Below are 72,089 nucleotides of genomic sequence, written 5' to 3'. Positions count from 1 at the left end.
TAGTCTAGTCTATAGTCTAGTCTATAGTCTAGTCTATAGTCTAGTCTATAGTCTAGTCTATAGTCTAGTCTATAGTCTAGTCTATAGTCTAGTCTATAGTCTAGTCTATAGTCTAGTCTATAGTCTAGTCTATAGTCTAGTCTATAGTCTAGTCTATAGTCTAGTCTATAGTCTAGTCTATAGGCTAGTCTATAGTCTAGTCTATAGTCTAGTCTATAGTCTAGTCTATAGTCTAGTCTATAGTCTAGTCTATAGTCTAGTCTATAGTCTAGTCTATAGTCTAGTCTATAGTTTAGTCTATAGTCTAGTCTATAGCCTAGTCTATGGTCCAGTCTATAGTCTAGTCTATAGTCTAGTCTATAGTCTAGTCTATAGTCTAGTCTATAGTCTAGTCTATAGTCTAGTCTATAGTCTAGTCTATAGTCTAGTCTATAGTCTAGTCTATAGTCTAGTCTATAGTCTAGTCTATAGTCTAGTCTATAGTCTAGTCTATAGTCTAGTCTATAGTCTAGTCTATAGTCTAGTCTATAGTCTAGTCTATAGTCTAGTCTATAGTCTAGTCTATAGTCTAGTCTATAGTCTAGTCTATAGTCTAGTCTATAGTCTAGTCTATAGTCTAGTCTATAGTCTAGTCTATAGTCTAGTCAATAGTCTAGTCTATAGTCTAGTCTATGGTCGAGTCTATAGTCTAGTCTATAGTCTAGTCTATAGTCTAGTCTATAGTCTAGTCTATAGTCTAGTCTAGTCTAGTCTAGTCTATAGTCTAGTCTAGTCTAGTCTATAGTCTAGTCTATAGTCTAGTCTATAGTCTAGTCTATAGTTTAGTCTATACTCTAGTCTATAGTCTAGTCTATAGTCAGGTCTGTAGTCTAGTATATAGTCTAGTCTACAGTCAAGTCTTTAGTCTAGTTTATAGTTTAGTCTATAGTCTAGTGTATAGTCTAGTGTATAGTGTAGTCTATAGTCTAGTCTAGTCTATAGTCTAGTCTGCAGTCTACTCGATAGTCTAATCCTTAGTTTAGTCTATATTATATAATCTAGTATAGTCTAGTCTGTCCTGTCTATAGTGTAGTCTATAGTCTTGTCTATAATCTAATCTACCGTCTAGTCAGTAGTCTAGTCAAGAGCAGAACAAGAAGTGAACTAGAACTGAACTAGAACTGAACTAGAACTGAACTAGAACTGAACTAGAACTGAACTTGAACTGAACTAGAACTAGAACTGAACTAGAACTGAACTAGAACTGAACTAGAACTGAACTAGAACTGAACTAGAACTGAACTAGAACTGAACTAGAACTGAACTAGAACTGAACTAGAACTGAACTAGAACTGAACTAGAACTGAACTAGAACTGAACTAGATCTGAACTAGAACTGAACTAGAACTGAACTAGAACTGAACTAGAACTGAACTAGAACTGAACTAGAACTGAACTAGAACTGAACTAGAACTGAACTGAATTGAAACTGAGTCTATAGCCTGAACTATATCTGAACTATGCTCGTCTATAATTTTAATATTTTCCTGATGTCAATTATCCATTCCTGGCAACAAGTGCAACTTATAAGTAAAAACATAAGTAAATAGTTTTTGTTGTTTTTATAAAAAAATTTTGTTTTTTTTTCCAATTTAAAAAAAATTTCGTTTGTTTGTTTTCAATTTTAAAAAGTTTTTGTTTTTGCATTGATATTGACTTTTATGTTGGTATTTATGTATTTCTTCATTTCTTCTTGGTCAGACCATTGTTATTGGTTAAGTGTTATCATTGGCGCTACATTGTCGCCGTTTTTGATTCTACTCACACTGTTTGCCTACAGTGGGCTTAAGAATTTTGTTTATAACAGGTAGTACCAGTCGGAAAGAAAAGGGATTTTATATAAAGCAGTGGTCAGAACACTAGGAATGAAAATTTGACTATTTACAAATAATCGGAACTATAGGAGCAACTACAAGAGGTGTTCATTCAACCCTATCAATGTTGAGACATACATACATTCATATTCAATATCATCAATAGGATCTAGTACTCGTAACTATTTAGTAGTGATGTGACTAGAATGGACAACTTAGATCCTACTTACATATTTTTTACAATTAACTTTAAAACTTATGTTTGACTTAATAGCAATTATTCTGTCCCTGTTATGGGTTGCACTTTGCGTACTTTCGAATGCGTGTCAGTTTGTGCGTTTTTGACTTAAATTGATAGATAACGCGTGGAATGCGCGCTCTATGTGCGCCTTTAGTAACCAGAAATGTGTGAACACAATGTACGTTGGTTGTTTAAACAGTTAGTGTGTGGTGTCTTTAATACGTGATTTAGTACGGTGGCGATTAGTGTGATAAATAAAGGGTGTTTAAGAAAAAGGTGTTAACGAAGATATAATTCAAAACAAATAAAATTTGGGTGGTAGATGACCGAGACGACCAATGTACGTATGTCTGTTCATATGAATGTATGTTAAGGAAAATCTATCACCCTATAGTTTTAATCGTTCACTGATCCTGTGAACGATTTCCCGCCAATCAACATCAATGTTTTCCCGAATATGGTAGAAATTAACACATATTTTTGGAAAATCTTGTTTAAAGAAAAAATTAGCAAAGCTACATAAGTAAATAAATCTACAACTAAATTGGTCAAACAAATCCATGCAACTCAGTTGGAAATAAAACTTTTAATTGTGGGCTTGTTTATTGTGGTTGTTGCTTTTGGCTACTTAATAAATACTTAGTAGGTACTAGTAGATTATTTAAATTCGTGGAAATAATTAATTGACATGATAAAAATGCATGAGAAAAGAGAATAGAATTAAGTGACTAATCGTCATTAAATTATTAAGCCGGTAATTAGGGAGTGCTATTTGGCAGACATTCGAAAGATAAATAAATCTTTAATTTAAATGAAAACTGGAGATTCACAAGTGAAGGAAAACTCATAATTTCCGGATGAAAAACACAAGAGAAAAACACAACACAAGAGATAACTAGAACAGAACAGGAACAGAACTAGAACAGAACTAGAATAGAACAGAACTTGAACAGAACTAGAACAGAACTAGAACTAGAACAGAACTAGAACAGAACTAGAACAGAACTAGAACAGAACTAGAACAGAACTAGAACAGAACTAGAACAGAACTAGAACAGAACTAAAACAGAACTAGAACAGAACTAAAACAGAACTAGAACAGAACTAGAACAGAACTAGAACAGAACTAGAACAGAACTAGAACAGAACTAGAATAGAACTAGAACAGAACTAGAACAGAACTAGAACAGAACTAGAACGGAACTAGAACAGAACTAGAACAGAACTAGAACAGAACTAGAACAGAACTAGAACAGAACTAGAACAGAACTAGAACAGAACTAGAACAGAACTAGAACAGAACTAGAACAGAACTAGAACAGAACTAGAACAGAACTAGAACAGAACTAGAACAGAACTAGAACAGAACTAGAACAGAACTAGAACAGAACTAGAACTAGAACAGAACTAGAACAGAACTAGAACAGAACTAGAACAGAACTAGAACAGAACTAGAACAGAACCAGAACTAGAACAGAACTAGAACAGAACTAGAACAGAACTAGAACTGAACTAGAACAGAACTAGAACTGAACTAGAATAGAACTAGAACAGAACTAGAACAGAACTAGAACAGAACCAAAACAGAACTACAACAGAACTAGAACGGAGCTAGAACAGAACTTAACTAGAACTGAACTAGAACTGAACTAGAACTGAACTAGAACAGAACTAGAACAGAACTAGAACAGAACTAGAACAGAACTAGAACTGAACTAGAACAGAACTAGAACAGAACTAGAACAGAACTAGAACAGAACTAGAACAGAACTAGAACAGAGCTAGAACAGAACTAGAACAGAACTAGAACAGAACTAGAACAGAACTAGAACAGAACTAGAACTGAACTAAAACTGAACTAGAACAGAACTAGAACTGAACTAGAATAGAACTAGAACAGAACTAGAACAGAACCAGAACAGAACTAGAACAGAACTAAAACAGAACTAGAACAGAACTAGAACAGAACTAGAACAGAACTAGAACAGAACTAGAACAGAACTAGAACAGAACTAGAACAGAACTAGAACAGAACTAGAACAGAACTAGAACAGAACTAGAACAGAACTAGAACAGAACTAGAACAGAACTAGAACAAACCTAGAACAGAACAGAACTAGAACAGAACTAGAACAGATCTAGAACAGATCTAGAACAGAGCTAGAATAGAACAGAACTAGAACAGAACTAGAACAGAACTAGAAAAGAACTAGAACAGAACTAGAACAGAACTAGAACAGAACTAGAATAGAACTAGAACAGAACTAGAACTGAACTAGAACTGAACTAGAACTGAACTAGAACTGAACTAGAACTGAACTAGAACTGAACTAGAACTGAACTAGAACTGAACTAGAACTGAACTAGAACTGAACTAGAACTGAACTAGAACTGAACTAGAACTGAACTAGAACTGAACTAGAACTGAACTAGAACTGAACTAGAACTGAACTAGAACTGAACTAGAACTGAACTAGAACTGAACTAGAACTGAACTAGAACTGAACTAGAACAGAACTAGAACAGAACTAGAACAGAACTAGAACAGAACTAGAACAGAACTAGAACAGAACTAGAACAGAACTAGAACAGAACTACAACAGAACTAGAACAGAACTAGAACATTACTAGAACTGAACTAGAACTAGAACTGAACTAGAACAGAACTAGAACTGAACTAGAACTGAACTAGAACTGAACTAGAACTGAACTAGAACTGAACTAGAACTGAACTAGAACTGAATAAGAGATAGTTGTCAGCTTCCCTTCTATTTAAAAACTTTAATATAAATTTTTTTCTTGGAAATCCTTAAGTAAATGTCCTTCCTTTAACCATGCTAATTTAGTTGGAATTAAACAGTTTACTGTGAGTTATTATTTACAACTTATAGACTACATAGTTCTTTTTAACTTGTTAATTTATTCCTTCAACATAGTCTCTGCATTAAATCACAACTTCTGTCTTTAACTGCACTGTTCGGTTACAAGATTTACAAGATCTGTTTAGACTAAGACAAGGTTTTTTTTGCCACCTCCATTAATTTATGTTAAAGACATCATTACAAACACGAAAAATTACATAAAACTTGATGCCACATCAGCAGACAAAATATTTTTATTGTATGACGGACTGACTGACTGTCTCTGCTAGTACAACTGAATGTGTCTGTCTTATTGCAAGTTTTATTTGTCTGTGATCTCGTCTAAAATAGTAAAAAAAATATAATACATCAAAAATATTAGGCAACGTGCAACTGCATAAATTATTATTTTTCCTACCAGCACAAAGACGTTGAGAAAAACTTGCACAGCCAAATCTGAAATCTAGCCATAGATGTGGACAACAAACTGCATTAACAACTGATTCACACCTTAGATAGCGGCAATAATGTTTAAATATTTAACATTGCTTAAGACATTCAAAAAGTCTCTTGACTTCTTGGCCCAAATATCGGTGCAACAAAAGCCCTTGAACACATATGAATATCTGGGAGTGGTTTGACATATTGTTGGATTATTTTGTATGTACTTGCCACACAGATTTCCCTTCCATTTCATAATGGCATTAGTTAAGCTGTAAAACCAATTAATTTCCTTTTGTGGCAAATGATTTAAATGCACTTTTTTAAATACGTTTTACTTAAGTCTCAAAGCTCTCAATCTCTACTTAAAAAATCATTTTGAAAACTTAATCTATTAAATTGCTTTTTTAAAACTGCGCCGAAACAAAACAATGACAAAGTGTTTTATTGTCTGTTTCATAGTATTGTTTTCATTTCGATATTTTGTGCAAATCGTACACTATTTTAGCAAAAAAATCAACTGATTAAAATCAAAACAACGTAGGAATTGTTTAAATAAAGTATTGTAACTGTCGCTTGACTACTGCAATGCGATCGCGCTTAAAGTAGCTTGCAATGTGTCAACTGGAATAACAAACGTGCCACATAGCGTTTTTTTACTTTGACAAAAGAAATACTACAAGTATGTATGTCGTTGTAACTGGGTGGAAAAACTTGAAGCCACATTAACAAAGAAAACATGTCATAGACATGCAATCAGTTTTGTTTTGTTTGTTTTTCAATTATTCACACCTCCTTACAATGATTTCGATTTGCCAAAGACAAATTTAATTTGAAAGATAATCGTCTGAAAAGTAACACTCCACAAATAGAAGAATAGAGTTTGGGGGAAACACGCCATTAAAATGGAAGCTGTGGTCACTCGTATAAAAGTTGAGAATCGTAATTATAGTTTTTACTTAAAGATCCCCAAGGAGTTGTGTGATGGTTTTTGAAAAGCCGCCAAATATTTTTTCCTAATGTTTCCAATTAGGGCGACTCAGTGATGTCACTAGTCGTTAAGAAGTTTTAGAACTGAACTAGAACTGAACTAGAACTGAACTAGAACTGAACTAGAACTGAACTAGAACTGAACTAGAACTGAACTAGAACTGAACTAGAACTGAACTAGAAACGAACTAGAACTGAACTAGAACCGAACTGAACTACTAGAACTGAACTAGAACTGAACTACTGATACTGAACTGAACTAGAACTGAACTAGAACTGAACTAGAACTGAACTAGAACTGAACTAGAACTGAACTAGAACTGAACTAGAACTGAACTAGAACTGAACTAGAACTGAGACTAGAACTGAACTAGAACTGAACTAGAACTGAACTAGATTGAACCTAGAACTGAACTAGAACTGACTAGAATGAACTAGAACTGACTAGAACTGAACTAGAACTGCAACTAGAACTGAACTAGAACTGAACTAGAACTTAACTAGAACTGAACTTAGAACTGAACTAGAACTGAACTAGAACTGAACTAGAACTGAACTAGAACTGACTAAACTAACTAGAACAAACTGAACTAGAACTGAACTAGAACTGAACTGAGACTAGAACTGAACTAGAACTGACTAGAACTGAACTAGAACTGAACTAGAACTGAACTAGAACTGAACTAGAACTGAACTAGAACTGAACTAGAACTGAACTAGAACGGAACTAGAACAGAACTAGAACCGAGACTAGAACTGAACTAGAACTTAACTAGAACTGAACTAGAACTGAACTAGAACTGAACTAGAACTGAACTAGTACTCTCTGCACTAGAACTGCACTAGAACTGCACTAGAACTGAACTAGAACTGAACTGGAATGAACTAGAGCTGAACTAGAATTGAACTAGAATTGAACTAGAACTGAACTAGAATTGAACTAGAATTGAACTAGAACTGAACTAGAACTGAACTAGCACTGAACTAGAACTGAACTAGAACTGAACTAGAACTGAACTAGAACTGAACTAGAACTGAACTAGAACTGAACTAGCACTGGACTAGAACTGAACTAGAACTGAACTAGAACTGAACTAGAACTGAACTAGAACTGAACTAGAACTGAACTAGAACTGAACTAGAACTGAACTAGAACTGAACTAGAACTGAACTAGAACTGAACTAGAACTGAACTAGAACTGAACTAGAACTGAACTAGAACTGAACTAGAACTGAACTAGAACTGAACTAGAACTGAACTAGAACTGAACTAGAACTGAACTAGAACTGAGCTAGAACGGAACTAGAACTGCACTAGAACTGCACTAGAACTGAACTAGAACTGAACTAGAACTGAACTAGAACTGAACTGGAATGAACTAGAACTGAACTAGAATTGAACTAGAATTGAACTAGAATTGAACTAGAACTGAACTAGAATTGAACTAGAATTGAACTAGAATTGAACTAGAACTGAACTAGCACTGAACTAGAACTGAACTAGAACTGAACTAGAACAGAACTAGAACTGAACTAGAACTGAACTAGAACTGAAGTAGAACTGCACTAGAACTGCACTAGAACTGAACTAGAAACTGAACTAGAACTGAACTGGAATGAACTAGAACTGAACTAGAATTGAACTAGAACTGAACTAGAACTGAACTAGAACTGAACTAGCACTGGACTAGAACTGAACTAGAACTGAACTAGAACTGAACTAGAACTGAACTAGAACTGAACTAGAACTGAACTAGAACTGAACTAGAACTGAACTAGAACTGAACTAGAACTGAACTAGAACTGAACTAGAACTGAACTAGAACTGAACTAGAAACTGAACTAGAACTGAACTAGAACTGAACTAGAACTGAACTAGAACTGAACTAGAACTGAACTAGAACTGAACTAGAACTGAACTAGAACTGAACTAGAACTGAACTAGAACTGACTAGAACTGAACTAGAACTGAACTAGAACTGAACTAGAACTGAACTAGAACTGAATTAGAACTGAACTAGAACTGAACTAGAACTGAACTAGAAATGAACTAGAACTGAACTAGAACTGAACTAGAACTGAACTAGAACTGAACTAGAACTAAACTAGAACTGAACTAGAACTGAACTAGAACTGAACTAGAACTGAACTAGAACTGAACTAGAACTGAACTAGAACTGAACTAGAACTGAAAATCGCCCTGCAAACACCCACTTTACCACACTAACAACCGTTTGATTAATTCATCCACCCACTGTTCCAGCAGCTTCAAAATAAAACACAAAAATCTTAAAACATAATTATAAAACAGCAGCGACTCTTACGATTTTATTTGTATACGTTTCTTGTCTTAATTACTTATAAGGCTTCTGGTTTTCTATAAACAAAAAAAATAAGTAAAAACAACAAAAAAAAAAAACTAGCAAATAAAATCCACTAAAAATAGTCTTAAAAACCTCCTCTCAACTTATCGTTATTGAAATTGAGAACAAATTGGAAATGATATATTAGTATTTATAACGAACAAAAAAGTCAAAACAAAAAAATATCAATTATCAAAGAAAATGTTTTTATTAGATGCTCTGAATTATGATTGCGAATAGGAATATCATTAAACGAAACCACAAAACAAAAACTAAAACCAAATAATTTAAACACATGGAAAAATATTGAAATATTTAGCCATAATAAAACAAAAGAACGCAATTAAATGATAATCGTCAAAGTTTACTAACCGATAATTTGAACACAACAATTTAATGAGTATGGACTTAATGGCGACTATTAATTATTTGAGTTTTTTTATATTATTTTGCAAAAATTACCAGCAATTTTTTTTGATTTTATAAGAATGGACACTAAATTCTAGGCGTTTTTCGCGCAAATAAATTTAATAATTTTTAATACTATAATTTGTTTTGGGTCAAATCGTTACTTGTTTTTGTGAGGTATCCTACACTTTGGCTGTGGTGATTTGGGTTTTCAAAGGGGTTTGGTATCACAACTTTTGTTGAAACTTTAATTGGAATTTTAGGCTCAGGAATAAGCCTATAGTCCCCCAAATTTAGAATATAAGTTATTCAGAATATATGGGTTTGTTGTCCATAGACCAAACAGTCTCTCTAGAACAGAACTAGAACAAAACTAGAACAGAACTAGAACAGAACTGGAACAGAACTAGAGCAGAACTAGAACAGAACTAGAACAGAACTAGAGCAGAACTAGAACAGAACTAGAACAGAACTAGAACAGAACTAGAACAGAACTAGAACAGAACTAGAACAGAACTAGAACAGAACTACAACAGAACTAGAACAAAACTAGAACAGAACTAGAACAGAACTAGAACAGAAACTAGAACAGAACTAGAACAGAACTAGAACGAACTAGAACCGAACTAGAACAGAACTAGAACAGAACTAGAACAGAACTAGAACAGAACTAGAACAGAACTAGAACAGAACTAGAACAAACTAGAACAGAGCTAGAACAGAAACTAGAACAGAACTAGAACAGAACTAGAACAGAACTAGAACAGAATAGAACAGAACTAGAACCAGAACTAGAACAGAACTAGAAACAGAACTAGAACAGAACTAGAACAGAACTAGAACAAAACTAGAACAGAACTAGAACTGAACTAGAACAGAACTAGAACAGAACTAGAACAGAACTAGAACAGAACTAGAACAGAACTAGAACAGAACTAGAACAGAACTAGAACAGAACTAGATCAGAACTAGAACAGAACTAGAACAGAACTAGAACAGAACTATATCAGAACTAGACAGAACTAGAACAGAACTAGAACAGAACTAGAACAGAACTAGAACAGAACTAGAACAACTAGATCAGAACTAGAACAGAACTAGAACAGAACTAGAACAGAACTAGAACAGAACTAGATCAGAACTAGAACAGAACTAGAACAGAACTAGAACAGAACTAGAACAGAACTAGAACAGAACTAGAACAGAATAGACAGAACTAGAACAGAACTAGAACAGAACTAGAACAGAACTAGAACAGAACTAGACTGAAGTAGAACAGAACTAGAACAGAACTAGAACAGAACTAGAACAGAACTAGAACAGAACTAGAACAGAACTAGAACAGAACTAGAACAGAACTAGAACAGAACTAGAACAGAACTAGATCAGAACTAGAACAGAACTAGAACAGAACTAGAACAGAACTAGAACAGAACTAGAACAGAACTAGAACAGAACTAGAACAGAACTAGAACAGAACTAGAACAGAACTAGAACAGAACTAGAACAGAACTAGAACAGAACTAGAACAGAACTAGAACAGAACTAGAACAGAACTAGAACAGAACTAGAACAGAACTAGAACAGAACTAGAACAGAACTAGAACAGAACTAGAACAGAACTAGAACAGAACTAGAACAGAACTAGAACAGAACTAGAACGAACTAGAACAGAACTAGAACAGAACTAGAACAGAACTAGAACAGAACTAGAACAGAACTAGAACAGAACTAGAACAGAACTAGAACAGAACTAGAACAGAACTAGAACAGAACTAGAACAGAACTAGAACAGAACTAGAACAGAACTAGAACAGAACTAGAACAGAACTAGAACAGAACTAGAACAGAACTAGAACAGAACTAGAACAGAACTAGAACAGAACTAGAACAGAACTAGAACAGAATTAGAACAGAACTAGAACAGAACTAGAACAGAACTAGATCTGAAGTAGAACAGAACTAGAACAGAACAGAACTAGAACTAGAACTGTCGATAGTTTCCTATTCTACCACTTCCCCCTCTAAATATATACCATGTTCTAAGTTCTTTAATTATTTATTATTACAAAACATTTTTGTATACTTTTCATATTTTGAAAAAAATCTCTCATTCTTTGCAATTCATTTAACTCTAGGGAGTTCCACTTGCAAACAATGTTTAATAACAAATATTTTTTTAATGATAATTATTAATTTGACGAAAAAAAAATTTACCACCAAAAAAAAAAAAGAACGTTATTTTTTTAGATAATTGTTCATGTTGACTGTTGTTATTGCAGAAAAGAATTTCGCAGTGGGTCGGTCGGTTCTCCAAGTCAAATATTTAGATATGAATATGAGTACTATAATTTTAATATATGTTTGTATACAGATAGTGTCTGCGTGTGCATGTGTTTTTTAAACAAAAATCGCAATTTCAATTTATTTGTTTTTTTTCGTTTTCTAAGTATTTGAATTTAAAATATTTTTATGTTTTATTGATAACTGTCAGTGTTACGAGACATATAAAGTGGATAGTTACCGATCGTAAGTACTTGTCATACAAATTATTAAATATTTTGCGTGATAAGCTGGCGCTGTTGTATACAATGACAAGATTTAATTGAGGTACTGATGTTGACAATATTTCAGTTATTGGTGGGTTTTGTATGCGTGTGTAAATTGGAGTAGAGGATTGCCAGGGGAAGTAATAGTTTTGATTGCAGGAACCGGCTAGTTTATGAAGAGAATCTGAGAATATAATACCTCAGCAAGTGTCAGGAACTGAAACCTATAAGGTCCGATCTGATTCATCCCATTGATATAGATTCGCTTTCCGGATAAATTAAACTTCTTAACCAGTGCTTGACTTGTTTAATTATACATTATTCTTTTCTAAGTAGTAATCCCCCTCATTATTTAAATTCCCCCTAACTTGACAACCCTATTCCGCATTAGCGCTCTTTAAGAAGCTTACACTACTACTGCCAACAACGATCGTAGTAAAAAAACGACAAACGACCAATAATTGTGTTAAAAGCTTACAACTACAAGTAAAACAGGTGCCAATAAAAGGTGTGTACAAATTATTTAACAACAAATATTTTTATTAAGAAATTAAGCAAATTAATAAACAAAGAATTTTAAATATTTGCAACAAAGATAAGATTAAAAGTGAAATACAACATTAAAAGGGAAATCTGTAATTACTACAAACAATAAATAAATAAATAATAACTAAAAACAAAGAAAATTCCCCTCTTTTTTTGCGCTATATAAATATTACAAACAATTATGAAATTCATAATTTCGATTGAAATGTAAGACCCCCCCTCTAAACACCTCCTCTATCACAGGCCAATAAAAACAAACACCTCTTTAAACAGGTGTCGTTTGCTGTAGTAGTAGCCCCATGCTTTATGTAGCATTTTCATTTATCACATAAAATAATTTTAATTATAACTTTCAAAACAAAATTGCCACATATGGCAAGAAAAAAATTGGACAGAAATCTGTTCCGCTTTTTAAAAAATTTTATTGAGGTAAATTAAAAAAGCAGTAAAAAAATCGCCAAAAACAACGGCGCGAATAAGTATGAAAAGAAAAACTGCATAATAATTTACTCTTACTTTAAATGAACAGCAAAGTTAAGTGATTTAAACCTTAAATGGAAAGAGGGGTCTTCTTTGGTACCGTTTGGCTCTGGACTATAGTATCTATAGTCCCCGGACTATAGTATCTATAGTCCCTGGACTATAGAATCTCTAGTCCCTTGACTATAGTATATATAGTCCCCGAACTATAGTATCTATAGTCTCAGGACTATAGTCCCTGGCTTATAGTGTCAATAGTCCCTGGACTATAGTATCTATAGTCCCAGGACTATAGTATCTATAGTCCCTGGACTATAGTATCTATAGTCCCTGGACTACAGTATCTATGGTTCCCGGACTACAGTATCTATAGTCCTATAAAGTCCATTAACAACGATCTGATTCATATCATTAATTCTTCCATTGATATAGATTTCTTATAGAGTCTATAGTATCTTACTACAGTCTAGTATATAGTCTAGTCTATGGGCTAGTCTATAGTCTAGTGTATAGTCTAGTCTATAGTCTAGTCTAGTCTAGCTAGTCTAGTCTAGTTAGTCTAGTCTAGTCTAGCTTAGTCTAGTCTATAGTCTAGTCTATAGTCTAGTCGATAGTCTAGTCTATAGTCTAGTCTATAGTCTAGTCTATTGTCTAGTCTATAGTCTAGTCTATAGTCTAGTCTATAGTCTAGTCTAGTCTTAGTCTAGTCTATAGTCTAGCCTATAGTCTAGTCATAGTCTAGTCTATAGTCTAGTTATGTCTAGTCTATAGTCTAGTCTATAGTCTAGTCTATAGTCTAGTCTATAGTAGTCTATAGTCAGTCTATAGTCGTTTATAGTCTAGTTATAGTCTAGTCTATAGTCTAGTCTATAGTCTAGTCTATGTCTAGTCTATTAGTCTAGTCTATAGTCTAGTCTATAGTCTAGTCTATAGTCTAGTCTATAGTCTAGTCTATAGTCTAGTCTATAGTCTAGTCTATAGCTGTCTAGTTCTATAGTCTAGTCTATAGTCTAATCTGTAGTCTAGTCTATAGTCTAGTCTATAGTCTAGTCTATAGTCTAGTCTATAGTCTAGTCTATAGTCTAGTCTATAGTCTAGTCTATAGTCTAGTCTATAGTCTAGTCTATAGTCTAGTCTATAGTCTAGTCTATAGTCTAGTCTATAGTCTAGTCTATAGTCTTGTCTATAGTCTAGTCTGTAGTCTAGTCTATAGTCTAGTCTATAGTCTAGTTTATAGTCTAGTCTATAGTCTAGTCTATAGTCTAGTTTATAGTCTAGTCTATAGTCTAGTCTATAGTCTAGTCTATAGTCTAGTCTATAGTCTAGTCTATAGTCTAGTCTATAGTCTAGTCTATAGTCTAGTCTATAGTCTAGTCTATAGTCTAGTCTATAGTCTAGTCTAAAACCTAGTCTATAGTCTAGTCTAAAACCTAGTCATAGTCTAGTTTATATCTAGTCTATAATGTAGTCGATTGTCTAGTCTATAGTCTATATCCCAGTCTATAGTCTAGTCTATAGTCTAGTCTATAGTCTAGTCTATAGTCTAGTCTATAGTCTAGTCTATAGTCTAGTCTATAGTCTAGTCTATAGTCTAGTCTATAGTCTAGTCTATAGTCTAGTCTATAGTCTAGTCTATAGTCTAGTCTATAGTCTAGTCTATAGTCAAGTCTATAGTCTAGTCTATAGTCAAGTCTATAGTCTAGTCTATAGTCTAGTCTATAGTCAAGTCTATAGTCTAGTCTATAGTCTAGTCTATAGTCTAGTCTATAGTCTAGTCTATAGTCTAGTCTATAGTCTAGTCTATAGTCTAGTCTATAGTCTAGTCTATAGTCTAGTCTATAGTCTAGTCTATAGTCTAGTCTATAGTCTAGTCTATAGTCTAGTCTATAGTCTAGTCTATAGTCTAGTCTATAGTCTAGTCTATAGTCTAGTCTATAGTCTAGTCTATAGTCTAGTCTATAGTCTAGTCTATAGTCTAGTCTATAGTCTAGTCTATAGTCTAGTCTATAGTATAGTCTATAGTCTAGTCTATAGTCTAGTCTATATTCTAGTCTATAGTCTAGTCTATAGTCCAGTCTATAGTCCAGTCTATAGTCTAGTCTATAGTCTAGTCTATAGTCTAGTCTATAGTCCAGTCTATAGTCCAGTCTATAGTCTAGTCTATAGTCTAGTCTATAGTCTAGTCTATAGTCTAGTCTATAGTCTAGTCTATAGTCTAGTCTATAGTCTAGTCTATAGTCTAGTCTATAGTCTAGTCTATAGTCTAGTCTATAGTCTAGTCTATAGTCTAGTCTATAGTGTAGTCTATAGTCTAGTCTATAGTCTAGTCTATAGTCTAGTCTATAGTCTAGTCTATAGTCTAGTCTATTGTCTAGTCTATAGTCTAGTCTATGATCTAATCTATAGTCTAGTCTATGATCTAATCTATAGTCTAGTCTATAGTCCAGTCTTTTGTCTAGTCTATGGTCTAGTCTATAGTCTAGTCTATAGTCTAGTAGTCTAGTCTATAGTCTAGTCTATAGTCTAGTCTATAGTCTAGTCTATAGTCTAGTCTATAGTCTAGTCTATAGTCTAGTCTATAGTCTAGTCTATAGTCTAGTCTATAGTCTAGTCTATAGTCTAGTCTATATATAGTCTAGTCTATAGTCTAGTCTATATTCTAGTCTATAGTCTAGTCTATAGTCTAGTCTATAGTCTAGTCTATAGTGTAGTCTATAGTCTAGTCTATAGTCTAGTCTATAGTCTAGTCTATAGTCTAGTCTATAGTCTAGCCTATAGTCTAGTCGATAGTCTAGTCTATAGTGTAGTCTATAGCCTAGTCTATAGCCTAGTCTATAGTCTAGTCTATAGTCTAGTCTATAGTCTAGTCTATAGTCTAGTCTATAGTCTAGTCTATAGTCTAGTCTATAGTCTAGTCTAATCTATAGTCTAGTCTATAGTCTAGTCTATAGTCTAGTCTATAGTCTAGTCTATAGTCTAGTCTATAGTCTGTCTAATCTATAGTCTAGTCTATAGTCTAGTCTATAGTCTAGTCTATAGTCTAGTCTAATCTATAGTCTAGTCTATAGTCTAGTCTAATCTATAGTCTAGTCTATAGTCTAGTCTAATCTATAGTCTAGTCTATAGTCTAGTCTATAGTCTAGTCTATAGTCTAGTCTATAGTCTAGTCTATAGTCTAGTCTATAGTCTAGTCTATAGTCTAGTCTATAGTCTAGTCTATAGTCTAGTCTATAGTCTAGTCTATAGTCTAGTCTATAGTCTAGTCTATAGTCTAGTCTATAGTCTAGTCTATAGTCTAGTCTATAGTCTAGTCTATAGTCTAGTCTATAGTCTAGTCTATAGTCTAGTCTATAGTCTAGTCTATAGTCTAGTCTATAGTCTAGTCTATAGTCTAGTCTATAGTCTAGTCTATAGTCTAGTCTATAGTCTAGTCTATAGTCTAGTCTATAGCCTAGTCTATAGTCTAGTCTATAGTCTAGTCTATAGTCTAGTCTATGGTTCTAGTTCTATAGTCTAGTCTATAGTCTAGTCTCTAGTCTAGTCTATAGTCATAGTCTATAGTCTGTCTATAGTCTGTCTTCTTAGTCTAGTCTTATAGTTAGTCTAGAGTTAGTCTATAGTCTAGTCTAAGTCTAGTCTATAGTCTAGTCTATAGTATAGTCTATAGTCTAGTCCTAGTAGTCTAGTCTATAGTATAGTCTATAGACTAGACTATAGTCTAGTCTATAGTCTAGCTATAGTCTAGTCTATAGTCTCGTCTTAGTCTAGTTATAGGTTTAGTTCTATAGTCTAGTCTATAGTATATGCTACAGTCTAGTAAATTGTCTATTCTATAATAACAAATGGATGCTAACAAAGACCGCAACAATATCCCTTTTGGGTTAATTTACAAAACCCCACTTAAAAATCCAATAGCAAAACCAATACCAATACAAACTTCATAATATCTACACTGCATTGAAGCATTAAAACACTTATAGACTATTTTACGAGTATCTGTATGGAGTAAATTAATAAACATCAGATACTATGAATAAAATCAAACGAACTAAAACTAAATAAAATCAAAAGCGCAACTTAAACCGGTAGACATGCAACATGTTGAAGAGTAAAGCTTCACTGAATTCGTGAGTGCCACAAGGTACTTGAAAACTGTAAGTATATGTTGGCACCAACAGGTAACCCTAAATATTATGCAAATACAACAAACCACCACACACATGCATAATGTTAAGGAATAATATTGTGTAAACATGAATATCAAACGATCAGACAAGGCAACAAACAACATTATAACTCATATGTACGTATTTAAAGATCAACGAAATGATCAACATAAGAACAAGAGAAAAAATATATATAATTTATGGAACATTTAAGTGGCGGTAGTAGTTAGTCGACGATGGCGGAGTCTAGAAGATTGGTTTGGTTTAGTTTTTAGCTGTAAGCTGGTTGCATGTTTGGTTATAGTAAAAGTGTTAGTCGTCTTGCTTTTAACTGACTCATTTTGTTCTCATGAATTTTAAAAGCTTTTTTTCCCTCAATTTTGATTAAAAACTAAAATAAAAAGCTGCTGAGTCACTTGTTAAAAAATATCTTTATATTGAAAAATCTATTGAAATTTTATATTTACCACTCTTAATGATTGGTATGTGTGACGAATTTTGGTATTTTTGCTGCTTGCTGTGTAGTGTAGCTTGAAGGGGGAAATTTGTACGTATTTTAGCGCTTCTTTTTTAAAGGGAAAGTATTTTTTATAATTTTTATTATTAGAAGGTTTTGTTGATTTTTAATAATATGCAAATATGTTAAGAAGCTGTTTACAGTTTTCGTTTTTATTAAATGATGATTTTATTCAAAATAGAAATTCTTTGTATAATTTTTTGAAACGAGTTTAGTTTTGTTAATAAACTTACCTAAAGTTTTGAATATTTAGTAAAAAATTTAATTAAACATACCTGAAAGAAAAGAAGAAAATATAAAATTTTATTAGTACAGTTTTAGGCAAATGAAGATATGAATTATAAGGAATTCGGATACAATATGTAGTTTAGAAGCCATAGTGATCATAGTTATACTCTTATTAGTCCTAAGTCTATAATATGTTTAGTCCAGAGACTATAATTCCCGTATTCCAGAGACTTTAGTTTTGGACTATAGAGGCTGCAGAACTATACAGACTACAGCCTCTGAACTATAGAGACTATTGTCTATGGACCATTAAGGCTATAATCTCAGGAATACAGAAACTATTTTCTCTGGACTATTGAGTTTTTAGACTATAGGAACTATAATATCTTAATTCTATAGACTATAGTCTTTGGACACTATAGATTATGGAGACTATAGCCTATGGACTAAAGACTCTGGACTATAGAGACTATATTCTCTGAACTATAGAGACTACAGTATCTGAACTATAAAGACTATAGTCCCTAGACTATATAGTACAGACTACAGCCTCTCTACAGTCTCTGAACTTTAGAGACTATAGTCTATAGACCATTAAGGCTATAATCTCAGGACTATAGAAACTATTTTCTCTGGACTATAGAGTTTTTCGACTATAGAAACTATAATATCTAAATTCTATGGCCTATAGTCTTTGGACTCTATAGATTATGGAGACTATAGATACTATAGTCTATGGACTATAGACTCTGGACTATAGAGACTAAAGTCTCTGGACTATAAAGACTATAGTCTCTGAACTATAGAGATTACAATCTCTGTACTATATAGACTATAGTCCCTGGACTATAGATACTATATTTTTTGGACTATATTAACTATAGTCTCTGGACTATAGAGACTATAGTCTCTGAACTATAGAGACTATAGTCCCTGGACTATAGAGGCTACAATATCTGTACTATAGAGATTAAACAATAAATACTAAAGTCTCTTCATTAAAGAGGCAATATAGTAGTATGTGGACTATAGAGACTATAGTATAGTTTCTGGAATATAGAGACTATACTATAGTCTATCGACTATAGACACTACCATCTCTGTATTATAGAGACTAAACAATAGATATTAAAGTCTCTGGATTAAAGAGACTATAGTCTCTGGACTATAGTATCTAGACTTTAGAGACTATAGTATCAGGACTATTTAGACTGTGGGGACTATAGTTTCTGGACTATAGAAACTTTAGTCTCTGACCTATGAAAAGGATTATATAGACTGTAGTATACGGATTATACTTTAGTCTTTGAACTATTGTGTTAATATTCCCTGGACTATAGATTCTGAAGTCCCTGTATAGTTTCTAAGCTAAAGAGACTATAATTTCTAGACTATATTAAATTCCCTGTCTCAGTGAGTCTATGACATTGTACTACTTGCCATAAACACATTTTATTATGTATCATTTCACCTAATTACCTTCCCACAACTTCCAGAATCTTCCAACTTCATTAAGATTCTTAGTAAAACGCTTCTTTCATTACGTTAAAAAAATAAAAATTTCACACAATTTTCTATAATTTTCCTTCATTGTCTGGTCTACAACGCAAGAAAAAGAACATCTAATTCCCACGTTTTCTTTAGCATTTCGCATCTATTGTATTCTTTACAATACTCTTCAGATCTCTTCAACCTTGACCGAATTCATTATTTTAAAATGATCCAATGCAAACACCTTTTAAATCACCACCACGTAAAGCTAAAATAAACAATGCACCTTCTTAAACTAACATTTTTCCTTAGGGGTCTTATAAACAATCTCTCCCAAATAAATGCTCTTGAAGTAGTCACATACACATAAGAATGATAGTTCCACATGATGAATTCATAATATAATGCAGTATGCAAACAGGTACTTTTACGAAAAATAAAACCGGTTACTTGTTTAATGAGAGAATTTAAGAACCCAGAGAAAAGAAAACACAACAAACGATAAGTGATGCTTAAAGTAATAACAAATCATTTAAGATTTCTCAAGTCATGCAACACGAAAAAAATGCAAATGTTCGAAAGGTGAAGATGAAACGAAATGCACAAAACAAATGTAGAAAAAACAAAACAAAAAGACGTTTAAAAGAGGTAATAAACACGTAGTTTGAGGTGCAAGTTGAGAACACAAGTAACTGTGAAGAAAACAGCTGATGAGAAATATAATAAACAAGAGCTTAAAAGTAACAACAACAACAGCAACTACATTATAACAGCAACAATAACAACGTTATTAGTGTGATATATACAAGCGGGTAACTGTTAGTAACAACGGGGTAACCAAAGTAACTGATGGTGAGTAACGTTGTTGCATTGAGCGAACGATTGAACAGAAAATGTAAATAAATAAACAACTGAATAAAAGTGGGTTTTTTGTTTAACATTTATGGTTATTGGAATGATCGAAATATAAAGGAATGAAATCATTGAATACTATAGAGACTAAAGCCTCTTGAATACAAAGACTGTAGTCTCTGGAACACAGAGACTATAGTCTCTGGACTATAGAGACTGTAGTCGCTGGACTATAGTCTCTTGACTATAGAGTCTGTAGTCTTTGGACTATAGAGACAATAGTTTCGAGATTATGGGCTATGGACTACAGTCTCTATAGTCTTAGGACTATAGAGACTATAGACTTTAGATTACAGAAATTATAGTCTTTGAACTATAGTCTCTAGACTCTAGAATACAGAAACTATAGTCTCTGGATTATAAAGACTATAGTCTCTGAACTATATATAATATAGATTCTGGACTATAGAGTCTGTTGTCTTTGGACTATAGAGTGTATAGTCTCAAGATGGAAACTATAGTCTTTGGACTATAGATACTACAGAGTCTTTATTATAGAGTCTTTGGACTATAGTTTCTACACTGTTGAGACTGTAGTCTCTGGGTTATATAACCTATAGTCTCAGGACTATATAAACTATAGTCCCTGGACTATAGAGATCATAGTCTCTGGACTATAGAAACTATAGTATCTGGATTATACAGACTATAGTATCTGGTCTATGGAGACTATAGTCTCAGAGTTATGCAATCTTTGGACTATAGAGAACATAGTCTCAAGGTTATAGACTCTGGACTATAGATACTATAGTCTCAATACTTTAGTTTCAACACTATTGATACTGTAGTCTCTGGACTATAGAGAACATAGTTTTTAGACTATAGAAACTATAGTATCTGGACTATGCAAACCGTAGTCTCTGCACTATGGAGACTATAGTCTCTGGACTGTGGAGACTATAATCTCTGAACTTTGGAGATTATAGTCTCTGGATTATGGAGACTATAGTCTCTGGACTATAGTATTTAGATTATAGAGACTATAATCTCTGGACTAGATATATTATAGTTCTTCGACTATAGAGACTATAGTTCCTGGGCTATAACGACTGTATTCTTTGGACTATAGAGAATTTAGTCTTTAGATTCTTTTTTTAGTATCTGGACTATATAAATTGTAATCTACTGTGTCTGGACTAAAGGAACTATAGTCTTTGGACTAAAGAAACTGTAATCTCTGAACTAAAGAGAAACTGTATTCTCTGGACTATAGAGACTATATTCTCAGAACTATAGGGACCATATTTTCTGGATTATAGCGACTATGGTCTCTGAATTATAGTCTCTGCACTATAGAGACTGTATTCTTGCACTATATAGACTTTAGTTTCTGGCCTGTAGGGACTATAATCATTGTAGAGACAATTGACGTTAGATACTTTATTCTCTGAACTATAGAAACTTTTGTCTCAGGTGAACTAATATCTCTGAACTATAGAGACTACTATTTCTGAACTATAGAGATTATATTCTCTGGACAATCGATACTATATATTCCAGACTATTGAGACTAAAGTCTCTTGACTATAGAGATATCCGTTTACGTACTAATGAGACTGTAATCTCTGGACTTTTGAAACTGTGGTCCCTGGCCTATAGAAACTAGAGTGCCTTTCTTTTAAGTTTTCAATTTTATCATATGATTCCATACCTTTCCACACCTGCCTTTGTATAATAGAAATTTCTGCAGTTAATATTTTTATTTGTTGTTTTTCATAGCCAAACAAGACCAAAATAAACAGACTCTCTTATAACTTGGTTAAGCTGGTAACCGAAAAGAGGAGTTTGACGTACACACACACACACACACACAAACATTCAACAATGAGTGAGCATATTTTGGCAAGCCAGCCAAAAAACACTACAGAAAAAAAAAGACACCTTAAGCATGCTTAGCAAATGCTGGCTTAAGTTAGTCATTTCTTAAACCTACTACAGGTATGTTCAGCACAATAAACGGAACGCGAACAACGTTAAAGTTAGTTTAAACTTTTTACAAAAGTATACACATTCTAAACGGGCAGGTGTAGAAGATAGTGGTATGCGCGCGCGCATCTTTCAATTAAGATAGACTTAAAATAAAAAGAACAAAAAAAAAACTTTAATAAGAAACGGGGAATTTTTAATTAGTAATAAAAAAAGTTTTAATTTGAGTTTAATTTGTAGACGATTGTGTGTGTGTGTGTGTTGTAAACAAAATGAAACGTCTTAAAAGTGTAGCTCGTATTAGTTTTGATTTACTAATATTCGCTGGCTTATGCTTATCGGAAGTGGCTTTGCGTAAATGGTTTAAGCCCTACAAACGTGGTTTCTTTTGCAACGATGAATCACTGCAGTATCCCTATCGAGAAAGTACCATTGGTACGGTGTTATTGGTGGCTATAGTTTTGGCTGTACCCTCTTCGGTTATGATAGTAGTGGAGTTATTTAAACAGCTTTCACCTACGCCCATTGAAAAAAGGAAGTCGTCACAACAGGCCAATACTAAAGTGGGCTGTCGTATTGGTGAACGTTTAATGCACTGTTATATGCAGATAGGTTATTATCTTTTTGGTTTGGCCTTGTGTTTGGTCTCTACCCATATTACCAAGTATACAGTGGGCCGTTTAAGGCCTCACTTTTTTGCTGTGTGTCAACCTCAACTACCGGATGGTTCTACTTGCAAGGATTCCTTTAACTTTGGCCGTTATATAGAGGTTTATGAGTGTGTGGGACAAAATCATACGGCTAATACTTTAGCCCAGCTGGGACAATCTTTTCCCAGTGGTCATGCCAGCATTTTCTTTTATAGCATGGTATATTTGGCCATTTATCTGCAGGCAGCTTTAAGCACTCGAGCCTCGAAATTGTTAAAACATTTGCTGCAATTTATATTCATTATGTTTGCCTGGTATGTGGCCTTGACACGCATTTCCGACTATTGGCATCATTGGTCCGATGTGGTGGCTGGCACTATTTTGGGTTCTTTAATTGCCTTTGTGGTGGCGGTATTTGTGGCTAGAATCTTTGTAAGAAAACCTATTAGAAGTAATGGCAATGTGGCACCTAAACCTCCTGCTAAACCGGCTGCCTCACCTACCAATTCATCTGCTAAATCAAATAATTCACCGCCCGTCTTGCCTGCCTATACCTTTGGTACTTTGCCCTACTTGCCGCATCCTCATGCTGCCACAGCGGCTGCTGTAGCTGCCGCTGCTGCCCAGCAACAGGCTCAATATGCCCAAACCTATCACAATTATGGCTACGTGCCTTAGACTTGCCACCAACAACAACAACAACTACAAATGCTTCATGATAATACTGGTAATGATGATCGTGATGATGACGCTGCTGCTGCTATTGCCTGCCGTTGTTGCTGATGTGAAAGTAGTCAAACGTGTGAGAGCCTTTTAACAAACAAAAAAAACAACATGTTGCATGCACCAAAAACATGTTAAGAATTAAAAATTTTTTCGTGCCTATTTTTGGTTGTTTGTTTTTTTTATTATTATTTTATATTATTTTTATTATTTTTTAAGTTTTAAATTAATCTTTAACGAAAAACTTGTCTTCACTTAGTTATAGTTAGTTAGTGTGTGCAACCAAATATAGCAAAAAAACAGCCACAAAATGCTGTACATATTTGTTGAAAACAAAAACTGTGTAATTTTGTAATTTGTGTGTGTGTGTATGTGCATTTTATATGCCTTCATTTTGTTATTAATTATTTTTTTTTTAAATAGTGCTGCCTGCCTGCTGTCCACCTTCAATATCTAAATGTTTTCTTGATTGCTCTGTCTCTTTGGTTTAGTATAGTCTGTATATAGTTTTGTAAGTTTTCGTTTGTTTTTTTCTCCACTTTTTGTAATAAAGTTTTACTTATTTGTAGCTCGTATGTAAGTTACAAAACACAGTGGAAGCTCTTAAAATGGGTTGGAATCCAAAAATGGAGTTATAGGTTTTGTTGGGATGGTGTAAGCCAAATGTTCAATTGGAAAATTAAATGTATTAGTAACCTAATGATTGAGTTAAGGTGGTTTAAATTGTAGTAATTTTCACAATTTGTTGTAGATTTGAAATAAGTTGTGTGTTGCCACAAAGCTCTGAAATGTTTTACCATCATCAGACTTAAAAAAGTCTCCAAAAGTTCTCCAAGTTCCGAAATAGTGATCAAAACTGTAAGCTTTTCAATAGGACCGCTCCCTAGGACGACTTAACGGAATTTCAATCTACGATCTATTAATTTTTAACTGCTCATTTCAAAGAGTAGATAGGAACTTCGATATCATTGTATTTCCTAACCTAATTACCCAAATGTCTTCATGAACAACTTTTAAAATTTTTCTTATTCAAAAATATTTCATTTAGTTGCAAACTACAAGAGAATTCTTCGTTCTCAATCAACTGGCTCAAAGGTAAACTGGACCATATGTATTTCGGGAAAGACTACATCACATTCGGTCAATGATTTGCTATATAATGACACTAAATACTAGACTGCGAAGTAACTTCATTCAAATACATTGATTTGTAGACAATGGGTTCCTTATTCTGAAATTATCGGCATTATGGTCGTTCTAAAATGAACAATTGAATCATTGGAGAGAAGTACCAATCGAAATATTTTTTCACAGTAAAGAGAGGTTCTAAATGGAACCCACTTAGTCTTATTGAAATTGTGGACATTCGAATCTTTACTTTGAAGAGATTTGTTTCTTTTTGCCAAGAATCAGATTTACGTTCAGACGGTACTTGGTTACTCTGGAAAGAACCTTAGGTAACCAGACACAATGAATTGTGGACAATTTGTCCAATCGAACATGAATATTCCGAAACTATCGGTATCTTGTTGGATCAAAAATTAATTTCGGTCGGGTGGTCGAAAATCGAACCCATTTAGACTCATTGAAATTGTGGTTAATAGAATCTTTACTTTGAAGAGTTTTGCGACTCTCTATGCCAAGAATTGAAAGTTCAGAAGTATGTCAGTTCAGCCGGTACTTGGTTACTCTGGAATTGTGGACAATTTGTCCAATTGAAATATGGTTTCACTGGACAGAACCTTTCATAACTCATACTTAATGATTTGTGAACATTTGATACTTTGTTGGTTGAAAGATTTAGATCTCACTTGTTCATTGAGTGTCCACTCCGGGAGAGATGTATCAAGCAGAATATGAATACACATTGAAATACTACAGTTGACTGATTTTTGAAAAATAAGATCTTTATTCCGAAACTATCGGTGTCTTGCTCGATCAAAAATTAATTAGTCCGATCGAGGGGTTGAAAATAGAACCCAAATAGACTCATTGAAATTGTGATTAATGGAATCTTTACTTTGAAGAGTTTTGCGACTCTCTTTGCCAAGAACTGAAAGTTCAGATGTACATATGTAAGTTCAGCCGTTACTTGGTTCTTTTGAAATGAATCTTCCACAGCTCAGACTGAATGAATTGTGGCCAATTTGACCTTCTGAACATGAAAGATCTTCAGCGCACTTGCCGATTTTCCACTTAGTGAGGGATATATCAACCGAAGTTGTGTTGAGCTGAAAAGAACCTTTGACAACTCAGACTCAATGAATTGTGGAAAATTGGTTCTTTGCAGTGAGAAAGATCTTCATTTGGTTGGCTCAGATGTATCATTCTGATCTTTCAATCCTAATTTGCACTGAATTTTTGTAAACAATTGGATCATAAATGTTTTGAGTGTATTTTAAAATGAAAAGAACTTTGTCACAACCTCTAAAGACCAATTCGTCTGATATTTAGAACAAAAAGATAATGTTTTCGAATCACCAATAAAAATTTTAATCTCAAAAACTAAAGAAGTCCTAGTTGTCTTAATATTTTTAAGGAAAACTAAAGTCTCCTATACGCTATACAAATATAAGAATTACCTTCGAAGGTTTAGATTCTTCAATGACGCTCGTAATTCAAGGGAACTGGTAGGCTGGAAAGTGTAAGGTTTAATACAACACAACTTCCCCTTAAAGTTCTTGATCAGATGAAATTTTATGGAACTAATAGGTTGAAAAGTGAACTAGTATAGTGAACTTTAATGCAAAGCAAAACCGTTTGATCTTTAAACGTGATCTGAAAAGCGAAATCTTGATCAAATAGCTAAGGGTTCTTCAGTAAACTCGATCGTTCAGAATATATTCTGTAGATTTAAAAAAATTCATTTGAATTTTTCTTCCTACGGATCACAACTTTCGACTCAAAGACGAGAAAACGGGAAATCATGTATATTAAAAACGACAGCAGAGAGATAGTGTTAGTGTAGATAAATCGATCATTTCTTAATGATATTTTCATTAATTTGATTGGAATTTTGTGGAAAAGATATTGAAGCTTCTTTTTCTAATAAATCATGTGGTAATGCCTGCAGCCAAAATATTTATAGAATCTGGCAGCATCAAATGAGATCAACAAGATCGCAAGCTTCACTTCTGGTCTTATTAATGAGCTCTTCATAAATGGAATTGAAATTTTAAAGGAAAAAGATATTAAAGCTTCTTATTCTACTAAAATATTTGGTAACGGCCTTAGCAAAGCATTTCATTTCAAGAATATTTATAGAATCTTGCAGGATCATATGAGATCAACAAGATCGCAAGCCTTACTTAAGCAAATTCTAAGCTTTTTGAGGTTAATAGGGTGCCAAACTTTAAAAGTAGTCACAAATTGAGTTAAGTCTAATAGCAAAAAATTTGAACTTTTTTTTTTATAAGTAACAGATCAACTGATCTAAGTCATGGAGTTAAAAATGACAAAAATTTTCTTTCTAATTTAATTATTCATTTTTAAATTTCAACCCACTTTAAAAGCTTCCACTGTATCCGTATAATAATATTATTATTTTGTTGCAATATAATTTTACACATATACATATTAAATATATTTTATAATTTATTTAAAAAATTTTTTTTAGTTAAAATTCTTAAGCAAAAATGTGAACTCTTATTGGTAGTTAAAATTTACATAAATAAATTATATTAAAAAAATGTTTATAATAATCTTAAGACTGGATTTAAAAAATTAAAAAAAAAACAAGAAAAAAAAAATACTAAAAAAAATTTTGTTTTATTATTTATACAATGCTATATGGGGTTTTTCTTAAAAGCGGTAAAACAAGAACCTGCTCTCAACGGATTTGTCTGACCAGTCAAATCGTAACTAAATAAGTTGAAAGAATTTGTAGTTTTAGTGAGTGTGTGGTAAATGACGCCCGTATTAATCGATGCAAAAATATGTAAGTCCAAATATGTTAAGAATGTTAAAGATATTGAACAAGAAAAACGAAACGTCAAACAGATATTGCAGAATAAATTACAAGTTTGGCGACTTTATCGTAATTAATTATCGCGCAATGGGTTTGGTTTCTTTCGTGGCATTGTATTGCAAAGTTGTTGCCTTCGCAAAGAAAGAGAAATAATCATGATATCTGGTTAAAAGGGACTGCAGCATAAATATGCTTATAAGACAAAGTTTTTGGTATTCTTTGGCAGTTAAATGCGGGTAAATAGGTCACATAAATCAAGAAAGTCAGATTTATAAAAGGAAATTAAGTATATTTGAAGACTAGTATCTATCATATTAAACTAGTATTCAACTACTAAAGATCTTTAATTAGAACGATCAGTATTGCACTTCATTACCTTCTAAAACTTGTTAAACTGGATCTCCCATAAAATTTAAAGTGTCATCAAACTTTTCACCAAAATACCAGTAAATTCCAAAAATTATGCATCACCATTCCAATTCTAAACAAAATCACTCTAATCGTTATTTCAAATATTTAAACAAATGATTAGTGGCTCAAATGATCAATAAAAATTTCCAACAAAAGTAAACAATTTACGTTGCATGATCACGTTTTTTTTCAAATACAAAATGAATTTAAATCTCAGTTTGATAATTGTTTGCATAAACAAAGTTATTTATTGAAGTATTTTTTATTAAACTATTGCATTAACAATGGATATGCATATCATTAAAGCTTTGTATTTGAATGATCTTTAATAAAAATAAACTGAAATGAATTTAGTTTGGGCACTCAGTTTAAAATCTCAGACTAGACTATCTATAGTCTAGAAATACAGTCTATAGTCTAGTCTATAGTCTAGTCTATAGTCTAGTCTATAGTCTAGTCTATAGTATAGTCTATAGTCTAGTCTATAGTCTAGTCTATAGTCTAGTCTATAGTCTAGTCTAGTCTATAGTCTAGTCTATAGTCTAGTCTATAGTCTAGTCTATAGTCTAGTCTATAGTCTAGTCTATAGTCTAGTTTATAGTCTAGTCTATAGTCTAGTCAATAGTCTAGTCTATAGTCTAGTCTATAGTCTAGTCTATAGTCTAGTCTATAGTCTAGTCTATAGTCTAGTCTATAGTCTAGTCTATAGTCTAGTCTATAGTCTAGTCTATAGTCTAGTCTATAGTCTAGTCTATAGTCTAGTCTATAGTCTAGTCTATAGTCTAGTCTATAGTCTAGTCTATAGTCTAGTCTATAGTCTAGTCTATAGTCTAGTCTATAGTCTAGTCTAGTCTATAGTCTAGTCTAGTCTATAGTCTAGTCTATAGTCTAGTCTATAGTCTAGTCTATAGTCTAATCTATAGTCTATTCTATAGTCTAGTCTATAATCTAGTCTTTAATCTAGTCTATAGTCTAGTCTAGAGTCTAGTCTATAGTCTAGTCTTTAGTCTAGTCTATAGTCTAGTCTATAGTCTAGTCTAAAGTCTAGTCTAAAGTCTAGTCTATAGTCTAGTCTATAGTCTAGTCTATAGTCTAGTCTATAGTCTAGTCTATAGTCTAGTCTATAGTCTAGTCTATAGTCTTGTCTATAGTCTAGCCTATAGTCTAGTCTATAGTCTAGTCTATAGTCTAGTCTATAGTTTAGTCTATAGTTTAGTCTATAGTCTAGTCTATAGTCTAGTCTATAGTCTAGTCTGTAGTCTAGTCTATAGTCTAGTCTATAGTCTAGTCTATAGTCTAGTCTATAGTCTAGTCTATAGTCTAGTCTATAGTCTAGTCTATAGTCTAGTCTATAGTCTAGTCTATAGTCTAGTCTAGTCTAGTCTATAGTCTAGTCTAGTCTATAGTCTAGTCCATACTGTAGTCTATACTATAGTCTATAGTCTAGTCTATAGACTAGTCTATTGTCTAGTCTATAGTCAAGTCTATAGTATAGTCTATAGTCAAGTCTATAGTCTAGTCTATAGTCTAGTCTATAAGTCTAGTCGTTAGACTAGTCTATAGTCTAGTCCGTAGGCTAGTCTATAGTCTAGTCTATAGTCTAGTCTATAGTCTAGTCTATATTCTAGTCTATAGTCTAGTCCATAGTCAAGTCTATAGTCTAGTCTATAGTCTAGTCTATATTCAAGTCTATAGTGTAGTCTATAGTATAGTCTATACTCTAGTCTATAGTCTAGTCTGTAGTCTAGTCTATAGCCTATTCCGTTGTCTAGTCTGTAGTCCAGACTATAGTCCAGTCTATAGTCTGGTATATAGTTTAGTCTATAGTTTAGTCTATAGTGTAGTCTATAGTCAAGTCTGTAGAGTAGTGTACAGTGTAGTAGTAGTGTAGGCTATAGCGTAGTCTATAGTATAGTCTGTAGTCTGGTTTATAGTCTAGTCCATATTCTAGTGTATGGTCTAGTCTATAGTCTATCCTGGTCTATAGTTTAGTCTATAGTGTATTTTATAGTCTAGTCTAGTCTAGTCTTAGTCTATAGTCTAGTCTGTTGTCTAGTGTATAGTCTAGTCTGTTGTCTAGTGTATAGTCTAGTCTGTTGTCTAGTGTATAGTCTAGTCTAGTCTATAGTCTAGTCTATAGTCTAGTCTATAGTCTAGTCTATAGTCTAGTCTATAGTCTAGTCTGTAGTCTAGCCTATAGTTTAGTCTATAGTCTAGTCTATTGTCTAGTCTATAGTCTAGTCTATTGTCTAGTCTATAGTCAAGTCTATAGTCTAGTCTATTGTCTAGTCTATAGTCTAGTCTATAGTCTAATCTATAGTCTAGTCTATAGTCTAGTCTAGTCTATAGTCTAGTATATAGTCTAGTTTATTATTTAGTCTATAGTCTAGTCTATAGTCTGGTCTATAGTCTAGTCTATAGTCTAGTCTATAGTCTAGTTTATAGTCTAGTCTATAGTCTAGTCTATGGTCTAGTCTATAGTTTAGTCTATAGTTAAGTCTATAGTCATGTCTCTAGTGATCTCTTATATGAATATAACAAGTTTTTACATATCTATCTAGTAGGTTTATTTCCCCCATTACTATTTGTAAATTCCACATCTGGTTACCCCTGATCAGCACAATCAGTAGAGCGTAACCAAGTATTGATCAAAATTACACTAATTCCCGTAGTATTTTTAAACTTATGATTTAAACTCTCAACTAGTTCTACAACTTATTCTATTTCTTAGACCTAAATAAACAAATATTTCTCAAAATAATTCTTTTATCAGAATTTATATTTAACAGTTTTAAATTTTGACAACCGTTATCAATCGATTGTTATTATGTTTTTTTTTTTTGGTTTTGCAAAACAATATGCCAAAATACAAAAACTAAAGATAATTCATACAACAGATATAAAACAAAATTCAAATTAAATAGCATGTAAAATTTAAAATTCCACAATGAAAGATTTAAATGACAATAAAAGTAACGCGTGTAGGGGAGATACAAAAACAAGTATGCAAACGAAAGACGAGTGACTCTTTTTTAAATATTGATGAATAGAAATCTTATATTAAATGAATACATTAAAAGAAAGAAGACAGACAGACGACTACAGAGATTTTTAATACGCTAAAGATGTTTATATATATTTTTATTTTTAAATAATTTTTTAAGGGGCTAAGACATGTTAAAGAAATTGGACAACAAACTAGTTTAAAACAAACATTTCAACCTAAAACACGGAATATTTTTTTGGGATAAACGAAACGATCAAATCGAGAAAAAAAACGAAAAATATTAAACAAAATAGTGCAACCAAATTTAAACTAAATTAAAAATTTTAACCAACATGTGTTCTAATCCCAATACCCGCCTTTTAATGCGGCTTATCATAGACATTTTACTGTTGACTAGTGTTTATTGTGTGGCCTTGGTGATTTTACCTCAAATAATGAAAACTCATCAACGTGGTTTCTTTTGCGGCGATGAATCCCTTTTATATCCTTATAAACAAGAGACGCTGTTAAAGCGTCTTCATATCACCATTCTAGTGATTGCTATACCTGCTGCCTTGGTGTTGTGCATAGAAATGTTACGTGTTGCATTTCCGGCCGATAAAACAACTTCCACTGCCACCAGTCTCGTGCCAAAATCACCTCAACAATATGTATTTGTAGGTGTACGCATACCCACCTTCGTGAGTGAGTGTTATAATACCATGGGTGTCTACCTGTTTGGTTTGGCTTTAGTGTTAATAGTTACCAACTTATCAAAAGGATTTACTGGTCGTTTAGCACCCTATTTCTTTGAAGTGTGTCAGCCTATTTTGTCATCTAATGAAACAGCTTGTTCAGCCAATGATCATTTTGGTCGTTATATAGAAAATTATACCTGCGGTTCTTTAACCTCTACAGCCCATTTACTAACCGTTATGCGCCAATCATTTCCCAGTGCTCATGCTTCCACCACCGCCTACGCCATGCTATTTTTGGCCATTTATTTACAGGCTCGTTTGCAGACCGGTTGGTTAAAATTATGGCGTATTCTCTTGCAGATTGCAGCTCTCATGATTTCTTTGTTAGTTTCGTTTGAACGTTTGAGTTCCTATCGTCATCATTGGACTGATGTTTTATTTGGCCTATTGATTGGTTATACCATGGCTTTGTTTATGACCCATTTGGTTTCGCAATTCTTTAAGAAAGTTCCCGTTAAAGTACGTCGTATACGTGAAGATGCTTCAAATATTTATGGTTATTATACCGTTATGCCTCGCCCGAGATACTATTATTAAGTTTTAAGTAAATTGGATTCTTTTTTAGAAATGTAAGAGTATTTATAGTTTCTAGTTTTATAGAAGTAAATAAAGAAAAATCTGTACAAAACTTTTTGACTTTTAATGTAAAAACTTAAGAATGGAGATCAAAGAAATGATATCTATGGCCGTGCTTTAAAACGAGTGAACAAGAGGACCGATAGTGGCGTCGGTGTGTTAACTAAAAACTAAAAACTAACTAACTAACTAACTAACTAACTAACTACTAACTAACTAACTAACTAACTAACTAACTAACTAACTACTAACTAACTAACTAACTAACTAACTAACTAACTAACTAACTAACTAACTAACTAACTAACTAACTACTAACTAACTAACTAACTAACTAACTAACTAACTAACTAACTAACTAACTAACTAACTAACTAACTAACTAACTAACTAACTAACTAACTAACTAACTAACTAACTAACTAACTAACTAACTAACTAACTAACTAACTACTAACTAACTAACTAACTAACTAACTAACTAACTAACTAACTAACTAACTAACTAACTAACTAACTAACTAACTAACTAACTAACTAACCTAACTAACTAACTAACTACTAACTAACTAACTACTAACTAACTAACTAACTAACTAAAACTAACTAACTAACTAACTAACTAACTAACTAACTAACTAACTAACTAACTAACTAACTAACTAACTAACTAACTAACTAACTAACTACTAACTAACTAACTAACTAACTAACTAACTAACTAACTAACTAACTAACTAACTAACTAACTAACTAACTAACTAACTAACTAACTAACTAACTAACTAACTAACTACTACTAACTAACTAACTAACTAACTAACTAACTAACTAACTAACTAACTAACTAACTAACTAACTAACTAACTAACTAACTAACTAACTAACTAACTAACTAACTACTAACTAACTAACTAACTAACTAACTAACTAACTAACTAACTAACTAACTAACTAACTAACTAACTAACTAACTAACTAACTAACTAACTAACTAACTAACTAACTAACTAACTAACTAACTAACTAACTAACTAACTAACTAACTAACTAACTAACTAACTAACTAACTAACTAACTAACTAACTAACTAACTAACTAACTAACTAACTAACTAACTAACTAACTAACTAACTAACTAACTACTAACTAACTAACTAACTAACTAACTAACTACTAACTAACTAACTAACTAACTAACTAACTACTAACTAACTAACTAACTAACTAACTAACTAACTAAACTAACTAACTACTAACTAACTAACTAACTACTAACTAACTAACTAACTAACAACTAACTAACTAACTAACTAACTAACTATCTAACTAACTAACTAACTAACTAATCGGGACTACAGTCAATAGGCCAGACTATAGTCTAGTCCTTAATTCTGATTATAGTATAGTCTATAGTCCAGACTATAGTATAGGTCATATTCCAGACTATAGTTTGGACTATAGACTAGAAATAGTCTGGGCTTTAGACTAGAATGTAGTCTGGCCTATAGACTAAACTATAGTCTAGACTATGGCCTATATACTGCACTGTAGTCTGGAATGTGGACTACAGACTAGACTATAGCCTGGACTACAGATTAGACTATAGTATGGACTGTAGACTACACTATTGTCTGGACTATAGACTAGACTATAGTCTGGACTATAGACTAGACTGTAGCCTAGTTTATAGTCTGGACTACAGACTAGACTGTAGCCTAGTTTATAGTCTGGACTACAGACTAGACCGTAGCCTAGTTTATAGTCTGGACTATAGACTAGACTATAGTCTGGACTATAGACTAGACTGTAGCCTAGTTTGTAGTCTGGACTATAGACTATAGTCTGGACTATAGACTAGACTATAGTCTGGACTATAGACTAGACTATATATATATAGTCTGGACTACAGACTAGACTATAATCTAGACTATAGACTAGACTATAGACTGGACCATATACTACACAATGATCTGGACTATAGACTAGACTATAGTCTAGACTATAGACTAGACTATTGTCTGTGCTATAGACTAGATTATGGACTAGATTATAGGTTAGACTATAGTATGGACTATAGACTACACTATAGTCTCGACTATAGACTACACTATAGTCTCGACTATAGACTAGACTATAGTCTCGACTATAGACTAGACTATAGTCTAGATTACAAAGTAGACTATGGTCTTGACTATAGGCTATACTACAGTCTGGGAAATGCGAAAACGGAACTGAAAACAACTTAATGATCACCGGTTAGTTATTCTGTAGTTTATAATCTCCACTGAATGAGGACGGCCTAAGTAGTTTAAAGCACATCTGTCGGACTATCTGCCGTTTTTGTCTCTTCTGTCTTAACCATTCATCAACAAATTTTAGATATTCACCAACTTTTTATGATTTCATTCAACACCTCTTTTTTGAACCTCCCTCTGCTACTTGAAATACAGGAACTAAATAATAGCAAAAAACTATTATAGCTTTCTGTTAAAATTTTTACATAAATTGCATGAACGTATAGTACGTTACAGAAACATGATAGTCAAAAAAACACCCAAAAAAAGTAGAAAAAGACTAATAAAAATAAATAAAATAAGTTTGAAGTAATAAAGCCCAACACATATTATGTATTGCATCTGAAGAAAAAAATATTCTTTATAGATTTTAGTCACGTTTTCAAATATTTGGTATTATTTTGGAGTTTGTTTTTTGTTTCAAAAAGTTTGTTTACGTAATAACTTGTTGTTTTATATATATATATTTTTTTTTTTGTATCAACAACTTAGGGGAAATAAATTTTGTGCACAAAAAACTAAATTAATAGAGAAATACAAAAAAAAGACAAGTTGTAATACATATTTTAATAATGACAATAATGATTATTAATACTACAATGACATAGATAAAAACAACAAGACAGACGCACTTAACAATAATATAAAAAAAATATATTTATTAAAAATATGTGTTAAAAAATGTTTGTTTAAAAAAATTTGAAATGACCACAAGAATTAATATGAAGTCATTAAGAGTGTCAAACCAACACAGATAGATAAAGTTATTTTTTTTTCTTGTTTTGTTTTTTTACAGCATCCCAATCCGATGGAGGAGGAAAAAAATTTTATACAAAAATGTATTATTACACAAAAGATTATTAAATAATAATTCAATTTTATGGTTTAAACGTCATCTGCAGTCAAATAAATATTTTATATTAACATGTGTATAGCTAGATGTGTTGCAAGAGATTATGTTTGGATGGGTTAGACTGATGTTTGAAAGAGTGTTTTTATATGATTGACTTAAAATCCCTTCTTGAAACGGTTTGTCTGACAGACAAATGGACAAATTGTTATATAGATAAACAGACAGACAGACAGAAAGACAGACAGACAGACAGACAGACAGACAGACAGACAGACAGACAGACAGACAGACAGACAGACAAACAGACAGACAGACATACAGACAGACGGACACACAGACAGACGGACACACAGACGGACGGACGGAGAGACGGACAGACATACCTTTAATCTCTTAAAGTAGTATTTTTCATTATTGGTCCGCAATTGGCCTACTTTCGAGTATGTCGAGCTTGTTCACATTATTTATTAAGACATTTTTCAAAATCTTTTAAAACTGCGAAAACCACAAAGTTCCAAACTATTTCTATTGCAAATTAAACATCCCTTCATTAACCAATGATTACATTAATTTAATTCTCTGCTTTTAATAGATCTTTATAAAATGTTTTCACATGTTTATTGTCATTGTTGAGTACCAGTTGTTTAGTACTTGCAGTCTGTCTGTGCGTCCGTCCGTCCTTAACTCATATAAATAAATAGTTGTTTTCTACAACTTCTTCTTTTGTTGATTATTCAGGGTCATCAAATGTTAAGTGGGTCTTCCTAAGACGCCAACAACAACAACAACAATAATGCATAAATTTTCAGATGCTGCCAAAGAGTTACATGCCATTAACATTAACAACAACAACTGAAAAGACACACACGCTCGCTCGATTGTCCACATATTTTACAATAAATATTCAACTTGTATTGTTTTATGGAATTAATAATTTCACAGCTTATTTTAAATTAAATAATTAACAGACAACAAAATTTAACTTAAGAATGTTTATTGTTTTTGTTGTTATTGTATTTAAAAAAAGCTTTTTGTTAATCTTGTTTGAAAAGCTTTTGGAAGTAAGTGTTCTTTTGTTTTTGTGTAATTGAGTGAGAATCAATGCAAAAGTTTTTTTCAATTTGAGTGATTTCGAGTCGTTGGATTGCAAGTGTAGAATGAAAATGAAAGCTTACAATACACAAGAATGTTAGTGAGGAAGTAATACAGAGGGAATTCTGATTGATCTACACCGTTTACTAATGAAAATGAGAATATGAATCAAGCACAGACTAACCTTTAATCCAAACTACAGACTGATCTTTAGTATCAACTTTAGATTGATCTATAATATAAACTATAAACTGATCTAAAGCCTAGACTAATCTTTAATCTAAATTACTGACAGATCATTCATCATCAACTATAGACTGAACTATAGTCTTATTAGATCTTCATTCTCAATTATAAACTGATATATAATCCAAATTATAGAATGTTCAACTATAGAATGATCTATAGTCTCAGCCATAGACTGATCTATAGTATCTCAACTATAGACTGATCTATAGTCTCAACTATAAACTGATCTATAGTCTCAACTATAGACCGATCTATAGCCCCAACTATAGACTGATCTATAGAGTCAGCTATAGATTGATCTATAGTCTAAACTATAAACTATTCCATAGTATAAACAATAGCCTGATGTATAGTATCAACTATAGACTGAACTATAGTTTCAACTATAGATTGATCCACCATCATAACTATAGACTGATCTATATACTCAACTATAAACATATAATCTAAACTACATAATGTTCTATGGTCGTAACTAAAGAATGATCTATAGTCTCAACTATAGACTGATCTATAGTCTCAACTATAGACTGATCTATAGTCTCAGCTAAATAATCTATAATCTAAACTATAGAATGTTCTGTGGTCTCAACTATAGAATGATCTATAGTCTCAGCCATATACTGATGTATAGTCTCAACTATAGACTGATCTATAATCCCAACTATAGACTGATCTATAGTCTCAACTATAGACTGATCTATAGTCTCAGCTATAGACTGGTCTATAGAGTCAGCTATAGATTGAGTCTAAACTATAAACTGTTCTATAGTATCAACTATAGACTGATGTATAGTATCACCTATAGACTTAACTATAGTCTCAACTGTAGATTGATCCACAGTCATAACTATAGGCTGATCTATTTACTCAACTATAAACTGATATATAATCTAAACTACAGAATGTTCTATGGTCGTAACTAAAGAATGATCTATAGTATCAGCTATAGACTGATCTATAGTCTTAGCTATAGACTGGTCTATAGTCTTAGCTATAGACTGATGTACAGTCTCAATTATAGACTGATCTATAGTCTCAACTGTAGACTGATCTATAGTCTCAACTATAGACTGATCTATAGTCTTAACTATAAACTGATATATAGTCACAACTATAGACTGATCTATAGTCTCAACTATAGACTGATCTTTAGTCTCAACTTTAGACTTATCTATAGTCTGAACTATAGACTGATCTGCAGGCTCAACTGTTTTGCAGTCTAAACTCTGCACAGATCTAAAGTGTAAAATCTAGACTGATCTATAAGCGCACTGGTCTAACCTATTGTCTACAACTCTTAAACGGAACTGTAGTTTTGTCATTACATTACTTCATCAGTAAAAAATCTTTATGATTAATTCAATTTCTCCCTTAGAAACAGTGTTTCGATATTTATTAAACAACAACATTCCCCAGACACAATTCTTTACCCACCTTAATTCAATTGTCATTAGGCGACAATACAACAGTCATGACCGCTAACTACACTTGTTCATTTATTTATTTATTGTACATAATATTTATTTATTATTCTGTAACTAAAATCCATCATTGATTTTCACGGTTTTAATTTAATTTAAGTTGACAAAAAAAAAAAAAGTAAAGAGGGCAAAAATGTTACTCTCACTGATTAAAATATGTGTACTAGAGGTGATGGGCAATTAAGGGCCGTAAATAAAAATAGTACTTTTAAGGTACTAAAAGAAAACGTCAATTAAGAACTAATTCATTAAAATTTAACTGTTTGAATAACAGAATGTAATTAGTTGTGAATTAGGATTAAAATATTGTATTAAGAAAAAGTACTAAACTTTACCCGGGGATTATTAAGGTACTTCAATACAAAATGGACTAAATGGAAATGTAACAGTTAGAAAGCTTTATTTGTAGCTAATGTAGTTATTTATCTCAGATTTGTCACAAAAAGTACCTTAAAGTAGATAAAAGTACTTTATTCTTCCCCAACCTAAGTACCAGCAGAATTCAGAAAGAGTATTTGGGAGAAAATATTGAGCATAAACAAAACTCTTTCAATAGCAGTACTTTTTGTTCAACTGCTATTAAATTATTGTGGGTATTAGTTGTGTCTTCAATTAATGGCGCTTACAGAGGGGTCTTTAATGACAATTGACCACAAAACGTCACCAATGTGAGTAAAGCAGTAGTGGAAGCAACAACAATAACTACGAAAAACCAGAGCAAGATCACTCTAAGCAGTAGTAAAACGTAGTAAATAAGTGTTGTAGTTTTATAAACGCATTTGTAAAGTAAGTGAGGCGTTAAAGTGCGCTTATTTTTTGTTTCAAACTTTTAAAAAATAACAACAATTCAAGGCGCTAGACTTTAAAAAGACTGAAAGAAAATAATGTTAAGAGGCATTATAAATAAAACAAAAAAGATTATTTGATTTACAACAAAGTTAATTGAAATAAATTTATAAGTCTGTAATTGTTTTAAATACCATTTGTGTAAAAGTGATTTCTTTAGTGGGCTGTTAAATTTGGAGAAAAAACAACAATAACAAAAATTTATAATTTCAATGAAACAAATAAAATAATAATAAAATTAAAAAAATAGTGAAATAAAACACGCTGTTAATTACCGAAGCGTTAACGACTGATCTTGAATTCATAAACTAGTTATTAAATTAGTAAATGAAAAATCATAAAAATGTATTTTTTTAATCTATATTTTGTTGCCAAATGAAAATGAATTGCAGCAACAAATTATTAAGCAAAAAGTGAAATTTCTTTTAACATCGATCAGCAATAAAAGAAATCATCATTAGAAGATAGAAAGAAAAAAAAAAAAAAAGATTTTGGAATTTTACACCCCCTTAAGCAGTACAGACTGAGCATTGTTGCAGTAATAAAAAGAAACTATATTTTCAATCTTGCAGGAAAAAAACAGGTAAATATTGAGTTTGAAAACAAATCTAAGAAACCTCTTCAAAAAATGAGGTCCACACAGTTCTAAATAACACAAAACAACACAATTTAAAAAAAGCTTATAAAGTCTATAGTCTATTCTATAGTCTAGCTTATAGTCTAGTCTATAGTCTAGTTTATAGTCTAGCCTATAGTCTAGTCTATAGTCTATTCTATAGTCTAGTCTATAGTCTATTCTATAGTCTAGTCTATAGTCTAGTCTATAGTCTAGTCTATAGTCTAGTCTATAGTCTAGTCTATAGTCTAGTCTAGTCTATAGTCTAGTCTATAGTCTAGTCTATAGTCTAGTCTATAGTCTAGTCTATAGTCTAGTCTATAGTCTAGTCTATAGTCTAGTCTATAGTATAGTCTATAGTCTAGTCTCTAGTCTAGTCTATAGTCTAGTCTATAGTCTAGTCTATAGTCTAGTCTACAGTCTAGTCTATAGTCTAGTCTAGTCTAGTCTATAGTCTAGTCTATAGTCTAGTCTCTAGTCTAGTCTCTAGTCTAGTCTATAGTCTAGTCTCTAGTCTAGTCTATAGTCTAGTCTATAGTCTAGTCTATAGTCTAGTCTCTAGTCTAGTCTATAGTCTAGTCTATAGTCTAGTCTATATCTAAGAAACCTCTTCAAAAAATGAGGTCCACACAGTTCTAAATAACACAAAACAACACAATTTAAAAAAAGCTTATAAAGTCTATAGTCTATTCTATAGTCTAGCTTATAGTCTAGTCTATAGTCTAGTTATAGTCTAGCCTATAGTCTAGTCTATAGTCTATTCTATAGTCTAGTCTATAGTCTATTCTATAGTCTAGTCTATAGTCTAGTCTATAGTCTAGTCTATAGTCTAGTCTATAGTCTAGTCTATAGTCTAGTCTAGTCTATAGTCTAGTCTATAGTCTAGTCTATAGTCTAGTCTATAGTCTAGTCTATAGTCTAGTCTATAGTCTAGTCTATAGTCTAGTCTATAGTATAGTCTATAGTCTAGTCTCTAGTCTAGTCTATAGTCTAGTCTATAGTCTAGTCTATAGTCTAGTCTACAGTCTAGTCTATAGTCTAGTCTAGTCTAGTCTATAGTCTAGTCTATAGTCTAGTCTCTAGTCTAGTCTCTAGTCTAGTCTATAGTCTAGTCTCTAGTCTAGTCTATAGTCTAGTCTATAGTCTAGTCTATAGTCTAGTCTAGTCTAGTCTAGTCTATAGTCTAGTCTATAGTCTATAGTCTAGTCTATAGTCTAGTCTATAGTCTAGTCTATAGTCTAGTCTATGTCTAGTCTATAGTCAAGTCTATAGTCTCTATAGTCTAGTCTATAGTCTAGTCTATAGTCTAGTCTATAGTCTAGTCTATAGTCTAGTCTATAGTCTAGTCTATAGTCTAGTCTATAGTCTAGTCTATAGTCTAGTCTATAGTCTAGTCTATAGTCTAGTCTATAGTCTAGTCTATAGTCTAGTCTATAGTCTAGTCTATAGTCTAGTCTATAGTCTAGTCTATAGTCTAGTCTATAGTCTAGTCTATAGTCTAGTCTATAGTCTAGTCTATAGTCTAGTCTATAGTCTAGTCTATAGTCTAGTCTATAGTCTAGTCTATAGTCTAGTCTATAGTCTAGTCTATAGTCTAGTCTATAGTCTAGTCTAGTCTAGTCTATAGTCTAGTCTATAGTCTAGTCTATAGTCTAGTCTATAGTCTAGTCTATAGTCTAGTCTATAGTCTAGTCTATAGTCTAGTCTATAGTCTAGTCTATAGTCTAGTCTATAGTCTAGTCTATAGTCTAGTCTATAGTCTAGTCTATAGTCTAGTCTATAGTCTAGTCTATAGTCTAGTCTATAGTCTAGTCTAGTCTAGTCTATAGTCTAGTCTATAGTCTAGTCTATAGTCTAGTCTATAGTCTAGTCATAGTCTAGTCTATAGTCTAGTCTATAGTCTAGTCTATAGTCTAGTCTATAGTCTAGTCTATAGTCTAGTCTATAGTCTAGTCTATAGTCTAGTCTATAGTCTAGTCTGTAGTCTAGTCTAGTCTATAGTCTAGTCTATAGTCTAGTCTATAGTCTAGTCTATAGTCTAGTCTATAGTCTAGTCTATAGTGTAGTCTATAGTCTAGTCTAAAGTCTAGTCTATAGTCTAGTCTATAGTCTAGTCTATAGTCTAGTCTAAGTCTAGTCTATAGTCTAGTCTATAGTCTAGTCTATAGTCTAGTCTATAGTCTAGTCTATAGTCTAGTCTATAGTCTAGTCTATAGTCTAGTCTAAAGTCTAGTCTAAGTCTAGTCTATAGTCTAGTCTATAGTCTAGTCTATAGTCTAGTCTATAGTCTAGTCTATAGTCTAGTCTATAGTCTAGTCTATAGTCTAGTCTATAGTCTAGTCTATAGTCTAGTCTATATCTAGTCTATGACTAGTCTATAGACTAGTCTATAGTCTAGTCTATAGTCTAGTCTATAGTCTAGTCTATAGTCTAGTCTATAGTCTAGTCTATAGTCTAGTCTATAGTCTAGTCTATAATCTAGTCTATAGTCTAGTCTATAGTCTAGTCTATAATCTAGTCTATAGTCTAGTCTATAGTCTAGTCTATAGTCTAGTCTATAGTCTAGTCTATAGTCTAGTCTATAGTCTAGTCTATAGTCTAGTCTATAGTCTAGTCTATAGTCTAGTCTGTAGTCTAGTCTATAGTCTAGTCTATAGTCTAGTCTATAGTCTAGTCTGTAGTCTAGTCTATAGTCTAGTCTATAGTCTAGTCTATAGTCTAGTCTGTAGTCTAGTCTATAGTCTAGTCTATAGTCTAGTCTATAGTCTAGTCTATAGTCTAGTCTATCTAGTCTATAGTCTAGTCTATAGTCTAGTCTATAGTCTAGTCTATAGTCTAGTCTATAGTCTAGTCTATAGTCTAGTCTATAGTCTAGTCTATAGTCTAGTCTATAGTCTAGTCTATAGTCTAGTCTATAGTCTAGTCTAGTCTATAGTCTAGTCTATAGTCTAGTCTATAGTCTAGTCTATAGTCTAGTCTATAGTCTAGTCTATAGTCTAGTCTATAGTCTAGTCTATAGTCTAGTCTATAGTCTAGTCTATAGTCTAGTCTATAGTCTAGTCTATAGTCTAGTCTATAGTCTAGTCTATATTCTAGTCTATATTCTAGTCTATAGTATAGCCTATAGTCTAGCCTATAGTCTAGTCTATAGTATAGCCTATAGTCTAGCCTATAGTCTAGCCTATAGTCTAATCTATAGTCTAGTCTATAGTCTGGTCTATAGTCTAGTCTATAGTCTAGTCTATAGTCTAGTCTATAGTCTAGTCTATAGTCTAGTCAATAGTCTAGTCTATAGTCTAGTCTATAGTATAGCCTATAGTCTAGCCTATAGTCTAGTCTATAGTATAGCCTATAGTCTAGCCTATAGTCTAGTCTATAGTCTAGTCTATAGTCTAATCTATAGTCTATAGTCTAATCTATAGTCTAGTCTATAGTCTAGTCTATAGTCCAAATTACACATAAATAATGGATTTTTATATAGGCCAAGGTAAGCTATAATCGTAGTCTCAGTACAATAAAAATCAAGTGCCCAACTTCTGCCAAATCGAAGCAATAATTTTTCAAAACTAAATTCTTCTTAAAACAAAAATTGTCTAGTCTATAGTCTAGTCTATAGTCTAATCTATAGTCTATAGTCTAATCTATAGTCTAGTCTATAGTCTAGTCTATAGTCCAAATTACACATAAATAATGGATTTTTATATAGGCCAAGGTAAGCTATAATCGTAGTCTCAGTACATAAAAATCAAGTGCCCAACTTCTGCCAAATCGAAGCAATAATTTTTCAAAACTAAATTCTTCTTAAAACAAAATTGATAATAATAATCATCCACTCAAAATGTTCCCAAAAAAGACAAAAAAGCCTAATTGACAGTTAATCAACGACGATCATCCCTCCAATTGAGAGACATACTATATATTCATCAGTATTTTGATTAATCAAATGAACAAGCGAGCGAGCGAGTGAAGAGCCAAATGGTCAGTAAAATTTGTAATCACCCCCACCTTATACTACATTGACATGTTCTCATTCACTCTAGTGCAGACACAATCAGTCACATTGTCTGTGTGACTGAATGTGAGATGATCATTGATCAAAGTTTAATTTAATGTTTATGCTTATGAGGCATGCAACAGTGGAAGAGGGTCAGAACATTATCTCATCTAGTTAAGTTATTTATTAATATGAATCAGTATCTTTTGGTTTATAAATTAGAGAGACCACAGTGGTGGTTAAAAATATAGTAATGAAGTGAATTATCTTCATTTTGGTAGTGCACATAAAAAGAAGACTGTTGTCGTTTTTCAATTTCCTAACGTTTAGTTGAACATAATTGATTGGGAAATAAAAATATGGTAAATTTTAAAAGCTATAGCCCTACATTTTTCCTCCTTACTGTTTATCCCTGCGAACTGTTTTGAAAATTTTGTTCCTCTTCATTTTATTTTTATAATTTTTGTTAAATTTCTGAGTTGATCTATATCTACAACATCGTTGTAATTCAGCTGAACATTATCATCATCAAAACCATTGCCATCATTGTAATTTTTAGCATCACCCATAACACTAAATGTCAATAGGCTAAACTAGCTTTATTTGTGTCACATTTTTTTTGCCTTCATATTATTATTAATATGGGAGTTTAGAGCAATTTTTCAACTTATTAGAGTTTTTGTGTCAGTTTTTTTGTCTTCTTCTCTTTAACAGTTTTAAATTGACAGTTAACATTAATCTTAATAAAGAAAAGCAGACGAAATACATACAAAATAAAACTTTAGTCGGATTTTAGTTTTTTAATTCCAGTGTTATGTTTCAGTTTTTTTTAAGTTTATCGGGGGCAATACACATACATATTTAAATTAATAGCCAAATGTAAAGAAGGCGTTAATTTAAGCAAAAAAAAAAAAAAAAAATAATAATAATTTTTGGTGTTATGAACCGGAAGTGCTTCAATTTGGGGAGAGTACTAAATTCAATTTAAGAAACAAATAAAAAAAAACATTAAGAAATCTTCAGTTGCAACTCGGAACGATCAACTAGACTGTAGACTAGACTATAACCTTGATTGCAGACCAGACTATAAAGTGGACTATAAACCAGAGTAGAGTATGGACTATAGACTAGACTATACCTAGACTATAGGCTAGACTTTAGACTAGACCATAGACTAGACTATAGACTAGACTACACTAGACTATAGAATATAGACTATAGACTAGACTAGACTATAGACTAGACTATAGACTAGACTATAGACTAGACTATAGACTAGACTATAGACTAGACTATAGACTAGACTATAGAGTAGACTATAGACTAGACTATAGACTAGACTATAGACTAGACTATAGACTAGACTATAGACTAGACTATGTACTAAACTATAGACTAGACTATAGACTAGACTAGACTATAGACTAGACCATAGACTATAGACTAGACTATATACTAGACTATATACTAGACTATATACTAGACTAGACTATAGACTAGACTATAGACTAGACTATAGACTAGACTATAGACTAGACTATAGACTAGACTATAGACTAGACTATAGACTAGACTATAGACTAGACTATAGACTAGACTATAGACTAGACTATAGACTAGACTATAGATTAGACTATAGACAAAACTGTAGACTAGACTGTAGACTAGACTATAGACTAGACTATAGACTAGACTATAGACTAGACTATAGACTAGACTATAGACTAGACTATAGACTAGACTATAGATTAGACTATAGACTAGACTATAGATTAGACTATAGACAAAACTGTAGACTAGACTGTAGACTTGACTATAGACTAGATTATAGACTAGACTAGAGACTAGACTATAGACTAGACCATAGACTAGACTATAGACTAGACTATAGACTAGACTAGAGACTAGACTAGAGAGACTATAGACTACTAGACTAGACTATAGACTAGACTATAGACTAGACTATAGACTAGACTATAGACTAGGACTATAGACTAGACTATAGACTAGACTATAGACTAGACTATAGACTAGACTATAGACTAGACTATAGACTAGACTATAGACTAGACTATAGACTAGACTATAGACTAGACTATAGACTAGACTATAGACTAGACTATAGACTAGACTATAGACTAGACTATAGACTAGACTATAGGACTAGACTATAGACTAGACTATAGACTAGACTATAGACTAGACTATAGACTAGACTATAGACTAGACTATAGACTAGACTATAGACTAGACTATAGACTAGACTATAGACTAGGACTATAGACTAGACTATAGACTAGCCTATAGACTAGACTATAGACTAGACTATAGACTAGACTATAGACTAGACTATAGACTAGACTATAGACTAGACTATAGACTAGACTATAGACTAGACTATAGACTAGACTATAGACTAGACTTATGACAGACTACTAGACTAGACTATAGACTAGACTATAGACTAGACTATAGGACTAGGACATAGACTAGACTATAGACTAGAATATAGACGTAGACTATAGACTAGACTATAGACTAGACTATAGACTAGACTATAGACTAGACTATAGACTAGACTATAGACTAGACTATAGACTTGACATATATAGACTATGACTAACTTAGACTAGCCACTAGACTGACTATAACTTAGACTATAGAATGACTATAGACTAGACTATAGAGCTAGACTATAGATTAGACTATAGACTAGACTAGACTAGACTATAGACTAGACTATAGAGTAGACTATAGACTAGACTATAGACTAGACTATAGACTAGACTATAGATTAGACTATAGACTAGACTATAGACTAGACCTAAGACTAGACTGTAGACTAGAATATAGACTAGACTATAGACTAAACTATAGATTAGGCTATAGACTAAACTGTAAACTAGACTGTAGACTAGACTATAGACTAAGCTATATACTAGACTATAGACTAGACTATAAACTAGACTATAGACTAGACTGTAGACTAAACTATAAACTAGACTGTAGACTAGACTAAAGACTAAACTATAGACTAGACTATAGACTAGACTATAGACTAGACTATAGATAGACTATAGACTAGACTATAGACTAGACTATAGACTAGACTATAGACTAGACTATAGACTAAACTATAGACTAGACTATAGACTAGACTATAGACTAGACTATGACTAGACTATAGACTAGACTATAGACTAGACTATAGACTAGACTATAGACTAGACTATAGACTAGACTATAGACTAGACTATAGCTAGACTAAGACTATAGACTAGACTATAGACTAGACTATAGACTAGACTATAGACTAGACTATAGACTATAGACTAGACTGACTAGACTATAGAACTAGGACTATAGACTAGACTATAGACTAGACTATAGACTAGACTATAGACTAGACTATAGACTAGACTATAGACTCAGCGATACTAGCTAAGACTAGACTATAGACTAGACTATAGACTAGACTATAGACTAGACTATAGACTAGACTATAGACTAGCTATAGACTAGACTATAGACTAGACTATAGACTAGACTATAGACTAGACTATAGACTAGACTATAGACTAGACTATAGACTAGACTATAGACTAGACTATAGACTAGACTATAGACTAGACTATAGACTAGACTCTAGACTAGACTATAGACTAGACTATAGACTAGACTATAGACTAGACTATAGACTTGACTATAGACTAGACTATAGACTAGACTATAGACTAGACTAAACTAGATTAGAACTAGGACTATAGACTAGACATATAGACTAGACTATAGACTAGACTATAGACTAGACTATAGACTCGGACTATAGATCGACTATAGACTAGACTATAGACAGACTATAGACTAGACTATAGACTATAGACTAGACTATAGACAGACTATAGACTAGACTATAGACTAGAATAGACTAGACTATAGACTATAGACTAGACTATAGACTAGACTATAGACTAGACTATAGACTAGACCATAGACTAGACTAGACTATAGACTAGACTATGGACTAGACTATAGAATAGACTATGGACTAGACTATAGACTAGACTATAGTCTAGACTATAGACTAGACTGTAGACTAGACTGTAGACTAGACTATAGACTAGACTATAGACTAGACTATAGACTAGACTAAGGACTAGACTATAGACTAGACTATGTACTAACTATAGACTAGACTATAGACTAGACTAGACTATAGACTAGACCATAGACTATAGACCTAGACTATATACTAGACTATATACTAGACTAATATACTAGAACTATAGACTAGACTATAGACTAGACTATAGACTAGACTATAGACTAGACCTATAGACTAGACTATAGACTAGACTATAGACTAGACTATAGACTAGACTATAGACTAGACTATAGACTAGACTATAGACTAGACTATAGATTAGACTATAGACAAAACTGTAGACTAGACTGTAGACTAGACTATAGACTAGACTATAGACTAGACTATAGACTAGACTATAGACTAGACTATAGACTAGACTATAGACTAGACTATAGATTAGACTATAGACTAGACTATAGATTAGACTATAGACAAAACTGTAGACTAGACTGTAGACTTGACTATAGACTAGATTATAGACTAGACTAGAGACTAGACTATAGACTAGACCATAGACTAGACTATAGACTAGACTATAGACTAGACTATAGACTAGACTAGAGACTAGACTATAGATTAGACTATAGACTAGACTATAGATTAGACTATAGACAAAACTGTAGACTAGACTGTAGACTTGACTATAGACTAGATTATAGACTAGACTAGAGACTAGACTATAGACTAGACTATAGACTAGACTATAGACTAGACTATAGACTAGACTATAGACTAGACTATAGACTAGACTATAGACTAGACTATAGACTAGACTATAGACTAGACTATAGACTAGACTATAGACTAGACTATAGACTAGACTATAGACTAGACTATAGACTAGACTATAGACTAGACTATAGACTAGACTAGAGACTAGACTATAGACTAGACTATAGACTAGACTATAGACTAGCCTATAGACTAGACTATAGACTAGACTATAGACTAGACTATAGACTAGACTATAGACTAGACTATAGACTAGACTATAGACTAGACTATAGACTAGACTATAGACTAGACTATAGACTAGACTATAGACTAGACTATAGACTAGACTATAGACTAGACTATAGACTAGACTATAGACTAGACTATAGACTAGACTATAGACTAGATTATAGACTAGACTATAGACTAGACTATAGACTAGACTATAGACTAGACTATAGACTATACTATAGACTAGACTATAGACTAGACTATAGACTAGACAATAGACTAGACTATAGACTATACTATAGACTAGACTAGACTAGACTAGACTAGACTAGACTGTAGACTAGACTATAGACTAGACTATAGACTAGACTATAGACTAGACTATAGACTATACTATAGACTATACTATAGAATATACTATAGACTATACTATAGACAATACTATAGACAATACTATACACTATATTATAGGACTAGACTATAGACGAACTTTAGTCTGGACTATAGACTGGACTTTAGTCTGGACTATAGATTATACTATAGACTAGACTATAGACTAGGACTATGGACTAAGATTATAGACTAGACTATGGACTAGGACTATAGACTAGACTATAGACTAGACTATAGACTAGATTATAGACTATACCATAGTCTGAACTAGAGACTAGATTACAGCATAAAACTGTAGTTTGGACTATTGACTATATTTACAAAAAATTTTAGGATGAATTTCAAATTTGTTAAAATTTTTAAATTTTGACTTACCCAAACAAATTACATATGTTAAATTTTTAAAGTTTTGATTACATACCTGCAAAGAGAAAAAAGTAAAAAAGTATTAAACATTTCATTCCATAAACGATATTAAAAACTGGTAATGACTTATTTTCATAAAAATCGAATTTTTCTTTTCATCCTTACGATAAAAAAAAAAAAACACTTTCGATTACATTGTTGTTAAAAACAATTAATATAAATCGCATATTTTCACAATTACTCCTGACTCATAAAAATAAAAACTGATCGGTAGAGACGCCTCAATTAATAGAAAAATTTCAAAGAAATAAAAAAAGCTTTTTCCTAACAAGCTTCTTCCATACATGTATGAATAGACAAAGATTTAAAAATAACTTATTATGACAATTAATATGATCCGTAATGAAAGCTTAACTTCATTATGATCGAAAAAACAACAAACAATATTATGATAATGATGCTAATAAAGATCATTATGATGGATAATGATGATGTTAATGATGCGTAATAAAATGTAAAGAGAGATCAATAAACCCCAGCCAGCAACAAAAACAACAAAACAGCATCAACAAGATTATAATTAACGAGAGCAAAAAATAGACAAAACTACAGTCATTTCATTTTGCAGCATTAAAAAACAAACATGAATAATCATGACACAAAATCTTATAAAGAAATGATCAAAAACATATAAAAGGATTTTTAAAGCAATAAAAGGAAATTTACTTATTAAAAAAAACAAGGAATTTAGGGCGCCGCAAAAAAAACTGCCAGATTTTGTCATAGTAATATAAAAAATAATATAAAACAATTTTTACGCAATACCTATTTACCTTAATTATTTTATTATTTTTAACACCAGCCACCAACTTTGATTATCAGCAGGAAAGCCATGTTGAAGATGATTCACTTTTTAGCACACACCTTGAACACAAAACAATTTGGCACAAACACACTTCACACATTTAAAAAAAAATTACTATAATTTTCATTTGTTTTATTTATATTTTGCACACACTTCACATTTTTATTTATTTTTAATTAATCAAATATTTTATATTTAAATCACACTTAAGCAAGGATAAAAAAACCTTCAACTATGACGACGTTTACTTTTAAAATGTGACGATATTAAAAGTAGAACAGTAATTGAAGCTGCGAAAGAAGTAAAATAATTGCAGTGGGGAGAGAAAGAATGCAAAAATATTTGAAGCAAAACAATAACAATGATATGCAAAGTGTAAATACGTCATCAATACATGTTTTGGCCATGTTTGGCTTGTTATGATTATTGTTGGTGTAATATAAAAGAAGAAAAACAATAATAACATTAAAGTAAATTATTATCATTTATGTTCGTTTTGAATAAACTACTAAAAAATAGTAAGAAACTAGCAGAGATGGGAGTTGCCAATGAATGTAAATTTTAAAAATATAAAAATTCTACAATTCAGAAGTATATGGACTATAAAGTAGACTATAGACTAGCCTGTAGACTAGTCTATAGACTAGACTACAGACCAGACTAAAGAATAGACTATAGACTAGACTAAAGACTAGACTATAGACTGGAATATAGATTGGACTATAGAGTATACTCTAGACTGGACTGGATAGACTAGACTACAGACAGGAATTTAAACTATAGACTAGACTATAGACTAGACTAAAGACTAGAATATAGACTAGACTATAGACTAGACTATAGACTAGACTATAGACTGACTAAATACTAGACTAAAGACTAGACTATGACTAGACTATAGACTAGACTATAGACTAGACTATAGACTAGACTATAGACTAGACTATAGACTAGACTATAGACTAGACTATAGACTAGACTATAGACTAGACTATAGACTAGACTATAGACTAGACTATAGACTAGACTATAGACTAGACTATAGACTAGACTATAGACTAGACTATAGACTAGACTATAGACTAGACTATAGACTAGACTGTAGACTAGACTATAGACTAGACTATAGACTAGACTATAGACTAGACTATAGACTAGAATATAGACTAGACTATAGACTAGACTATAGACTAGAATATAGACTAGACTATAGACTAGACTATAGACTAGACTATAGACTATGCTATAGACTAGACTATAGACTAGACTATAGACTGGACCATAGACTAGACTATATAGACTAGACTATATAGACTAGACTATATATAGACTAGACTATATATAGACTAGACTATTGACTAGACTATAGACTAGACTATGGACTAGACTATAGACTAGACTATAGACTAGACTATAGACTGGACTATAGACTGGCCAAAGACTAGAATATAGACTAGACTATAGACTAGACTATAGACTAGACTATAGACTAGACTATAGACTAAACTAGACTATAGACTAGACTATAGTCTAGACTATAGAATAGACTATAGACTAGACTATAGACTAGACTATAGACTAGACTATAGACTAGACTATAGACTAGACTATAGACTAGACTATAGACTGGACTATAGACTAGATATAGACTAGACTATAGACTAGACTATAGACTAGACTATAGACTAGACTATAGACTAGACTATAGACTAGACTATAGACTAGACTATAGACTAGACTATAGACTAGACTATAGACTAGACTATAGACTAGACTATAGACTAGACTATAGACTAGACTATAGACTAGACTAGACTATAGACTAGACTATAGACTAGACTATAGACTAGACTATAGACTAGACTATAGACTAGACTATAGACTAGACTATAGACTAGACTATAGACTAGACTATAGACTAGACTATAGACTAGACTATAGACTAGACTATAGACTAGACTATAGACTAGACTAGACTAGACTATAGACTAGACTATAGACTAGACTATAGACTAGACTATAGACTAGACTATAGACTAGATATAGACTAGACTATAGACTAGACTATAGACTAGACTATAGACTAGACTATAGACTAGACTATAGACTAGACTATAGACTAGACTATAGACTAGACTATAGACTAGACTATAGACTAGACTATAGACTAGACTATAGACTAGACTATAGACTAGACTATAGACTAGACTATAGACTAGACTATAGACTAGACTACACTAGACTATAGAATATAGACTATAGACTAGACTAGACTATAGACTAGACTATAGACTAGACTATAGACTAGACTATAGACTAGACTATAGACTAGACTATAGACTAGACTATAGACTAGACTATAGACTAGACTATAGACTAGACTATAGACTAGACTATAGACTAGACTACAGACTAGACTAGACTAGACTATAGACTAGACTATAACTAGACTATAGACTAGATATAGACTAGAATAGACTAGACTATAGACTAGACTATAGACTAGACTATAGACTAGACTATAGACTAGACTATAGACTAGACTATAGACTAGACTATAGACTAGACTATAGACTAGACTATAGACTAGACTATAGACTAGACTATAGACTAGACTATAGACTAGACTATAGACTAGACTATAGACTAGACTATAGACTAGACTATAGACTAGACTATAGACTAGACTATAGACTAGACTATAGACTAGACTATAGACTAGACTATAGACTAGACTATAGACTAGACTATAGACTAGACTATAGACTAGACTATAGACTAGACTATAGACTAGACTATAGACTAGACTATAGACTAGACTATAGACTAGACTATAGACTAGACTATAGACTAGACTATAGACTAGACTATAGACTAGACTATAGACTAGACTATAGACTAGACTATAGACTAGACTATAGACTAGACTATAGACTAGACTATAGACTAGACTATAGACTAGACTATAGACTAGACTATAGACACTATGACTATAGACTAGACTATAGACTAGACTATAGACTAGACTATAGACTAGACTATAGACTAGACTATAGACTAGACTATAGACTAGACTATATTCTAGACTATAGACTAGACTATAGACTAGACTATAGACTAGACTATAGACTAGACTATAGACTAGACTATAGACTAGACTATAGACTAGACTATAGACTAGACTATAGACTAGACTATAGACTAGACTATAGACTAGACTATAGACTAGACTATAGACTAGACTATAGACTAGACTATAGACTAGACTATAGACTAGACTATAGACTAGACTATAGACTAGACTATAGACTAGACTATAGACTAGACTATAGACTAGACTATAGACTAGACTATAGACTAGACTATAGACTAGACCATAGACTAGACTATAGACTAGACTATAGACTAGACTACAGACTATACTATAGACTAGACTACAGACTAGACAATAAACTAGACTATAGACTAGACTACAGACTATACTATAGACTAGACTACAGACTATACAATAAACTAGACTATAGACTAGACTACAGACTATACAATAAAACTAGACTATAGACTGGACTATAGACTAGACTATAGACTAGAATATAGACTAGACTATAGACTAGACTGTAGACTAGACTACAGACTAGACTATAGACTAGACTATAGACTAGACTATAGACTAGACTATAGACTAGACTATAGACTAGACTATAGACTAGACTATAGACTAGACTATAGACTAGACTATAGACTAGACTAGACTATATACTAGACGATAGACTAGACAATAGACTAGACAATAGACTAGACTATAGACTAGACTATAGACTAGACTATAGACTAGACTATAGACTAGACTATAGACTGACTATAGACTAGACTATAGACTAGACTATAGACTAGACTATAGACTAGAATATAGACTAGACTATAGACTAGACTATAGACAGACTATAGACAGACTATAGACAGACTAAGACTAGACTACAGATACTATAGACTAGACTACAGACTAGACAATAAACTAGACTATAGACTAGACTACAGACTATACTATAGACTAGACTACAGACTAGACTACAGACTAGACAATAAACTAGACTATAGACTGGACTATAGACTAGAATATAGACTAGACTATAGACTAGACTATAGGCTAGGCTATAGACTGGACTATAGACTAGACTATAGATTAGACTACAGACTATACTATAGTCTAGACTACAGACTAGACAATAAACTAGACTATAGACTGGACTATAGACTAGACTATAGACTAGAATATAGAATATAGACTTGACTATAGACTAGACTATAGACTACAATATAGACTAGACTATAACTAGACTATAGACTAGACTATAGACTAGACTATAGACTAGACTATAGACTAGACTATAGACTAGACTATAGACTAGACTATAGACTAGACTATAGACTAGACTATAGACTAGACTATAGACTAGACTATAGACTAGACTATAGACTAGACTATAGACTAGACTATAGACTAGACTATAGACTAGACTATAGACTAGACTATAGACTAGACTATAGACTAGACTATAGACTAGACTATAGACTAGACTATAGACTAGACTATAGACTAGACTATAGACTAGACTATAGACTAGACTATAGACTAGACTATAGACTAGACTATAGACTAGACTATAGACTAGACTATAGACTAGACTATAGACTAGACTATAGACTAGACTATAGACTAGACTATAGACTAGACTATAGACTAGACTATAGACTAGACTATAGACTAGACTATAGACTAGACTATAGACTAGACTATAGACTAGACTATAGACTGGACTATAGACTAGACTATAGACTGGACTATAGACTAGACTATAGACTAGACTATAGACTAGACTATAGACTAGACTATAGACTAGACTATAGACTAGACTATAGACTAGACTATAGACTAGACTATAGACTAGACTATAGACTAGACTATAGACTAAACTATAGACTAGACTATAGACTAGACTAGACTATAGACTAGACTATAGACTAGACTATAGACTAAACTATAGACTAGACTATAGACGAGGCTTCATACTAGACTTTAGATTAGACTATAATGATGATGTTAATGAAGCGTAAAGAGAGATCAATGATCTCCAACCAGCAACAAAAACAACAAAAACCAATTAATTAAAAATAGCAAAAAATAGACAAAACTATAGTCAATTATTTTTGTAGCATTTAACAAACATGAATAATCATGATCGTAATCTTATAAGGAAATTATTATAAACAAATAAGGAGATTTTAAAGCAATAAGACGCAATTACTTGTTACAAAAGAATTTAGGCGCCGCAAAAAATGACAGACTTTGTCATAGGAATATAAAAAAAATTAATGATAAATAATTTTTATGCAATTTTTACCTTATTTTATTAATTTTGACACCAGCGACCAACTTTGATATCAGCAGGAAAGCCATGTTGAAGATGATCACACACCTCGGACACAAAACAATTTAGCACAAACACAATTCACATATTTTAAATATAATTTTCATTTGTTTATTTTTTTATTTTGCACATTTACTTATTTTTAATTATTTAAAATACTTTTAAATTTAAATCACATTTTAAGCAAGAACCTTCAACTATGACGACGTTTACTTTTAAAATGTGACGATATTAAAAGTAGAACAATTACAGAAGTTGTGAAAGAAGTAAAATAATTGCAGTGGGGAGAGAGAAAGAATGCAAAATATTTGAGCAAAACAATAACAATGATATGCAAAGTGTAAAAACGTCATCAATACATGTTTTGGCATGTTTGATTTGTTATGATTATTGTTGGTGTTGATATGAAAAGAAGTATAACAATAAATCATTAAAAGTAAATTATTATCATTAATGTTTGTTTTGAATATTCAACTAGTACAAAGAAATAATGAAAACAGCAGAGATGGGACTTGTGAATAGATATAAATTTTATAAATATAAAACTTCTACAATTAAAAACTATGTCAGACAGAACCAAAAGAATATACATTACACTACACTAAAGACTAGACTATAGATTTAAAATATAGACTAGACTAGGCTCGAACTATACGAGGCAATAGACAAGACTATCTACTAGACTATAGACTACACTATAGATTAAAATATAGATTAGACTATACTATATACTAGATTATCTACTAGGACTATAGACTAGGTTATATAATAGACTATAGACTAGACTATAAAGTATTCTATAGACTAGATTATAGACTAGACAATGGACTTATACACTAGACTAGACTATAGTAGACTAGACTATAAACTAGACTATAGACTAGACTAGACTATAGACTAGACTAGACTATAGACTAGACTATAGACTAGACCATAGACTAGACTATAGACCAGACTATAGACTAGACTATAGACTAGACTATAGTCTAGACTATAGACTAGACTATAGACTAGACTATAGACTAGACTATAGTCTAGACTATAGGACTAGACTATAGACTAGACTATAGACTAGACTATAGACTAGACTATAGACTAGACTATAGACTAGACTATAGACTAGACTATAGACTAGACTATAGACTAGACTATAGACTAGACTATAGACTAGACTATAGACTAGACTATAGACTAGACTAGACTAGACTATAGACTAGACTATAGACTAGACTATAGACTAGACTATAGACTAGACTATAGACTAGACTATAGACTAGACTATAGACTAGACTATAAACTAGACTATAGACTAGACTATAGACTAGACTATAGACTAGACTATAGACTAGACTATAGACTAGACTATAGACTAGACTATAGACTAGACTATAGACTAGACTATAGACTAGACTATAGACTAGACTATAGACTAGACTATAGACTAGACTATAGACTAGACTATAGACTAGACTATAGACTAGACTATAGACTAGACTATAGACTAGACTATAGACTAGACTATAGACTAGACTATAGACTAGACTATAGACTAGACTATAGACTAGACTATAGACTAGACTATAGACTAGACATAGACTAGACTATAGACTAGACTATAGACTAGACTATAGACTAGACTATAGACTAGACTATAGACTAGACTATAGACTAGACTATAGACTAGAATAGACTAGACTATAGACTAGTATAGACTAGACTATAGACTAGACTATAGACTAGACTATAGACTAGACTATAGACTAGACTATAGACTAGACTATAGACTAGACTATAGACTAGACTATAGACTAGACTATAGACTAGACTATAGACTAGACTATAGACTAGACTATAGACTAGACTATAGACTAGACTATAGACTAGACTATAGACTAGACTATAGACTAGACTATAGACTAGACTATAGACTAGACTTAGACTAGACGATAGACTAGACTATAGACTAGACTATAGACTAGACTATGACTAGACTATAGACTAGACTATAGACTAGACTATAGACTAGACTATAGACTAGACTATAGACTAGACTATAGACTAGACTATAGACTAGACTATAGACTAGACTATAGACTAGACTATAGACTAGACTATAGACTAGACTATAGACTAGACTATAGACTAGACTATAGACTAGACTATAGACTAGACTATAGACGACTAGACTAGACTATAGACTAGACTATAGACTAGACTATAGACTAGACTATAGACTAGACTATAGACTAGACTATAGAATAGACTAGACTATAGAATAGACTATAGACTAGACTTTAGACTACACTATAGACTAGACTATAGACTAGACTATAGACTAGACTATAGACTAGACTATAGACTAGACTATAGAATAGACTAGACTATAGAATAGACTATAGACTAGACTATAGACTAGACTATAGACTAGACTATAGATAGACTATAGACTAGACTATAGACTAGACTATAGACTAGACTATAGACTAGACTATAGACTAGACTATAGACTAGACTATAGACTAGACTATAGACTAGACTATAGACTAGACTATAGACTAGACTAGACTATAGACTAGACTATAGACTAGACTATAGACTAGACTATAGACTAGACTAGACTAGACTATAGACTAGACTATAGACTAGACTATAGACTAGACTATAGACTAGACTATAGACTAGACTATAGACTAGACTATAGACTAGACTATAGACTAGACTATAGACTAGACTATAGACTAGACTTTAGACTACACTATAGACTAGACTATAGACTAGACTATAGAGTAACCAAATCAACATTTGCCGTTTACAGGGTGTTTAATGAAATATTACATAATGTTAAAAATGTAATAATTGTATGTGGAAATTTTCTTCAAAAAAATTCTCTCAGTGTAAGTTTTGTTCAACTAGAACCAAAGCAAATTTTATACATATTTTTAAGTTTTCCCATTTTGCCATTATTTGACTTCAAGATCACCTAGATAAGATAATTGAGAGACAACTTGCGACAATAATAACACAACAATAACAATATCTTCATCTTAGAAAAAAATCATAAAACAAATATACTCTTTAATAAATAATTTCGTATAGAAGTACGTCTTTTTTAGCTAAAAAATTTAGCACAATCATTTGATATCATTAAGAGCAATAAAAAAAATTTAAATATTTTTTTTCGTTTATTATCATTTTGGGGACACTAAACAAACACAAAAAAATGCAATTTTATAGTTAAGAAAATAATAAAATTATAAAAAATTGTAACAATGAAAAAAAAGCTTATGAATAGTGTTATACAGACAGTAAACAACGGCGTGTTTATTGGCGTCAGAATGAGTGAAGTAAATAATATGTAAAAAATAAGAGTAAACAAGACAAAAACACGAAATGTAAACAAAGGGAACAAGGGAAAGGAGGAAAAACAAGGGGAAAGGGGAAGGGAACACGGGAGGACACACAAAAGGAGGGAAGAAGGAAAGGAACGGGGAACGGGAACGAACGAACGAACGAACGAACGAACGAACGAACGAACGAACAAACGAACGAACGAACGAACGAACGAACGAACGAACGAAGAACGAACGAACGAACGAAGAACGAAAACGAAAACGAACGAACAACGAACGAACGAACAACGAAAACGAAACGAACGAACGAACGAACGAACGAACGAAGAACGAAACGAACGAACGAACGAACGAAAAACGAACGAAAACGAAACGAACGAACGAAACAACGAAACGAACGAAAGAACGAACGAACGAACGAACGAACGAACGAACGAAACGAACGACGAACGAACGAACGAACGAACGAAACGAACGAACGAACGAACGAACGAACTAACGAACGAACGAACGAACGAACGAAACGAACGAACGAACGAACGAACGAACGAACGAACGAAAACGAACGAACGAACGAACGAAAGAACGAAAACGAAAACGAAACAAAAAGAACGAACGAAAACGAACGAACGAACGAACGAAAACGAACGAACGAACGAACGAACGAAAAGAACGAACGAACGAACGAAACGAACGAACGAACGAACGAACGAAAACGAACGAACGAACGAACGAACGAACGAACGAACGAACGAACGAACGAAAACGAACGAACGAACGAACGAACGAACGAAACGAACGAACGAACGAACGAACGAACGAACGAACGAACGAACGAAACGAACGAACGAACGAACGAAACGAACGAACGAACGAAACGAACGAAAAAACGAACGAACGAACGAAACGAAAACGAACGAACGAAACGAACGAACGAAACGAACGAACGAACGAAACGAACGAACGAACGAACGAACGAACGAACGAACGAACGAACGAACGAACGAACGAACGAACGAACGAAACGAACGAACGAACGAACGAACGAAACGAACTAAAACGAACGAAAACGAACGAACGAACGAACGAACGAAGAACGAAACGAACGACACGAACTAACGAACGAACGAACGAACGAACGAACGAACGAACGAACGAACTAACGAACGAACGAACGAAACGACTAACTAAACGAACGAACTAACTAACGAACGAACTAAAAACTAACTAACAAAAACTAACTAACTAAAACTAACTAACTAACTAACTAACTAACTAACTAACTAACTAACTAACTAACTAACTAACTAACTAACTAACTAACTAACTAACTAACTAACTAACTAACTAGCTAGCTAACTAACTAACTAACTAACTAACTAACTAACTAACTAACTAAATAACTAACTAACTAACTAGCTAGCTAGCTAACAACTAACACTCTTCATATATCAAATCATTTTCGTTAATTACGCGGTTGACGTCATGTAAAAAAAACTTTAATTGTTGACATTATGTAAAGTAAAGATTTTCAGCGTTTTTAACATGAAAATTTATGAAATATTGATTAAAAATCTTTATATTTTAAATGTTTCTTTTAATTTACATAGTTGACATCACGTAAATATAACTTTAAATTAAGTAAATAAGGAATTTTCATGAAAACCCTTTGTAAAATACAAGTAGTAGGCTTAAGTTCAAAATTTTTCCATTATATACATTGTTGACATGATGTAAAAAAAAGGTATTTTACACTTAGTTATATTAAAATTATAATATTTTTGGTACAAATTGGAAATTATTAGTTATTTTTAACTTTTTACATTGTTGACATTATGTAAACAATTAAATTTTTTACTGTAATTGTTAAAAATTCAAAATTTTTATTGTTAAATATTGAACTATATAAATTCACTTTATTTTTTTGTGCTGACATTAATATTTAACAATATTTGAGTTAAAAGTTTATGAATATGCAATATTTTTAATTGTTTACATTATTGACATCATGTAAACAATTGAATTTTTTCAATAAATATTAAAAAACTTAAAAGTTTTATTGGTAATTTTTTAATGTTTATAAAATTTACTTTAGTTTTCATAGTTGACATTGTGTAAATAATGTATTTTACCTGATGTAAAATAAAGAAAATTAAAGAAATTTCTTATTTTTCATGTAAAATTCATTATTTTATTTTTTTTAATTTAAAAAAATTTCTTAATTTTATTTTTTTGTTTCTTATTTTCTTTTCAGTGTAAACCTCCCTTTAAACCACATTTTGTCCGTTATTCTTTTGCTGAATAATTTAAAAATTTTCAATCCTCCATATAAATTTATAATTATAGCAAAAAAAGGCAAAATTAATAAACATCATTAACATCATGATGAAGTGTATAATAATGATAATGAAGTTTATTACTACCACCAAACTACTACCAGCAGATTACTCCAACAATATTTAATAGTCATTTTCATTTAAAAAAAAAACAACAAATTAAAACAGAAGCCATAAAATCCGACGCTATTGGGACTCACTGGTTATAAATTTATAAAAATATATTCAGCAACTGAATAAAAAAAATTTTGTATTTCTAAATCTATAAAAAAAACTACATGATTTTAATGAACAGAACTTCAGTCTAACGACAGCAAACGACCCTGCGACAACAACGAAAACAACGACGCGCATCGCTGACTACGAGCCCGCAAAATAATTGTAAAGAATTTTTTCAAAAAAACCAACAAAATCATTACTAAATCAGCAAAGGTAGTGAGTGAGCAGTTAAACGTCATATAAAAGTGATCGTGTTAGAGAGAGCAGTGGATTTACTAACAAAATAACAAACGAATTTTTATCAATAAAAATAAAATTTAAAAAAAATTTCGAAAATTTAAAAACGTAATAAAAGAAAAATTTAATAAATTTATAAATAGTTATTAAACGTTTATAGTGAAAAATTAAAAAACGTTCATAACATTTTGCAAAAAAAAAAAAAATTAAAATATTTAAAAAATTTTTATAAAATTATTAAACGAAAACTTTAGCCATTTATTAATAAAAACCTCAAGTATTTGTTAAAACCAATGATTAAATTACAACATAAAACTAAATTCTCAGAAGATTAATCAACAATTTTAAAAAGAAAAATCTATTAAAATCGTGATCATTTCATACAAAACTAAAAAAAGTGGTCCATAAACCCCTTTGAAAACTTAACAAGTTAAAAGAAAATTACAACGATTTCTATTAAAAGAATTTAATAAAATAAAGTTTTAAACAAAATCTATACAAAAATAGAGGCTTGGCTGAATTACCCGTTTCAAAACATTTGAAAATTTAAAGCAATTATAAATTTTTAATAAAATTCTGAATAATTTAACGATCCGAGCAAGAAATTTGCAAAGAAATCTATACTGAAAACAAAACATCTACAGTGTCTCAAATAAACCTTAAAAAATCTGCCAATTTTTTTGGGTTAAAAAGTGCTATTTAAAGGAAAATTCTTAAGTGGTCCAAAGACCCCCTTGAAAATATTAAAACTTTAAAGGGTATTATAACTGATTTAACGAAAAGAACTGATCCTATAGCAATTCCTAACAGAAAGCTATAAAAATCTACCACTTTCAGCTGGAAAAAAGACTCTGGAATTGAAATTTCCAAGTGGTCGAAGAACCCCCCTTAAAAGTTAAACATCAGTAAAAGAATTTCAACAGTTTGAGGCAAGGAAAGCAACTGTAATATCTTTAATCAACATTAACAAGTGGAAAATCTGCAAAAACTGAAAGATTTGTGGCCAAATTCGCAAGTGGTCAAGAGACCCCCTTTGGAAATATCAACACGTTCGAGGGAATTTTAATAGATTTAATAAACCAAAGTATTAGCATAACAATTCCTAAGAAGAAGTGTTAAAAACTTATTGCATAAAACAGCAAAGACAACATTTCAGACTATATGCAGACATGGTCCGAGAACCCCTTTAAAAGTCCAAAATATTAATTCTACAAAAGTGTAAATCCAAAGAAATTTAATAATTGGAATAGCACTCATTGGATTTTAAAAACTGGAAGTCATTTCAAAACAATTTTAAGCTTAAAACTAAAGGTGGTCAAAGGTCCCCTTTTGAAGATTTAACCAATAAAAGGGGTTTGAGATAAAAAAAAAAAAAAAACTAAAAATTCCCAACTACACCAAAGAAAAAGACATTATAAACCAGAAACTTCCAAAGAAAGTGAGAAATCTAAAACCGGTATAAGTGGTCCAAGGACCCCCTTGACGATAAAACAAACTAAACATTTGAAAATCAACATTAATTACCCCCAAAAAAAACCTCTCCCACCAAAATGCAAACATCAGCTTCAAACAACAATTGCAATACCGCTCAATCCTCGGAAAGTCGTAGATTACTGCAACGTCTTCTACTCGATCTACTAATCTTCATAGTACTCGTCATACCCATAATAGTGTGTGAATTCGCCATAGAACCTTTTCGTCGCGGTTTCTTTTGTGATGATGAAACCATACGTTATCCCTTCAAAGGCAACACTATAACCCCCGTTATGCTAGGGCTAATAGTAGCTCTACCGCCGTTAATAGTACTCGTTATAGGAGAATATGCGCGGCAATATAACAAGGGTCAACTAAGTAATACCCGGGATATATTTGGTCGTCAAATACCCACTTGGATGACTAATTGTTTTTAAGCAATTTGTATACTTTTGTTTTGGTTTACTACTAACCTTCGATGCCACCGAAGTGGGTAAATATACCATAGGACGTCTGAGGCCTCATTTTATGGCTGTTTGTCAGCCACAACTGTCCGATGGCACTACTTGTAATGATTTGATTAATCAACATAGATATGTGGAGAATTATTTTTGCCTTGGATCCGGTTACACCATACAAGATGTTAGACAAGCAAGGCTCTCCTTTCCTAGTGGTCACTCGAGTTTAGCCTTCTATGCTTTGGTCTATATATCTCTATATCTGCAGAAAAGAATGCATTGGCGTAGATCGGATTTGACGAGGCATTTTATTCAGTTTGCACTTATCATGCTGGCCTGGTTCACGGCTCTTACTCGTGTTATGGATAATTGGCATCATTGGTCGGATGTTTTGTCGGGCTCTTTGATTGGTGTAATGGGTGCCTTGATTACTGCCAATTATATAAGTAAATTCTTTAAAACGTCCTATACTGATTTCGGTTCTTTAAGATTGTCAGGTCTGGCTAGACAAGATACTTCAGCGACTTTGAATGAGGTACTGGCAGCTACTCCACCGCCCTATACGATGAATCAACAACCGGTAAATGCTTTTACCAATGAAACGTACTGTACGAAGGTATAGGGGTCAAAGGGTAAGGGTAGGTTTTAAGGTATTTAACGATATATATTGTGTAAATAGTTTAAATTGGAAGTTAGTTAATAGGAAATTAAATTCAAGAGGAGAAGTGGGGAATTTAAAGGAAAACAGAAATAACAACAATGCATGTTTTTAAATTATGTCCGACATTTATGTCATGACATTAATACAATTTCAAAAGCTATTTTAGAAAAATATTAAAAAAAGAAACATAAATTTCGACTAAGTAACTAAACATTTCTGTTATAACATGACATTATGTTAGACATTTATGTCATGACATTAATACAATTTCTAAAGGCAATTGTAAGAAATATTAACCAAAACAACAAATTTCAACATAGTTGTTTGATATTAAACATTTGTGTTATGTCACGACATTATGTCTGGCATTTATGTCATGACATCAATATGATTTCAAATATTAAAAAAACTCGAATTTATCCAAATTTACAAATAACCAAGAAAAATTAATAAAATGGTTAAAAATACCTAATGATATAAACTTTCTTAACATTTATGTCATGACATAATTAAGTTCACTTAAGTGATTTCCAAAATTTTAACAGAAAACATGAATTTTTGAAAGTTTTTAGCAAAAACGGAATAACCTAATGCTAAAAAAATTTATTAACATAAAATATCTTAACATTTCTGTTTTAACATGAAGATTTTTTTATGTTTTAAACAAAAATTTAAAACGTTCTAAAAATTTAGAAAAAAATTGTAAATTTGTTTTTTTTTTTGAGTAGTAAGTAGCTTTTGCCAAAAAATTTCTTGACATAAAATCTCTTAACATTTATGTCATGACATAAAGTATTAAAAAAAAATATTTAACAAATATTGTAAAACATTCCATAATTTTTAAGAACATATTAAAAAATTGTTAAATTAGTTTAAAAAATAATCTTGACATAAAATGTCATAACATTTATGTCATGACATAATTTTTTTTTTCAATTTTAAACTAAAATGAAAAACATTCCACAAGTAAGTATTTAAAAATTTATATTAAAATAAGTAAATTACTTTAATTAAGCAATTGTCTGTACAATAAATATGTCTTGACATAAAATTTCCTAAAATATACATACATATGTCATAACATAATTTTTTTTTTAAATAACAAAAAAAAAAATTTTTAAAATTTTAAAGCTTTCAATAACAAATAAGCAAATAAGTTGTTTTGTTAGAACTTTGCTGTATAGAAAGTAATTTGTAACATGTTCCCTTCCCCTTTCCCCTCTATAATGATTAACAATTGTATTATTTCTATTGGTATTATTACTATAATGTATTAAAATTATGTTATTTGTAAAAAAAATATATTGCCAAACTGTATGCCAACCTCTAATTGTCTCATAGTATTATTAACTTGTAAGTTTTTTTTTTTGTTTATTTTTATAAATAATGTTTTTCAAAATTGTATAAATTAGATTATTAATACTATTGTTTTCTAAATGTTAAATAAATTGTTTAAGAATCAAATGTAAAAAAAAAGCCGACAACATTTTTTTATTAAGTTTGTTTTAAAAACCACAAAGGTGAGTCATTTTTATTATGGTTTAAATTTTGAAAAAAATTTTGGGATCTCAAAAATTATGACTATAGGTAGAATACTAACATAAATTTAATTTAATTATATCTCTAACATTATCAAAACTGACAAAGCAAAATAAAATATAAAATTAAGGGAAGGGTTTCAAACCGATAACATCTATATACAGAACATATGTACATATATTTTTGTAATAACTGTTGTGTTTTCGAACAAAAAAAGTAAATAAAAAGGTTTTGTTAATTAATTAAAAACAAACTAAAGCAGTTAATACACACACATAAGTATGTAAATCAAGGAAAAATACATCGTTTATAGTCTAAACGGGAATTCCCTCTAGATAATTTTGATCGAAAAAACATTTAGTAGCAAATTTTTAAAATAAAACAACAATATTTATTTACGATAATATTTATCTACGTTTCTATTTTAAAAATTTTGCAAATAAATATTAAACATTTTGTCTACACGTGTTGCTGTTACGTGCTTTTCTACAAATAGTTTAACTATTCCTAGAAATCTTAGAAATTAGAACTAATATAGATGTTAGCAGAACTAGAACAGAACTAGAATACAACTAGAACATAACTAGAACAGAACTAGAACAGAACTAGAACAGAACTAGAACAGAACTAGAACAGAACTAGAACAGAACTAGAACAGAACTAGAACAGAACTAGAACAGAACTAGAACAGAACTAGAACAGAACTAGAACAGAACTAGAACAGAACTAGAACAGAACTAGAACAGAACTAGAACAGAACTAGAACAGAACAGAACTAGAACAGAGCTAGAACAGAGCTAGAACAGAACTAGAGCAGTACTAGAACAGAACTAAAACAGAACTAGAACAGAACTAGAACAGAACTAGAACAGAACTAGAACAGAACTAGAACAGAACAAGAACAGAACTAGAACAGAACTACAACAGAACTAGAACAGAAACTAAAACAGAATTAGAACAGAACTAGAACAGAACTAGAACAGAACTAGAACAGAACTAGAACAGAACTAGAACAGAACTAGAACAGAACTAGAACAGAACTAGAACAGAACTAGAACAGAACTAGAACAAAACTAGAACAAAACTAGAACAGAACTAGAACAGAACTAGAACAGAACTAGAACAGAACTAGAACAGAACTAGAACAGAACTAGAACAGAACAAGAACAGAACTAGAACAAAACTAGAACATAACTAGAACAGACTATAACAGAACTATAACAGAACTAAAACTGAACTAGAACAAAACTAGAACAAAACTAGAACAGAACTAGAAGTGAACTAGAACTGAACTAGAACTGAATTAGAACAGAACTAGAACAGAACTGGAATAGGACTAGAACATAACTAGAACAGAACTAGACAGAAACGAGGACAGAACTAGAACAGAACTAGAACAGAACTAGAACAGAACTAGAACAGAACTAGAACAGAACTAGAACAGAACTAGAACAGAACTAGAACAGAACAAGAACAGAACTAGAACAAAACTAGAACATAACTAGAACAGAACTATAACAGAACTATAACAGAACTAAAACTGAACTAGAACAAAACTAGAACAAAACTAGAACAAAACTAGAACAGAACTAGAACAGAACTAGAACAGAACTAGAACAGAACTAGAACAGAACTAGAACAGAACTAGAACAAAACTAGAACAAAACTAGAACAGAACTAGAACAGAACTAGAACAGAACTAGAACAGAACTAGAACAGAACTAGAACAGAACTAGAACAGAACTAGAACAGAACTAGAACAGAACAAGAACAGAACAAGAACAGAACTAGAACAGAACTAGAAACAGAACAAGAACAGAACTAGAACAAAACTAGAACATAACTAGAACAGAACTATAACAGAACTATAACAGAACTAAAACTGAACTAGAACAAAACTAGAACAAAACTAGAACAAAACTAGAACAGAACTAGAAGTGAACTAGAACTGAACTAGAACTGAATTAGAACAGAACTAGAACAGAACAAGAACAGAACTAGAACAGAACTAGAACAGAACTAGAACAGAACTAGAACAGAACTAGAACAGAACTAGAACAGAACAAGAACAGAACTAGAACAGAACTAGAACAAAACTAGAACAGAACTATAACAGAACTATAACAGAACTAAAACTGAACTAGAACAAAACTAGAACAAAACTAGAACAGAACTAGAAGTGAACTAGAACTGAACTAGAACTGAATTAGAACAGAACTAGAACAAAACTAGAACAAAACTAGAACAGAACTAGAACAGAACTAGAACAGAACTAGAACAGAACTAGAACAGAACTAGAACAGAACTAGAACAGAACTAGAACAGAACTAGAACAGAACTAGAACAGAACTAGAACAGAACTAGAACAGAACAAGAACAGAACTAGAACAAAACTAGAACATAACTAGAACAGAACTATAACAGAACTATAACAGAACTAAAACTGAACTAGAACAAAACTAGAACAAAACTAGAACAGAACTAGAAGTGAACTAGAACTGAACTAGAACTGAATTAGAACAGAACTAGAACAGAACAAGAACAGAACTAGAACAGAACTAGAACAGAACTAGAACAGAACTAGAACAGAACTAAAACAGAATTAGAACAGAACTAGAACAGAACTAGAACAGAACTAGAACATAACTAGAACAGAACTAGAACAGAACTAGGACAGAACTAGAACAGAACTAGAACAGAACTAGAACAGAACTAGAACAGAACTAGAACAGAACTAGAACATAACTAGAACAGAACTAGAACAGAACTAGAACAGAACTAGAACAGAACTAGAACAAAACTAGAACAGAACTAGAACATAACCAGAACACAACCAGAACAGAACTAGAACACAACTAAAACAGAACAGAACATTATGTTTATTTTACTCCATAATAAAAGGATTTCGTTACTTTTAAACTACATTTGATAGCTATTGAACATTTCTTAGATTTTATATTTTTGACACCGTGTAAACAATTATTTTACACTATGTAAAACTGACTTTACGTTTATTCTTAACATTTCTTAAACTTTACTACTTGTAAACTATTAATTTCTATCATAAAATTTCAATTAAAATCCCTAAAAATTTCCCAGGTTCATTAACCTTTTGCTCTCGTCATCCTGTCAGTCTGTCTGGCATTCCTTCTCTCTTCTTTCTTACTTTCTATCATTCATTTATTTTATTACTTTGTTATAATAAAATGAGATTTGATTCGGTTACTTTGTACCCATTTTTTATGACAGTTTACATGCGTGGATGTGTTTGTTTGAGAGATGTGTAATTTTCTGTAATTTTATATTAAAATTTTTTTATGACTCTTGTCTCTTGTTTTCATTAAGTGTAGTTAAAGCAATTAAATTTTATAATTGTCATTAAGTAAATTACAATTTTATGTCTCTGCTTAAATGTGTAAAGAATGCATTATTATGTTGGTTGGTTGCAAGCATGTGTAGGTGGATGGGGTTTTTACCCCGAAGCATTCTGAAGGAACGTGAAAACAATTTAAACAATGATTAGAAAGAAAACAAGGAAAATCTTTTGTTCGAAAATAATGTTTGAGTTTAGTTTTCAAATTTACGTTAAAGTGTTAAAATTGTATGTATTAGCAACATGTTGTCTCACACCTGTTTTAAGTGTTGTGATTTTATTAACACAATTTTTTGGCATACTTTAGGAGGTAGTAAATAAATAATTGAAAATAAGTTAATAATTATCATTTTGCTTATTTGTTTGCTAATTTATAGCGTTACAATAAAAGTTTTAATTACAGCATGTTTGACATTAAACAAAATACATACATATACTTAGGTGGGGATGGTTTAAATATAATTTTCCAGAGTTGGAGAAGTTTGCACAATTTCCATAATGAACTCATATTAATTAAGAGAAGTAAAACTGAACTAGATCTGAACCAGAACTGAGTTAAAACTGAACTAAAACTGAACTAGAACTGAACTAGAACTGAACTAGAATTGAACTAGAACTGAACTAGAACAGAACTAGAACTGAACTAGAACTGAACCAGAACTGAACTAGAACTGAACTAGAACTGAACTAGAACTGAACTAGAACTGAACTAGAACTGAACTAGAACTGAACTAGAAACTGAACTAGAACTGAACTAGAACTGAACTAGAACTGAACTAGAACTGAACTAGAACTGAACTAGAACTGAACTAGAACTGAACTAGAACTGAACTAGAACTGAACTAGAACTGAACTAGAACTGAACTAGAACTTAACTAAACTAGAACTGAACTAAACTAGAACTGACTAAACTAGAACTTAACTAAACTAGAATTGAACTAACTAGGACTGAACTAGAAGTGAACTAGAACAGAACTAGAAGTGAACTAGAAGTGAACTAGAACTGAACAGAATAACTAGAACTGAACTAGAACTAGAACTGAACTAGAACTGAACAAGAACTGAACTAGAACTGAACTAGAACTGAACTAGAACTGAACTAGAACTGAACTAGAACTGAACTAGAACTGAACTAGAACTGAACTAGAACTGAACTAGAACTGAACTAGAACTGAACTGGAACTGAACTAGAACTGAACTAGAACTGAACTAGAACTGAACTAGAACTGAACTAGAACTGAACTAGAACTGAACTAGAACTGAACTAGAACTGAACTAGAACTGAACTAGAACTGACTAGAACTGAACTAGAACTGAACTAGAACAGAACTAGAACTGAACTAGAACTGAACTAGAACTGAACTAGAACTGAACTAGAACTGAACTAGAACTGAACTAGAACTGAACTAAAACTGAACTAGAACAGAACTAGAACTGAACTAGAACTGAACTAAACTGAACTAGAACTGAACTAGAACTGAACTAGAACTGAACTAGAACTGAACTAGAACTGAACTAGAACTGAACTAGAACTGAACTAGAACTGAACTAGAACTGAACTAGAACTGAACTAGAACTGAACTAGAACTGAACTAGAACTGAACTAGAACTGAACTAGAACTGAACTAGAACTGAACTAGAACTGAACTAGAACTGAACTAGAACTGAACTAGAACTGAACTAGAACTGAACTAGAACTGAACTAGAACTGAACTAGAACTGAACTAGAACTGAACTAGAACTGAACTAGAACTGAACTAGAACTGAACTAGAACTGAACTAGAACTGAACTAGAACTGAACTAGAAACTGAACTAGAACTGAACTAGAACTGAACTAGAACTGAACTAGAACTGAACTAGAACTAGAACTAGAACTGAAGAACTGAACTAGAACTGAACTAGAACTGAACTAGAACTGAACTAGAACTGAACTAGAACTGAACTAGAACTGAACTAGAACTGAACTAGAACTGAACTAGAACTGAACTAGAACTGAACTAGAACTGAACTAGAACTGAACTAGAACTGAACTAGAACTGAACTAGAACTGAACTAGAACTGAACTAGAACTGAACTAGAACTGAACTAGAACTGAACTAGAACTGAACTAGAACTGAACTAGAACTGAACTAGAACTGAACTAGAACTGAACTAAACTGAACTAGAACTGAACTAGAACTGAACTAGAACTGAACTAGAACTGAACTAGAACTGAACTAGAACTGAACTAGAACTGAACTAGAACTGAACTAGAACTGAACTAGAACTGAACTAGAACTGAACTAGAACTGAACTAGAACTGAACTAGAACTGAACTAGAACTGAACTAGAACTGAACTAGAACTGAACTAGAACTGAACTAGAACTGAACTAGAACTGAACTAGAACTGAACTAAAACTGAACTAGAACTGAACTAGAACTGAACTAGAACTGAACTAGAACTGAACTAGAACTGAACTAGAACTGAACTAGAACTGAACTAGAACTGAACTAGAACTGAACTAAACTGAACTAGAACTGAACTAGAACTGAACTAGAACTGAACTAGAACTGAACTAGAACTGAACTAGAACTGAACTAGAACTGAACTAGAACTGAACTAGAACTGAACTAGAACTGAACTAGAACTGAACTAGAACTGAACTAGAACTGAACTAGAACTGAACTAGAACTGAACTAGAACTGAACTAGAACTGAACTAGAACTGAACTAGAACTGAACTAGAACTGAACTAGAACTGAACTAGAACTGAACTAGAACTGAACTAGAACTGAACTAGAACTGAACTAGAACTGAACTAGAACTGAACTAGAACTGAACTA

General features: G+C 32.1%; 3 protein-coding genes across 3 annotated transcripts; all 3 read left to right on the top strand.

Annotated features, from left to right (window-relative positions):
• The first annotated feature begins 21,979 nt into the window (after positions 1-21,979).
• On the top strand, positions 21,980-24,608 carry LOC119609996 (putative phosphatidate phosphatase). Its single transcript, XM_037965057.1, has one exon. The coding sequence runs from the start codon at positions 22,245-22,247 to the stop codon at positions 23,298-23,300; it is 1,056 nt and encodes a 351-aa protein (XP_037820985.1). The 5' UTR covers positions 21,980-22,244; the 3' UTR covers positions 23,301-24,608.
• A 6,321-nt stretch (positions 24,609-30,929) lies between these two features.
• Positions 30,930-32,095, top strand: LOC119609997 (putative phosphatidate phosphatase). Its single transcript, XM_037965058.1, has one exon. It carries the CDS (start codon positions 31,063-31,065, stop codon positions 32,002-32,004), a length of 942 nt encoding a protein of 313 aa, XP_037820986.1. The 5' UTR covers positions 30,930-31,062; the 3' UTR covers positions 32,005-32,095.
• Positions 32,096-38,706: 6,611 nt separating this feature from the next.
• LOC119609994 (putative phosphatidate phosphatase) lies at positions 38,707-65,501 on the top strand. The gene is given in 3 exon segments (XM_037965052.1): positions 38,707-39,447; positions 61,224-63,662; positions 63,664-65,501. Coding segments are annotated over 2 exon segments (1,002 nt in total). The 5' UTR covers positions 38,707-39,447; positions 61,224-63,311; the 3' UTR covers positions 64,315-65,501.
• Positions 65,502-72,089: the final 6,588 nt, after the last annotated feature.

Source organism: Lucilia sericata, unplaced genomic scaffold, assembly GCF_015586225.1.
Source record: "Lucilia sericata isolate MDLA Ls3-8-SP2 unplaced genomic scaffold, ASM1558622v1 Contig001100F_arrow, whole genome shotgun sequence".
Lineage (NCBI taxonomy): Eukaryota > Metazoa > Arthropoda > Insecta > Diptera > Calliphoridae > Lucilia > Lucilia sericata.
The sequence above is the reverse complement of the archived record's forward strand: the minus strand, read 5'-3'. Positions and strand labels throughout refer to the sequence as shown.

Coding starts and splice junctions, on each gene's coding strand:
- LOC119609996 (XM_037965057.1), top strand. CDS start 22,245: ATGAAACGTCTTAAAAGTGTAGCTCGTATTAGTTTTGATTTACTAATA.
- LOC119609997 (XM_037965058.1), top strand. CDS start 31,063: ATGTGTTCTAATCCCAATACCCGCCTTTTAATGCGGCTTATCATAGAC.